This window comes from Manacus candei, unplaced genomic scaffold (assembly GCF_025592945.1).
Source record: "Manacus candei isolate 608988 ecotype Guabito, Panama unplaced genomic scaffold, ASM2559294v1 h1tg000076l, whole genome shotgun sequence".
Classification (NCBI taxonomy): Eukaryota; Metazoa; Chordata; class Aves; order Passeriformes; family Pipridae; genus Manacus; species Manacus candei.
The window spans coordinates 210450-281331 of record NW_026138124.1 but is presented as its reverse complement, the minus strand read 5'-3'; the positions used below and the strand labels follow the sequence as shown (position 1 = coordinate 281331).

Below are 70882 nucleotides of genomic sequence, written 5' to 3'. Positions count from 1 at the left end.
TGAATTTATCCATTCCTACCGGCAGCTCCCGGGTCACAACCCCGAGTTCCTCGGTGCTAAATGGTCCAGAGAGCTGCTAAATGGTCCAGAGAGCTGCGGGCGCAAACGGGGCGGCTGTGGGTGACGGGTAATGGTCTTTCCACCGTCCTCTGGCTCTCCGGGCACCGTCATGGACACGAGTTGGGTATTAGCGCTTCTAGTAAAACAGGTTTTTCAGCCATACGAAGAGAAAAGGCTTGAGTACCTGGGTGCCAAGTGACGTAAAAAATTTGTCCGAGGAGGACAGGGTAGGAGGCGGAGAGAAGACTGTCCGCCAGGAGCAGAGAGTCGAGGCTGGCGGGGGCAGCGAGGCGCCGGGAAGCGGATCGGCGGCTGCGACGCTGTCGGGGAGTGGGGCTGGTGGCGCTGGTCGCTGTTGAGATCTGTGCGCTGTTCTGGGGGCCGGAGACCGTATCCCTTCCTAACGGTAGCTTTCGGGTCACAGCCCCGAGCTTCTCGTACGCGCTGCTAGATGGTCCAGAGAGCTGCGGGCGCCCACGGGGTGGCTGTTGGTGACGGGAGACGGTCTTTCCGCCGTCCTCTGCTCTCCGAACCTCATCATGGGAAGGCGGCTCTGTATTCCTGGGCCCTGGCGGATACGGACTCATTTACACTGTCGTCTTCAGAGATTTCAGGGGATTCTCTTAGAAACAAAACTCGGCTAATTGGTTATACAGCAGAGCAAATTAACACCCCTATGAAAACATGGCTTTTCATTCCTACACAGAGCGCAGGCTTGCGACAGAATGCCTGAGTGCAAAGTGATTTATACAGTACAGGGTAGTGCAAATCTGGGCATCCTGCAGTCAGCTGCCATGTGTGTCCCTAGCTTCTCTTTAGGCATAATCTCCCGGTTACTCTGATCCACTCCAGGCAGGAGCCGCGATTCTCTGGTTCATGAAGATCTTTCTCTTTGGATAGGAGGAGGGGTTCTTGCCTTGCCTGGAGTGTGGAAAAGACAGAGAGTAAAGGTCCGCAAGATTTGGAGTGTCACTCGTCAAGGATCTGAACACTACATCTCGGACGTGTTCTGAAGAAGTTGTGAAGGCAGACAGTGCGAAGGAGGAGGTGCAACTAAGTCAGACCAAGATTTAGAGGTGGTGAGAGAGGAAAGCAATGCAGTAAGAAAGGAGAGAACTCCAGCCATGTGGCCCTGGCCTCAGGAAGGATGGTTGCAGAACCATCCTTCATTAGCCTCTCAGTAAAAATGCAGAATTCTCAGCTTCCTCTAAATGTGTTATCTCTCCTCTGATACTTAAGATGGTAGAAAATTTTCAGGAGCACACAGGCATAAGGAGGGTGAACTCGATAATGCTCTTCCACCTGGGAAGCATGTGAAAGCCTCTGTTTCCTGTGGTGTGATGGGTGCCGGGGATCACTCTGGACTTGGTTTTGGGAAGGGGCTGGGTGTAAGGGTCTCCATCTGCCAAGCCCCCAGACCTTCAACTGCCCTGGGTGGGCCAGGGCTCTCCTAGCCCCACCACTCGCAAGCAGCACTCTGGCAGTTGCCCCATGTGCTCCCTGCATGTGCGTCAGGGTCTTCATCCTGTTCCCTGCTCATCCCTCAATACATTCCCTAGGGCATATGCTCTCCTTACCATCACTGGAGCTGGGATATCCAGCAGCCCTGCTGGAGCCACGTTCCTCTCAGACTCTGCGTTTTGGCAGAAGAGAAAGGCAAATCTAGAGACACTGGGCTGCTGCCCAGCAGGGCTCATCTCCCTTTCCCGGGGAGCTGGGAGAGAGGCATTCTTCCTAGGCAGATGAAGAAGGACAGGGGAAAAGCCACAGAAGCGGAGTAGACACGTGTTCCCCGAGGAAGCTGCAAGCAGCCCAGAGAGCTGAGGACAACACGGGAAGATGTGAAAGGTGCAGCAGGGTAGAAGCCCGGATCTCCCAAAAGCACATCAGTGGGTGTGCAGCAGAGCAGGCGATTGCAACTGGGGAGGGGAGGACTGCACTGCGAGCTGACCGGGAACAATCTCTGCCCATGAGTGAGACCCCAGAGCCAAGCAATGCTCAGAATGCCATCGGCTGAGGGAGTCAGAAGGGCTACTGCTTGGGGAGGGAGAAACCCAAAGAGAGCATTTGAGGTGCTTAAAATACAGTTCATTTCTAGGCCCTCCTTCTTCCTTTGCTCCCCCAAGATATCCGTTTCTGGCAACTCTCTTCTCTCGGCACTGGGTGGAGATAACTGACACTCTCGGCAAACAGGCAGGTTCGTCTCAGCATGAATTTTGGCTACCTCGTCGTCACTTTCTGCCTGGTACACCTCCTCTCTATATCCCAACTTTTAAAAAATGCATTCTTTTTCCTCCCAGGAAATAGTCAACTGCCTTTTCAGGCCCCGTGGGGGAATACAACTGAATAGAGAAACATCGCTGCAGATCATGTACTTGCTTTCCTACATGTGTTCACTCCAGGCGATCTTAATTCTCTAAAGAAATAAAGAGGGAAAGAAGAGAAAGTTCTGGCCTCCTTCTCTCTCTCTGCTCGCCACTTCAACTTCGCTATCCCTCTCCGTCTGTCCTCTCCTCCACATGCTACCACAAAAAGATATCTCTCTGCAGTCACACATTTCTCCTTTTCTAAAGAAAATCAATAAATCATTCCAAAGCTGCTCCAGGTCTATCAAACTCTCATCTCACTAACTTTATTAATGCATCCCTTTCAACCTGCAGGCTGCCTCTGGCACGACTTCCAGTTTTCCCCGTCTGGCAACATATTCAAATCTCTCTGTTTGCAGTGGACCATGGCTTACGGGGCTGCGATACACCGGGAGACCGATAGACGTCTGTGGCGAGCGGAGCTGTCAGCAGGAGCATTTCTGCTGGAGGCAAATGGCACCTTAGTTTTAGACTTGGGCTGTGGCACCAGTTCTACGCCGAAGAAGTACATGGGTGAAGAACCTGCCCATGAGAAATCATGGCATGGCATCTCCCACCCACTTTGGACCAATGGAGATACAGTCTCCGTGATGAGATCCCAATTGTGTCACTTCTCCTGCTCAGAAGACTGGGGAACACCTGAAATATGTTTGCTTGTCCTGAAAACACAGACCTCTAATTATTTGGGCAGCCTGGAGAAAACTGGAGGTCGTACCAGAGGCAGCCTGGAAGCAGAATCTGACGCATTATTAATTTAGTGAGATGAGGATTTGATAGTCCAGGGGTAAATTCAGTGTTCTAACACTGGGGCCTCTTGCGCGGCGCTGTGCTTTTTACGTCACTTGGCACCCAGGTACTCAAGCCTGTTCTCTTTCTATGGCTGAAAACCCTGTTTTACTAGAAGCGCTAATACCCAACTCGTGTCCATGACGGTGCCCGGAGAGCCAGAGGACGGTGGAAAGACCATCACCCGTCACCCACAGCCGCCCCGTTTGCGCCCGCAGCTCTCTGGACCATTTAGCAGCTCTCTGGACCATTTAGCACCGAGGAACTCGGGGCTGTGACCCGGGAGCTGCCGGTAGGAATGGATAAATTCACCGTTTCGTATGTTGGCGTGTGAGCACTTGGTGATTTCACTGCTCTCGGTGGTCTCTACCAATGGGTCCTGCTGCACCTGGGCTCTACCTGCAGACACTGGCAGGGAGATGAAGAAAAGCCGTCGGAAGTGTTTTTGCACTGGATGTTTTTTCCCAAAACGAAGGGCACAGCAGCAGTCAAGCCAATACGGAGAAGAATTTTAAGAGGATATAAAGGTGTGTAGTAGTTGAAATGTCCATTAATATTTGCTGTAGAGAGGTGAGCGGAAAAGAGAAGTGGATTGGTGAAGTCACTGAAGAATGGAAAGCTGCGGGATTAAGCAAAGCGAAGAGAGGAAAAAAAGTAGGAAAGGGGAAGGACGGACTGCACGAATTCACTGAAGGACAGAGAGTAAAGCAAGGAAAGAATAACGGCTAAAAAAGAAAAAAGCGATGAGTGTTCCCAGGGAATACTTTATGGACCAGAGGGAAGATACTTTATGGCTGGGAAGATAGTTCGGGAGAAGAGCTTTGTGAAGAACCTACCAGACAGGAGGGCAGCCTCGAGGAATATGCACGTCCACCCGAGGGGGCTGCCTCGGCCCCTACGGTCTCCGGCCGCCAGCCCTGCGCACAGATCAAAACCGCGTCCAGCGACACCAGCCCCGCTCCCCGACAGCGCCGCAGCCGCCGATCCGCTTCCCGGCGCCCCGCTGTCCCCGTCAGCCCCGACTCTCCTGGCGGGTCGCCTCCTTTCCTCCTACTCTGCCTTCCTCTCCCTCCTCCCCTGTCCTCCTCCGACAAATCCGCCCCGGGGTTGGGACAGGCGCCGCCGCCTCTGGGGCTCTCCTCGGGTGCTGGTTGGAGGCGGAGGCCAGGCGACAGCGCCGGCAGCGCGGCGGCGGTCAGTGCTCTGCACGGTAAAATCGGCGGGGCCGGGCTGGGTGGCAGGGGTGGTTTTTTGTATCGAGGATCTTCAGATTGACAGGTCATGTGCTTCTTACACCACCATCGTCTCTTCCCTCACATTTCTCTTTTGGCTCGTGGAGACTCCTGAATTGTCCTCCAGGGCAAGTGCTTGCGAGAATGGTCGAGGGGCACGAGAGGCAGAACATCCCTCCGGGCTCAGCACCCTCCGGACTCAACCTCTCCTGGTCTTTCCCGTGGAACATCCCTGCTAGCAGTAGGAGCACTTTTGCTAGGGACAAAGACCACTTGTGGTTTTGTCGGGGGCTGTGGCACCAGTGCCACGGGGAGGCAGTGCATGGGAGAAACACCTTCCCCTGAGAAAACTCGGACGTGGCATAACCCCTCGCACTTGCTTTGGGATTCATGGAGATGCAGTCTCAGTAAGCGAGTTCTGCTGTGTCCCTCGTCCAGCTCTTCTTGCTCAGAGGACCAGGGAACAGCCCCTCACACCTGAACTGGATGTACTGGAATCTGCACATTTGCAACAGGTTGAGGGGCACTCAGAGGCACATTCAAAAATTTCATTCTCTTTCCCATCTCTGTCACCTCCGAAGGACATAAATGACTGCCCCTGCTGCCATGAACTGTCTGTGTCTGTGTTCAAGTGAAGGACTCGTGTGTCTGAAAACCCTCCTGTGACCGAGCAGTGAGCCCCCGCCAGAGCACCACTCATTCTTGGCCAACTGGCCATCCACCAGGACCCCAGAGGCCATTTTCCAGTGCTGCTATGCAGAATATCATTCCCAGTCTGTCCGGACATTCGGGGTTGCACCATCCCAGGGACAGAATCTGGCACTTCCCCTTGTTGAACGTCCTCTGGTTTAGGATTGCCCAAACCTCTGATTCGAGGTCTCTCTGCGCAGCCTCCGTCTTCCATGAGGCCCTGGAGTGTTACAATGGCCCCTTGATTGCTTGGGAATGTGCAGTGTTCTGTGTTCCATGTGTTACATGGGGCCCCATATTGTCGCAATGGCACTGAAATGAGAGAAGATCTCCATCTTTAATGGCTTCGTAAATCAGAAGTTTTTCTAAGATAAAAATCCTAATCAACAAAGGGGTTTGCTTTCTTGGCATGGTAGCAGTCTTTTCTTTTCTTTTAAGACTACAATTAGTTGTAGGAGAGAGAATGTAGATGATACATGGAAACTAATAGAGAGTGTATCATATGCCCATCTTCAAGAAATTAGCTTACAGGCCTCAGAAAACTTGTTTAATAAGAGATTGTTCTGTTAAGAAGAAAGTCTTACATTGTTTAAGCAAATGGGAAGTTCTGAGACACGTCTTCGCTGGTCCTAAAGCATTTAGTTTAGGGGTTAGGGGTCGGATAGATCAATCAGAGATGCTACTAGGCCTGCTAAGGGAGAAGGCCACTCTGTGAAAATGACTGCCCCTCCCAGAAGAAATGGACGCTAGATGGCAGTCTTGCTCCACGAATAAAATCCAAGAGGCTATTTGACCCTAAAATCAGAAGAGAATTTTGGACTGCTTGTGAACGGGAGGGTCTTTCAAGTAGCACTGTATTTATACTCCGAAATTTATACTGATTCTTTGATTCATGCATGGCAGAGTACCCCCATGAATCCCCAGCTGGTATATTAAAGAAATGTTCGATCCAATGGTTTCTGGTCATGGGGTTTAATTCTTTTGTTTTATCCCTTTGATTCCATGAAGTTCCAAAGATATCCCACGGTTTGTTTAATTCCATGAGGTCCCGCACATCCCAATGATGTCCCTTAAGTCCCTGGTTTCTGTAGTTTCCCAGGGAACATTTGCTTCTATGATGCAGGGCAGTGCCACGACGGCCACTTGATTCCGTGAGTTCCCCCAGTCTCCCAGCAGTCCTTTGGTTCCATGAGACCCTGCAATGTTGCAATGGGTTGACCTTACCTGGATGCCAGGTGCCCACCAAGCTGCTCTATTGCTGCCCTTCCCAACCAGACAGCAGAGACAGAATAAGATGGAAAATTATTTCTACCTTGAGATCAGGCACTTCACTAAAGCAAAAGCCAAAGTTTGTGCATGCATAAGTGAAGAGGAAAATAAAAAGATTTTCTCTCTACTTCCTGTCAGCAGCGATACCTGGCCACTTCATGGGAAGCAGGGCTTCACCACACAGAGAAGCCGCTCAGAAGGCATGTATTGTAAAAAAATGGATTTTCCCCCAGGGACTTCTTCCTGCTCCACCTCTCCCTCACACACCCGGGCTGCATCTGCACCACTCTCCCCAAAGCCATGGCCAATTCCCTCTGGAACACCAGGGGCATGTCCTATTCAGGATGAGATGCACAGGTGTTTTTTGCTTTTCTTCTTGATCACAGCGGAGCTTGCCCTTCTCACCATCATGTCCTAGGACCGCTACGTGGCCATCTGCAAAGCCCTTCACTACAGGACCCTCCTGGGCAGCAGAGCTTGTGCCCACGTGGCAGCAGCTGCCTGGGCCACTGGGAAGCGGGTCTGGCCCTGGGGCTGCAGGAGCTGCCGCCTGAGCTGATGATCTCCTGAGCAGTCCAGACATGCAGTCACTGTCCCTGTCCTCTATTGCCTCCCTTTCTTGCTGCAGGACCAGAAACGACTGTGTTGCTCTGCTGGGCTGGGGCGGGGCAGGGAGATGGGGGGACCAGGGAGGGGCTGGTCTGGGCAGTTCCAGTGACTAGAAAACCCCAATGTTCATCTGAAGTGTAGGAGTGGGCAGGGTGGGAGCATTACAGGGCTGAGGTGGCTCCAGGTTCTGGGAGTGGTAGCAGGAGCCCAGGGAGACACTGCCCCTGCTGCAATGAACTGCCTGTGTGTGTACCAGGGAAGGACTCGTGTCTCTGAACACCCCCGTGTGTGCATCAGTCCAGCTCAGGGTTGGACACCTCTCAGAGCCCTGACACATTTCTCTGTGTGACTCCAGGAAAACCCCCGCTGTGCCAGGGAGTTACCAGACCCTTTGCTGTCACCCTCCTGGTGTCCTGTGTAATGATGAAACTAGAAAAGGTGATCATCATACCCTGGTAATTTTCTAAGAGGAGAAATGTCACTGCTGGAAAGAAGTGTCACTGCTGGAAAGAAGTGTCACTGAAGAGGTGAGAAGAGGGAACATCATTGTTTCCTTCAGTCTGTTCCACAGCAGGTTCCCCTGGAGCCCCAGGGACACCTGTGGGGAACCCAGAGGGGCAGAGAAAGGGCTGCCTTTGGCTCTTGCTGTGCTGCTCAGCTGGGCCGGGCTCCTGGCACACAGGGAAATCCTGGCAAGCGGGCAGCACTGCAGAGAGACAGCTCTGCCCAGGAGCAGCTCCTCTGCACAGCCCAGCAGGGCCGAGGGCACTGCCTGTAGGCACGAGAGAAGAGAAGAAAGGCAAAGGGAGGCTAAAGGCAGCAGAAAGATGGGAGGTGTTCAGCTGAGACACAACTTGGGGACACAACTTCACACTCCTCTGCAGAGTGAGTCTACAGGTGCAGGGCAATGTCGCTTGTGTTCCTGGAGGAATCTCCTAAAGCTACCACATCCCACAGCCTTGCACATCTGTCAGGACTCTCCCAGTTTCTCTGCTGCGCTGGAGGAGGATGTTCTCCAGGGCAGGTCTTCCCTGCAGCACCGTCAGAGGGACAGCGCAGGTGGGCTCCTTCTCCCAGGGATGGCTGCGGGGTGGGAAGGTGGGGGTGCAGCCAGGGATGCCCGGGGCTGTCCTGCAGAGCAGGGTCCCTGTGCTCCGGGGTTCTTTGTGCCAGGGCAGGCACTTTGCTGCCTGCTGGGGTCAGGTCTCATCCTGCCTGGGTAGTTGCCCACCCCTCTGCAGGGAGAAGCTGTCGGTGGGTGGTGAGAACCCCAGCAGGAGCCAGGCAGGTTCTTCCTGCCGTTGCATGAGGTGTGTGTGGTCAGGGCTGTGGGAGGTCAGGGCTGCTCACAGATCCAGATCACACCAGCACATTTCCAAGAGCACTGTCAAATGGGAAGGACAAAGCACAGTTATTAGGAAGGAATGGAGCTTTTCTCAGTCAGTGTTTTCAGTTTCCTACTCCTGAGGAATCTGGGGGTTGAGAAATGGAAAAGGAGCTCCCATGTTGGACAAGTCACTGAGACTCCTGAGCTGTAACTTGGAATGCACAAGTGCTTCCGTAAGCAACCTCCTAAAGTGCTTTCGGCCTCTGCTCTGCTTTTGACAGAAGCAGCATCACTTCTGCTGGACCCATCTGTTTTTTCTTTATCTGCCCTTTTCCACCTGCAAAAAGAAAAGTTGCCCAGTCAGTGCGCTGCAAACAGGTAGGTTTCTCTCAGGTCACAGTGAGTGCACAGACATTCAGATGGAGTGGTGACAGGGAAGTCATGAATGGATTTCTGATGTTGAGTCTACTGTTTTGAAATCAGAAAATGTGGTGTTGAAGTCATCGTTAGCCTTTGAGAGGGAAACAGGAGAAAAATCGGATAAATTTGTTGCTAAAAATGAGCTGCTTCAAACTGAGGTTGACCACCTTCAAAGTCTTGTTAAAATTTGGATGATTATGAAACAGTCAACTCACGGATTACCCCCATCAATACTAGACAATACCCACAGTATAAAGGCATAAAGCCCTCCCAGCCCCTCCAGGAACCCTCAAATCCCATCCCGGTCCCACAGGACACTCCCAACTTCCCCTTAAACCCTCCGAGTCCCCCAGACTGCCTCCCAGACCCACAAAACCCCACAAGATGCCCCCAAACCCCTCCCAGTTACCTCCAGCCCTCCCAGGACCTTTCAAACCCTCTCCTAGTTGCCCCCTTCCCCTTGAGTATGCCCCCAAACTCTCTCCCAGTTCCTTCCCACATCCCCGACGATTCCCCAAAACCCCTCACAGCTGCCCCAATCTCCCCAACCTCCCTCCCAAACCCCCAAACTCCCCCAAACACCTTCCCACTTACCCCCACGACCTCCAACCTCTTCTCAGCCTCCCCATTCCTTCCCAAAGCCCCTCCCAGTTGCCGGCCCGTCCCCCAGGCTCGGGTGAGGAGGTGCCCCAGGCTGACGGGCCCGCCCAGACAGGGGCGGTTCCAGCAGCATGTCAGGAGCCACCCCCTGCCCCGGAAGCTCCCGCCCGCCCTGGAGCCACCTCAGCTGCCCCTGCAGGGGAGAAATCCAGGCCGGAGCAGAGCAGGGGGCAGGGCCGGGCTGGGACCTCGATGGACGGGGGCACTGGGAGAGAGGGGAGACAGTGGGATGGGCTGAGGGGGCACTGGGAGGGAGAGGGGAAAGTTTTTTGCCCTTTTCCTGGGCACTTGAACACCCTCTGCACCCCCGTTCCCGGCCGTGCCGGCTGTCCTTCCCCCCCAAGCCATGAACAGGTTTTGGGGCTCCCTCGTGGGTCGCAGCCAATGGAACGGCTCTGCTGGAATGACGTCATTGCCAAATTCTGCTGGGCCCCTGTCCTTGTGCCGGTGAGTCACCCAATAGAACGTCGAAACTTCCGCGGGGGCTGCCGGGAGCGGGGCGGTGATGGCGGGGGAGGGGAGGATCGGGATTGAACCCGATTGGTCCCAATCGATCCCGGCCCCAGGGTCTCCCCCCGCCGCGCTGTTTTTCACGTGCGGCCCCAACGAGGCCATGGTGTTGTGGGGTGAGTTCAGGGGGTCCGGGGGCTCCTGGTGACCCCTCCGAATCTCCCCCAAGACTCTCGGGAACCGCCCAGATCCCCCCCAAGACTTCTGGGGACCCTCCGCCTTTCCCCCTCCTCCCCCAAATCTCCTGTGCATCCCCTTAACCCTTGAAAATCTCCTGGGACCACCTCAGACCCCCAGACTCCCTCCTGGGGACCCCCAAACACTCTTCAGGACTCCGGGGCCCCTCCGGACCCCCAAACACTCTTCAGGACTCTGGGGCCCCTTCCGACCCCCCTCCTTGCGTCTTTTGGGTGTCACCAACCCTTTACAGCGGATTCCTCCGTCCATTTTTCCACCCCGGACTGCTGGGGGTCCACCCCCCCAGGAAACTACTGGGAACTCCCCAGTGTCCCACCACGAGATTCCTGGGTCCCTCCCCCTCCCCAACCCCCTGTGGGTACCCCCATCCTTTCTTCCCTTCGAAAATATTCTTGGGGGTCCCCCAATGTCTCCTCCAGCCCCCATCCTGCCAGGGATGGATTTGGGGGGATATCCTTCCCCTTCCCTCTGGCCCGAAGGCAAATGCCCCCCCTGTCCTTCTTCCTTCGCCCCCAGGCAGAAAAGAGAAGAGAAACAGCCAGTTGGCCCTGGCAGGTGTGGGTGTGTGCAGGCTGTGGTTGAGTGGTTGAGAAGGGAGAGGAGGGGGCTGGTGTTTGGACCAAGTCCAGCAGGTGATGTCTTTTGTGTCTGGCAGTCCTTGGTCGGCTCCACGACCATCCAACTGTCAGTGTTCATGACATATCCATCAGCCCTTCTCTTCTTGGCTCCTACACTTGCCAACCCTAAGCTGCTCCTAAGTTCTCTTGCTGTCAGTTCATAAAGAGGTCTTGTCAAGTGTTACTGATTTAGAAACTAAACCCTGACATCTTTGTCTTTGCCAAAGATGTGTGTGAAAGGGCAGTGCTGTTGCAAAGCAGTGTTGAGCTTCACATTGGGTGACTTGGCAGCTTCCTCTGCATCACCCATGCACCCTGGGTTTCTTTGAAAAGTACTTTTCACTCCAAATGTGACACCACATTAGCCTGTAGGACATCCTGTCCCCAAATGGATAACTGTAAATATTAATAATAAAAAAGTGACCCCCTCCATTATTCAAGAAAAGCTTGTATCTCTGTACTAAAAGCATCCAAGGGTCACATCCCCCAGTTTTCTATCTGACAAGGGTTTGGAGGGGCTGCTTTGTGCAGGGAACCCTTTGGGGGCCCCTTGCACATGGGTAGGACTGTACTCTGGGGGTGTAGGGCTTTGGTTCTTTGGTTGCCAGGGGCCACTGTGAGTCACTGAGCCGGGGTGGGGACAATGGGCAGGGCTGGCTGGGACAGGCTGTGGCACCTGTGACATAAAAGGGAAGTGTCCCCGTGGGGCAGCTCTGCAGGGCCCATCAGGGGATGCTGCCCAGTGCAGCCTGTGCTGTGGGGAGCACGCACACAGGGAGAGGCTGGGCCGGACGAGGGCCAGGGCAGCAAGGTCGCCCCAGGGAGTGGGTTCTGCCCCTGCCTGCCTGGCCCAGCCCCTGGCAGGAGCGCCTTGGGCAGGGCCCGGTGCTGCTGCTGGGGCAGGGGGTGAGGCCTTGCCGCCTGCCAGCTGCCTGGGTCCCTGTCCTTGCTGCGCCACATCCCCGAGGCTCCATCCCCTGCCAGCCAGCTCCCTCCTTCCCAGCCCCAACCAAGCCCTTCTCTGTGTCCTCCTGCAGGCCATGGCTTTCACAACATTCCTTTTGGTGCTTGTGCAAAGCATCATCCAGTCCCTGCAGGCGGTCGGGGAGGGGCTGCACAAGACTCAGTGAGCTTGGAGGTCTTTTCCAAGCTGAAGGACTCTTGGATTCTGTGATTGTGTGCTGGATTCAGCTGGGTCCGTGTTAGCAGCATTAGTTTGCTCCCAAAGTTTCCTCGCTGTCAGCTCTTGTGGCCTACGGTTTGAGCTCCTTTAACTCCTTGTGCTGAGCTACTGATGGGAAACGAGAGGCCTCTGCGAGCAGATTCCTGGTGTACCCTGTAGAACAGTGAGGGGGAAGGTGGTGTCAAGTGGGAAGAGGAGTACTGTTTGTGTGTGGCCTCCTATGTGGCCTTGGCGCCTTTGAGGGGCTTGAAGGAGAAAAGAGCTTTGTTAAAGTGAGAAGTGAAATAGTGTGTTGGCTGTTCTCTCTGCAGGGAGAAGCTGTCGGTGGGGGAGGGGTCACAGAGTGGGGGAGAGGCCGTAAAGTGGGGGAGGGGCCACCGAGTGGGAGAGGGGTCACAGAATGGGGGAGGGGTCACAGAGTGGGGGAGGAGCCACAGAGTTGGGGAGGGGTCATAGAGTGGGGGAAGGGTCTGAGAGTGGGGGAGGGGCCATAAAGTGGATGAGGGGCCATAGAGTGGGGGAGGGGTCAGAGAGTGGGGGAGGGACCATGAAGTGGGAGAGGGGTCACAGAGTGGGGTAGGGGCTACAGAATGGGGTAGGGGCCACAGAATGGGGAAGGGGCCATAAAGTGTGGGAGGGGCCACGGGGTGGGGGAGGGGTCACAGCCTGGACTCGGGCGGTCAGGGCAGTGACCTCGGGGAGGGGGAGGGGTCAGGGCATGGGGTAAGGGTCTCACCTGATCCCGGGGCTATCGGGGCCATGGCGGGGCCGAACCTGGTGGGGACACCCAAGTTTTTCCCAAATTTCCCCTCATTTTTCCCAGTTTTTCATCCATTTCTCCCAAATTTCCCACTCTTTCCCTAATTTTCCCCCTATTTCCCCCATTTTTCCCAAATTTCCCCATTTTTCTCAATTTTTCCCCATTTTTTTTCCAAATTCCTTCCATTGTTCCCAAATTTCCCCCATTTTTTCCCATTTTCCCCAAATTTGCCCCCATTTTTCCCAACTTTCCCCAATTTTTCATCCAATTTTACCCAAATTCCCCCATTTTTTTCTCAATTCACCCCATTTTTCCCAAATTTCCCCATTTTCCCCAAATTCCGCCATTTTTTCCCAATTTTTTCCTAAATTTCCCCTAATTTTTCCCAATTATCCCCCATTTTTCCTGATTTTTCACCCGTTTTCCCCAAATTTCTTACTTTTTTCCCAGTTTTCCCTCCATTTCCCCTCAAAATCCCCCATTTCCCCAAATTTCTGACTTTTTCCCCAAAATTTCCCCCGTTTGTCCACATTTTCCCGGATTTTCCCCCAGTTTTCCTAAATTTCCCCCCATTTTTCCCCATTTTTATCAATTTTCCCCAAATTTCCCACTTTTTTCTCAAATTTTCCCCCATTTTTCCCAATTTTTCATTCGTGTTCACCAAATTTCCCACTTTTTTCCCCAATTTTTCCCCATTTTCCCCAAAATTCCTGGTTTTTCCCCCCCATTTTTTCCCACTGGGGAAATTTGGGAAATTTGGAAAACTGGGGACCCAAAAATCCAAGAAAATGTGGGGAAATGGGGGAAAAATGTGGGGGAAATCTGGAGAAAAATCTGTGAAAATGTGGGAAAAATGGGGGAAAATCAGGAAAATGGTGAAAAATCTGGGAGAATGTGGGAAAATGGGGAAATTGCGGAAAATTCTGGGAAAAATGTGAGAAAAATCCGGGGAAATGGGGAAAAATGGGGGAAAATGTGGGAAATTCTGGGGAAAATGGGGAAAAATATGGGAAAATATGGAAAAATGAGGAAAAAAAGGGGGAAAATGGGGAAAAAATGTGTGAAAATCTGGGAAAATGTGGGAAAAATGGGGGGAAAATCTGGGAAAATGGGGGGAAATGGAGAAAAAATCTGGGAAAATGTGGAAAAAATGAGGGAAAAATCATGGAAAATGGGGGGAAATTGGGAAAAAATCTGGGGAAATGTGGGAAAAAAAGGGGGGAAATCCGGGGAAATGGGGAAAATAATTGGGAAAAAATCTGGGAAAAATGGGAAAAATGAGGAAAAATCTGGGGAAAGAGAGAGAAAATCTGGGAAAAAATTTGGGAAAATGTGGGAAAATGGGGAAAAATCCGAGAAAATGGGGGCAAAATGAGGAAAAATCTGGGGAAAATGGGGAAAATGGGGAAAAATCTGGGAAAATGTGAAAAAATTGGGAAAAACTGTGGGAAAGATGGGGAAATGAGGAGAAATCCGTGAAAATGGGGGAAAATGAGGAAAAATGTGTGAAAATGGGAAAAAATGGGAAAAAAATCCGGAAAAATGGGGAAAATCGGGAAAAATCAATGAAAATGGGGGGAAATGTGGGAAAATGTGGGAAAATCTGGAAGAAAATCTGGAGAAAAATCTGAGAAAATGTGGGAAAAATGGGAAAAAATGTGGGAAAAATCTGGGAAAATGTGGGAAATTCTGGGAAAAGTGGAGGAAAAATCTGGGAAAAATCCGGGAAAATGGGGAAAAAATAGGGAAAAATCTGGGAAAATCCGGGAGAAATCTGGGAAAATGGGGAGAAACTGGGGGGGAAATGCTGGAAATTCTGGGGAAAATGGGGGGAAATGGAGAAAAATGGGAAAAAATTCCAGAAAATGGGGAAAATGGGGAAAGATTTAAAAAAATGGGAAAAAATCTTGGGAAAATCTGGGAAAAATGGGGGAAAATGGGGAAAAATCTGGGAAAATCTGGGAAAAATGAGGAAAAATCTGGGAAAATGTGGAAAAAATGGGAGAAAATCCAGGAAATGGGGAAAAATGGGGAAAGATAAAAAAAAGTTTGGATAAATGGGGAAAATATGGGAAGTTCTGGGAAAAATCCAGGAAAATGGGGGAAGAAATCTGGGCAAATCTGGGAAAAATGTGATAAAAAATCAGGGAAAATGTGGAAAAAATGGGAAAAAAAATCCTGGGAAAATCTGGAGAAAAATGTGTGAAAATGTGTGAAAATGTGGGAAAAATGTGGAAAAAATGGGGAAAAATCTGGGAAAATGGGGGGAAAATCTGGGAAAATCTGGGAAAAATGGGGAAAAATCTGGGAAAATGGGGGAAAAATGGGAAAAAATCTGGGAAAATGTAGGAAAATTGGGAAAAATCTGGAAAATGGGGGGGAAATGGGGAAAAATTCATGAAAATGTGGAAAAATGGGGGAAAATCTGGGAAAAATGGGGAAAATGGGGGGAAATGTGGAAAAATGGGGAAAAATGTGGAAAAACTGGGTTAAACTGGGAGGAACTGGGAGAAACTGGGCCAGAGGGAAAGGGATGTTGCCATGGAAATGTGAGCCCGCCCCTCCCCCACCCGGCCCAGGGCCCACGGGGGGGGGGGGAACTGGGTTAAACTGGGACATACTGGGAGGCACTGGGGGGGACACTGGGAGTTACTGGGAGCTACTGGAAGCTACTGGGGGGGTCACTGGGGTTACTGGGATGGACACTGGAGTTACTGGGAGCTACTGGGGGGGTCACTGGGGTTACTGGGATGGACACTGGGGTTACTGGGAGCTACTGGGGGGGTCACTGGGGTTACTGGGAGTTACTGGGAGCTACTGGGGGGCTTACTGGGAGTTCCTGGGAGCTACTGGGGTGGACACTGGGGTTACTGGGAGTTACTGGGATGGACACTTGGATTACTGGGAGTTACTGGGAGCTGCTGGGATAGACACTGGGGTTACTGGGAGCTACTAGGAGCTACTAGGGGGGTCACTGGGGTTACTGGAGGGTCGCTGGAGATACCGGAGGCATTACTGGGGTTACTGGGAGCTACTGGGAGCCGCTGGGAGCGGCCCATCCCCCTCCCTCCCCAAGGTCACCCCAAGGACACGGGGGGGGGGGAGGGGGGGAAGCCCTGCCCCCTCCCAGTCCCTCCCAGTCCCTCCCAGTTCCCTCCCAGTCCCTCCCAGTACCTGAACTGGTCACACTGGGAACGGCTCCAGGTCCCCCCTCCAGTTTGGGCCCCCGGGGCTATTTTTGGGACCCGGTGACGTCACTGGGGGGGAGGGGCCTCGAGGGGGCGGCCCCTCCCCTCTCCCTTCCCAGTACAGACCAGTAAGGGACCAGTAATGGCCCCAATGGGGGGGGGAGGGGAAGGAGGGAACACTGAGGGTGGGGATGGAGCAGGATGGTCCTTGAGCATGGGGGAAGGGCAGGAGGTTCCCTGAGGGTGGGGGAAGGGCAGGACCGTCCCTGAGGGTGGGGGAGGGGTAGGCGGGTCCCTGAGGGTGGGGGAGGTGCAGGAAGGGGGGGGAGGGGCTTTGGGGGGCCCTTAAAGGTGGGGGGAGGGGCTAAAAGTGGGTCCATCATTGGGAGGGGACACGCCCACCCAAAACCCAGTAAGTCCCAGCTGAGTTCTGCCTTAACTGGTCCTTACTGGTCCCACCACCCCATTCCGCGTTCCAGTGACCCGTACTGGTCCATACTGGTTTATACTGGTCTATCCTGGTTTATACTGGTCTGTACTGGTCTGACCTTGATGGAGATGCTGAAGTGCTCCCAACCCCCTTAACTGGTCCTTACTGGTCCCACCACCCCATTCCGTGTTCCAGTGACTCGTACTGGTCCATACTGGTTTATACTGGTCTATCCTGGTTTATACTGGTCTGTACTGGTCTGACCTTGATGGAGATGCTGAAGTGCTCCCAACCCCCTTAACTGGTCCTTACTGGTCCCACCACCCCATTCCGTGTTCCAGTGACCCGTACTGGTTTATATTGGTCTATACTGGTCCATACTGGTTTATACTAATCTATACTGGTCTATGCTGCTCTGTACTGGTCTGACGTTGACGGAGATGCTGAAGTGCCCCCAACCCCCTTAACCGGTCCTTACTGGTCCCACCGCCCCATTCCCCATTCCAGTCACCCGTACTGGTCCATACTGGTTTATACCGGTTTATACTGGCCCATACTGGTCTATACGGGTTTATACTGACCTGACCTTGATGGAGATGCTGAAGTGCCCCCAACCCCCTTAACTGGTTCTTACTGGTCCCACCACCCCATTCCCCGTTCCAGGGACCCATACTGGTTTATACTGGTTTATACTGCTCTACCCTGGTTTATACTGGTCTGTACTGGTCTGACCTTGATGGAGATGCTGAAGTGCCCCCAACCCCCTTAACTGGTCCTTACTGGTCCCACCACCCCATTCCCCATTCCAATGACCCGTACCAGTCTGTACTGGTTTATACTGGTCTATACCGGTCTATACCAGTCCATACTGGTCTATACTGGTTTATACTGGTCTGTACTGGTCTGACCTTGACGGAGATGATGAAGCGCCCCCAACCCCCTTAACTGGTCCTTACTGATCCCACCACCCCATTCCCTGTTTCAGTGACCCGTACTGGTTTATATCGGTTTATACTGCTCTACCCTGGTTTATACTGGTCTATACTGGTCCATACTGGTTTGTACCGGTCTGTACTGGTCTGACCTTGATGGAGATGCTGAAGTGCCCCCAACCCCCTTAACTGGTCCTTACTGGTCCCACCACCCTGCTCGCTGTTCTAGTGACCTGTACTGGTCCATACTGGTCCATACTGGTCCATACTGGTTTTTTACTGGTCTATACTGGTCTATACTGGTCTACACTGGTCTATACTGGTCTATAATGGTCTGACCTTGATGGAGATGCTGAAGTGCCCCCAAGCCCCTTAACTGGTCCTTATCGGTCCCACTGCCCCATTCCCCATTCCAGTGACCCATATTGGTCTATACTGGTCCATACTGGTTTATACTGGTCTATACCGATCTATACTGGTCTATGCTGCTCTGTACTGGTCTGACCTTGATGGAGATGCTGAAGTGCCCCCAACCCCCTTAACTGGTCCTTACTGGTCCCACCGCCCTGCTCCCCATTCCATTGACCCATACTGGGTCGTGGTGGCAAGAACCCCAGCAGGAGCCAGGTGGGGTCTTCCTGCCATTGGATGAGTGCTCTGGGAGGTCAGGGCTGCTCACAGATCCAGATCACACCAGCACATTTCCAAGAGCACTGTCACATGGGAAGGGCAAAGCACAATTCTTAGGAAGGAATGGAGTTTTTCTCAGTCAGTGTTTCCAGTTTCCTACTCCTGAGGAATCTGGGGGTTGAGAAATGGAAAAGAAACTCTCATGCTGGACAAGTCACTGAGACTCCTGAGCTGTAACTTGGAATGCACAAGTGCTTCTGTAAGCAACTTCCTAAAGTGCTTTCAACCTCTGCTCTGCTTTTGACAGAAGCAGCATCACTTCTGCTGGACCCATCTGTTTTTTCTTTATCTGCCCTTTTCCACCTGCCTGAGGTTTCTCTCAGGTCAAAGTGAGAGCACAGACATTTGGATGGAGTGGTGACAGGGAAGTCATGAATGGATTTCTGGTGTTGAATCTACTGTTTTGAAATCAGAAAATGTAGTGCTGAAGTCATCGTTAGCCTTTGAGAGGGAAACAGGAGAAAAATCGGATAAACTTGTTGCTAAAAATGAGCTGCTTCAAACTGAGGTTGACCACCTTCAAAGTCTTGTTGCGCCAGAGTGCAGAGAGAAAACTGTTGCTAAAAAAAACAGGCTCCTGGTTTGGTCAGGCAACTTCCTAAACCAGTGTCTTACCCTGGCATTGAGACTTGGGAAACCACAGAGAACCCTGATTCTAAGTCTCAGGAGAGAAAGAAACAAGGAGAATTTGAAGTTCAACTGATGTTTCTAGAGTCTCCCAGCTTTCCTCACATTAATGAAAATACACTGAGTGATCCCTGTGATAATGAACAAAGGGAAGATTATTCTTTACCTCCCTCAATTTCCTTTGTGCCTGATACTGAATCCACTAAAAAACCTTGGACTCAAAAAGAGAACCCGACCCAGAAAACAACTCAATTCATTCTGATTCAAGTGGTTAAAGAGCAGAAGCATTATGGCGATAAACCTGGACAAATTAAAAGCCAACCAGTGAAATCCTATCAATATATCACATACCTTGGGATTCCACTTTGTTCTCATCAACAGTTAATACAATTTCCAATGGATATGGGGACAAAATGTTGGCAGCAAAATGCCAAAGCTGGGATTAAAACCCAGACGAAAAAGAATTAAAATCACTGGAGAAAAAGAAGAAACCAGTCTTCAACCAAGAGCTTCACCCTGTTACTGTTTTGTTGATATTACCTTTTTGCTTTTTATTCTAATAATCATATTGTATGTTAAAATTTGGATGATTATGAAACAGTCAGCTCAGTGATTACCCCCATCAATACTAGGCGATGCCCGCAGTATACACCCGTCCCAGCCCCTCCAGGAGCCCTCAAATCCCATCCTGGTCCCACAGGACACTCCCAACTTCCCCTCAAACACTCCGAGGCCCCCAGATTGACTCCCAGATCCAGAAAACTCTTGCTGCCTGCCCATGGAGTGCCCAGTGTGGCCCACCAACTGCACCACAAAGCCAAAGCTTCCAGGCTTTCTTTCCTGGGAATTAGGGCTGTTGTTTCCTGTTTTCAGCCATGCCACCCAACTGATAGCCCAACTCCCAAACTGCTAGCATGCCTGTCGATACAGAATTGTTAAAATAAACCTTGCCAGTATATGTTTTCAGACACCGATTATTTAGTGTCGTTTCACTTTAATCCACCCCAAGGGAATTATTAAGAAAAACCTGAGTTACCCCCTCTCCCCTTTTCCTGGGGCGGGTTGTAAAACCAATCAGCACTGACTCTGCCCAGTAGGCATAGCAAAGGAAGTTTCCTTTTGGTTTAGGGTTTAGTGTTAGGGTTAGGGTTAGGGTTTAAGGTTAGGGTTAGGGTTAGGGTTAGGGTTAGGTTTTGAGTTAGGGTTAGGGTTAGAAAGGGTTAGGGTTAGGGTTAGGAAATTTAGGGTTAGAGTTAGAGTTAGCAAAAGTTAGGGTTAGGGTTAGGGTTAGCAAAAGACAGGGTTACTGTTAGGGTTAGGGTTAGGGTTAGGGTTAGGGTTAGGGTTAGGGGTATGGGTAAGGGTTAGGGTTAGGGTTAGGAAGAATTTGTCTCAGTGCGCGATCTAACAATTGCGGTTTTAGCCCATTCTGGACACGCAGCGGTGCCCAATAAGCCCCTCTCAGGCTATAAGCCCGATTCACTGCCCACCGCTGTCAGAATCTTTTGCTTTTTCTCTTGGGTCTCTGCTTTTGCTGTTGCTGTTCTGTTGCGTGTCTGTCAGAATACCCACTGCCGTCCAGTATGTACTCTGCTTCTATAGAGCACTGTCCCCTAACCCCAACATTAAAAGAGAGACTGGAAGCTATGCGCAAACCCTGTTCCCTAACCCTAACCCTAACCAAGAGACTGCAAGCTATGCGCAAACCTTTTTCCCTAACCCTAACCTTAAAAGTGAGAATGCAAGCTATGCGCAAACCCTTTTCCCTAACCCTAACCCTAAAAACGAGACTGCAAGTTATGCGCAAACCGTCTTCCCTTATCCTAACCTTAAAAAAGAGACTGCAAACTATGCGCAAACCCTGTTACCTAACCCTAACCTTAAAAAAGAGACTGCAAGCTATACGCAAACCCTTTTCTCTGAACCTAACCTTAAAAAAGAGACTGCAAGCTATGCGCAAACCCTATTCCCTGACCCTAATCCTAAAAAAGCGAATGCAAGCTATGTGCAAACCCTGTTCCCTAACCTTAACCTTAAAAAAGAGACTGCAAGCTATGCACAAAACCAGTTCCCTAACCCTAACTTTAAAAAAGAGACTGCAAGCTACTAGGGTTAGGGTTAGGGTTAGGGTAAGGGTTAGGGTTTAGGGTTAGGGTTAGGGTTAGGGTAAGGGTTCTGTTGGTGTCTGGCAGAATACCCACCGCCGTCCGGTATGTACTCTGCTTCTATAGAGCACTGGCCCCGCCCACTGGGTGGAGTCAAGAGGTGGAGTCCGTGTTGATTGTTCTGCGTCACTGGCTCCGCCTACTGGGCGGAGTCAGTGCTGATTGGTGTTACAACCCGCCCCAGGAAAAGGGGAGAGGGGGTAACTCAGGTTTTTATTAGTAATTCCCTTGGGGTGGCTTAAAGTGAAACGACACTAAATAATCGGTGTCTGAAAACATATACTGGCAAGGTTTATTTTAACAATTCTGTATCAACAGGCATGCTAGCAGTTTGGGTGCTGTCATACCACAATGTGACACAGAGATAACCTTTGGGGAGGGGGGAAAGAAAATGCATAGGGGAGAGAAAGGCAGGATAAGAGCAAGGGAGAGTAAGAGAAAGAAAAGCTGAGAGTGGACAGATATATATAGTCACCGCCCGTGGGGTCCAGCGATGCTTCCATGTCTGTCAGTTGAAGTGGTGGCCTTGATCTACCGGGGGTGAAGGAGGGAAGTCCCCATACTCCAAGAAGTTATGAGTTATAGCCATGATTAGTGTCACGGACCATGCCTCGAGCCTCCAACATCTCGAGGGTTGCAGTCTCTCTTCTAAGGTTAGGGAACAGGCTTTGGGCATAGCTTGCAGTTACTGTGTGGACCAATTGTCAGAGACTGAAATGGTTAATGATTTATGCATTCTAGGAGACTTTTCAGGCTTTTGACTTGCATGATACCTCTGATGAGCAGTCGGGCCCCTCCCTCCCTCCAGTGTTGACGGTGTGAAGCCCTGAAAAGGCAAGAGCTGAGCTTACAGGCTTTTGACTGTTGATATATCTGATGAGGAATCAGGCCCCTCCCTCCCTCTGCTATGAGATGTTAGGGTTAGGGTTAAGGTTAGCAAAGGTTAGGGTTTAGGTTTTAGGGTTTACGGTTTGGGGTTTAAGGTAGAGTTAAACCATCATTTTCGGGGTATGGGCCCGATAGCTTAATTAGCTGACCTTACTAGAAAATTATATAGTGGGAGTATAGAGGATTTTGATTCCTTTAGTGTAGGTTCGATTCCTACTTTTCTAAAATTAGGAAATGAGAGGATTGGTATACCTCTATGTTTACTTTATCATAGTAACCCTTTTGGATTCAGGCACATTTCCTTGAGTGTCTTAGGTAGGGGGGTAGGCCTGCATAGGAGATAGGAAGGTTGTTATACCATAGGCATATGTTAGGGGTAAGAAGTTTTTTCAAAGCAAATGTATGAGTTGATCATATCAGAATCAAGGGTAAGAGGCGCGGATTCATAAGAATCCTGCGGAAAGGAGGAGGGTTTTTGTAGCTAAAGTGGGGGGAATGAGTTCTTGAGGGAGGTTAAGTGAGCTGGGGTTTAGGAATAGAATGGTTGTGAGTGCATTTATTAGTATAATATTAGCATATTCGGCAAGAAAAAACAAGGCGAATGGCCCTGCAGCATATTCTACGTTGAACCCTGAGACTAGTTCAGATTCTCCTTCTGTCAGGTCAAATGGAGCGCGGTTTGTTTCGGCAAGAGTGGAGATATATCATATTATTGCTAAGGGCCAGGAGGAGAAAATGAGGTAGAGAGGTTCTTGAGTTGTAGCTAGGGTATTGAGGGTGTGGTTACCACTAAGGATAGGAGAATAATGGCTAGGGTAACTTCGTAAGAGATAGTTTGTGCGACTGCTCGGAGGGTGCCGATTAAGGCATATTTTGAGTTAGAGGCTCACCCTGATCATAGAATTGAGTAGACTGCCAAGCTAGATAGAGCTAGAAGGAAGAGTATGCCAAGGTTTAGGTCAGTAAGGGGAAAGGGTAGGGGAAGTGGTGTTCAGATTGTAATTGCTAGGAGAAGGGCTAAGATAGGAGTAGATATAAATAAGTAAGGGGATGAAGTTGATGGACGAATTGGTTCTTTAATGAATAGCTTTACTCCATCTGCTATAGGTTGTAAGAGGTCAAATGGTCCTACAATATTAGGCCCTTTTCGGGCTTGCATATAACTTAGAATCTTACGTTCAACTAGGGTAAGAAATGCTACGGCGATGAGGATGGAGAGAGCATAGGATATTGATATAATAAAGTAAGTGAGGGTTAAGTGAATTGTCATGTGGTTTGCGTTGGAGCTAGGGAGAGGATTTGAACCTCTGGGTAAAGGGCTTAAGCCTTCTGCATTTGCCAAGCTCTGCCACGCTAGCGGTCCTTTTCTAGGAGGGGGTTATGGTGGAGCTCTTAGTAATTTAGTTGGGTTCATTACTGGGTGCGAAGGCGTGCTTGTGGCATAGGCCTTACTTCTTCGATCCTTTCGTACTAGAAGGAGTTGTAACATAGATAGAAACCGACCTGGATTACTGCGATCTGAACTCAGATCACGTAGGACTGTTAATCGTTGAACAAACGAACCCTTGGTAGCGGTTGCACCACTAGGATGTCCTGATCCAACATCGAGGTCGTAAACCTCCTTGTCGATGTGGGCTCTTGAAGGAGATTGCGCTGTTATCCCTGGGGTAGCTAGGTTCATTAATCAATTATATTGGGTCTGGTTACTATTAGCACGTTGATGGGTAGTTCTTGGTTAAGATGGATTGTCTGATATTTGGAGGTTAAGTTTGTCTCCAAGGTCACCCCAACCAAAAAATGCACACCAGCAAAATCCCGGGGGAGTAGGCCCTGTGGGTGAGTATTGTTTATGGGAGTGGTAGCAGATTTTAAAGTTCCACAGGGTCTTCTTGTCTTATGGGGTTATTCCTGCTTTTGCACGGGAAGATCAATTTCACTGATTATCTGTAGGAGACAACTAAGACCTCGTTAAGCCATTCATACAAGTCCCGATTTATGGGACAATTGATTGCGCTACCTTTGCACGGTTAGGATACCGCGGCCGTTGAACGAATTGTCACTGGGCAGGCTTCACCTTTAATACTTGGTTTGCTAAAGGCTATGTTTTTGGTAAACAGTCGGGCCTTGGATTTGCCTAGTTCCTTTTACAGATTTTAATCGTCTTTGGGGGCGCTCCATAGGTGGGTTAACAGAATTTTGGGTATAAGGTCTTGTTAAGGTTAAAAAATATCCTGTGGATTGTTAATAATGTTGTAATGTAAGCTTGCGCCATAGAGGGGATCCCTAGTTACTTATTTTAGCATAAATTCTCTTATTTAATATAAGTTGGCCTATTGGGGAAGAGGGAGTCATGAGGAAGTTTAGATTTTTTTAGGTGAGGAGCTTTGACGCATTCTTTAATGGTGGCTGCTTGAAGGCCCACAATTAAGCTGTAATTAAATTTATCCGCTAGGGGAGAGTGTATTCTTTTTTAAAGGAGTTGTACCTCCTTTAAATAGCCCTTAATTCGCTTCATGTGGGTTGAGTGTAGTCCTGGGAGGTGAATTAAAAGGGAACTAAGATTCATTTCATAGGCAACCAGCTATCACCCAGCTCGATTGGCTTTTCACCACTACTAACGAGTCTTCCCACTCTTTTGCAACAGAGACGGGTTTGCTCAGTAGATAGCTACTCGTAAGTAGCTCGCTTGGGTTTCGGGGAAGCAAGCTTAAATTGGCGTTTTGCTTGGGTAGTTCTGGCTAAATCATGATGCAAAAGGTACAAGGGTTGGTCTTTGCTATTTATTGCTTGGTTTGTCATTACTATTTCATTCTTCCCTTATGGTACATGATCTCTATTGCGTCTTGAGTTTACCTTTCTATCGCCTAGACTAGGTTGAGTGAGAGAATGTTTTGATTTAATGGGTAGTATTAACTTAGTTTCTATGTAATCTGGTAGAAGAGCTAGAGTTAGACTTCAAGGCGATCTGATATGGAACAGATATCTTTCAGGTGTAAGCTGAATGCTTTAGTTATAGCTACGTCTTGGTAGACTAAGTGCACCTTCCGGTACACTTACCTTGTTACGACTTGCCTCATCTCTAGCTTAGGGGTTTATTATAAATAAAATTAATCATAGTTTGTGAGGAGGGTGACGGGCGGTATGTACGTGCTTCAGAGCCAGCTTAAAGGAGGCATTATTATCCTGCTTTACTGCTAAATCCGCCTTTTAGGAGTGATTTCACACTCCTTGTCGTGAGGTATTCTATGCTAGAAAATGTAGCCCATTTCTACCATCTCATGAGCTATACCTTGACCTGTCTTATTAGTGGGATGTTGCTGTTGTGCCCACTGTTAAACCCTCAGTTTAGGGGTGGGCTGACGACGGCGGTATATAGGCTAATTTGGCAAGGGATGGTTGGGTGTATCGTGGGTTATCGGTTATAGAACAGGCTCCTCTAGGTGGGTTTGGAGCACCGCCAAGTCCTTAGAGTTTTAAGCGTTTGTGCTCGTAGTTCTCAGGCGGATGCTTAAGTGGTGAAAGCATCGGGATTTAGGGCCTGGCATAGTGGGGTATCTAATCCCAGTTTGTGTCCTGGCTTTCGTGGAGTTTTGTTGATCATGAAGCTAAGATCATTTCTATGGGAGTATTGGATGCATCTTGTGCTTATAACAGCTTGGTTACATTTCAGTCTTAGTTGAAGTGATAATGAAAAACCACTCTTTACGCCGTATAAAGTTAATTTGGGTTTCTTGTGTGACCGCGGTGGCTGGCACAAGATTTACCAACCCTGGTAAGTTGCTTTAACTAAGTCAAGTTTACACTTATTGCTTAATATTGATTACTGCTGAAAACCCGTGGGGGTGTGGCTAGGCAAGGCGTTTTGGGCTACAATTGGAGTGGTGTGCCTGATGCCTGCTCCTGCTGTCTTTTTAAGGTGCTGAGGGCATTTTCACTGGGATGCGGATACTTGCATGTATATATTTGGCAAGAACTAACTGTAAGGTTAGGACTAAGTCTTTTTTGTCCTTGGGTATGTGTAATAGCCGTCTTAACATCTTCAGTGTTATGCTTTATTGTAAGCTACAAGGACTAAGGTTGTTATAGGCATAGTGATTATTATTGGGGCTTGTTTTAGTTGTAGTAATAGTTGATATTGATTTAGGACTTGTTTAGTGGTTGGAGAAGTAGTTCAAGTGGATAACAAAAATGTGTTGTTGAGAAGTTAGAAGAGTAGAAAGGGGCAGGATTGTAGTGTTGTGGGCGGGTTTGTTAAGGTTTTATGTTCTTGTAGTTGAAATTACAACGATGGTTTTTCAGGCCAAAGGTCTTGGATAGAGGCCAAGCAGGAATTGTTATGACGTACTTTATACTATTTTTAAGTGTTAGTTTTATTTTGGGAGGACTAGCAGTTGCTTCCAATCCTTCTCCATACTATGCAGTAGTGGGGTTAGTGTTGGCGTCTATTGTAGGGTGTGGATGGTTAATGAGTTTGGGGGTGTCTTTTGTATCACTAGTGTTATTTCTGGTATATTTAGGTGGGATGTTAGTGGGTTTTGTGTATTCGGTTTCATTGGCAGCAGATCCATTTCCTGAGACCTGAGGGGACTGGCAGGTTGTTGGGTATGGTGCTGGGTTAGTTTTAGTGTTGGGGGGTGTTTATTATAGGGCTATCTGAGTTAGAGTGGTTAGGGATAAACACGGTGGATAGTGGGGGTGTTTTATCTATTTGGTTGGATTTTGAGGGAGCGGCTATGTTTTATTCTTGGGGGGTGGGACAATTTTTAATTGCAGGCTGGGGTCTGTTGCTGACGTTGTTTGTTGTGCTAGAACTTGTATGAGGGTTGTCTTGTGGGGCAATTTGGGCGGTTTAAGGAGGTGTGGTTCAGAGAATAGTTTAATGAAAATGCCAGCTTTGGGAGTTGGTGATAAAGGTTTGATTCCTTTTTTTCTGAAGGGTTGGAAAAAAGTTTGGGACCAACTGTTAAAGGTGTATGTGGGTGGAATATTAGTTAGAGTAGTGGGGGCGATTACTTGGGGAGGTAAGAGGGTGAAAGGAAATGATGGGGTAGATTAAAGTGTAAACAAACAAATGAACAAATGACTGATGAAAGGAAATGATGGGGTAGATTAAAGTGTAAACAAACAAATGAACAAATAAATGATGAAAGGAAATGATGGGGTAGATTAAAGTGTAAAGAAACAAATGAACAGATGATGATGAAAGGAAATGATGGGGTAGATTAAAGTGTAAACAAACAAATGAACAAATGAATGATGAAAGGAAATGATGGGGTAGATTAAAGTGTGTTAAAAAAATTTAACAAACTGATGATGCAAATGTCTTAATTGGAAATTTAGGAGAATGGAAAGTTTGTAAAATTTGAAATTTTTGTTAAAAAATTTAAAAACAAAAATTAATGATGAATAGAGGGAAAGTCCCTAGATCATTGCAAAAAATGACAAAATTTTTGTAATTTTTTGTGAAATTGACGACAAAAAATATGTCTGGCGTGCATTAATTAAATTGCAACTTGATGAGAGACGTAATGGAAAAACCAAGCCAACAGCACGTGACAGTGCGTCAGTGCAACAGTATGAGACCGAATAACACTTGAAACCATATCATTAATTTTCACGCGAAAGTGAGAAAACCGCTCGCCGACCGTAAGGGGTACATGTCAACCATATATGGGAACCCCCTGGCGGAGCACTCTGAAGGGCTTATTGAGATCTACCCCAAAAAAAAACCCCAAAAGTTTAGAAGAGAGAAAATGCCGCGATCACGAGGTCCAGGTTGGCCGAGCATCCCCAACCATTAGTAACGGAGCGCAAGTTTAGGAAAATTAAGCAAGTTATGGCCCTGACCGAGGAACCAGAGGCGACAAAGAGCAAGTTATGAGAGTGGGTTATTGGCGGAAAGGGAACGAATACACCTGAAGCTGGACATGATAAACATTACTAACACCGGGTTGCTGGTTTCTCGTGAGGAGTACGACTAATAAATAACCCAGCACTTCTTGGTTGGTACATAGAGCAAGGTTAAGTGGTGAGTGGTCCATGGACCATGGATTCTAGGTTCTGTGATGTTCCTCGTATTGAGAAGGATTTTATGTGAAAATTAGCAGTTTTAGGTTTTAGTTCGTTTGGCGGGATTATTCCTAGAACATGACATGTTCTGTCCTTGTGTGGGAATGTGCCTAGATCTGTGAATGACAAGTTTTGGATTGTATGGGAGATAGTATGGAAATTTGGATGGTTTTTGCAATAATAGTATGTCAGATTTTCCTACATGCATGTTATGTCTAATGTGGTGGAGGATGCTATGCAAAGTAATACATACCGTAGGGTATGGGGGGAGGGGGGGGCCCCTCCCCTTGATGTACGTGTTGATTGGAAAGTTGGGGGGTGCTTGGATATTTTTTGGAAAACTCTAAGAAGGGGGCGGCCTTCAGTCTTTGGTTTACAAGACCAACGTTTTTTATAAACTGTTAGAGTGGTTAGAGGTTGAGTATCTTATTTTCTAGGAGACTAGTAATGGGGAATAAGATGAGAATGATTGTGAAGTAGGTAGTTGAGGCGAGTTGTCCGATGATAATAAATGGATGTTCGACTGGTTGGCTACCGATTCATGTAAGGATTAAAAGATTTGTTACTAGGATTCAGAATAGAAGTTGGGAGAGAGGTCGGAAGGTTATAGTTCGTTGCTTTGACATGTGGAGGAATGGGGCTAAAAATAGAATTAAGACGGAGGCAGCTAGGGCTAGGACTCCTCCTAATTTGTTGGGGATTGATCGTAGGATGGCATATGCAAATAGGAAGTACCACTCAGGTTTAATGTGGGGAGGTGTTACTAATGGGTTTGCAGGTGTAAAATTTTCTGGATCTCCTAAGAGGTTGGGTGAGAATATGGCAAGTGTTATTAGAGGAATGAGGAGGAACAAAAGGCCTAGAATATCTTTTATTGAGAAATAGGGGTGAAATGGGATTTTGTCACAGTCTGAATAAATACCTAGGGGGTTGTTTGAGCCTGTTTCGTGTAAGAAAGTTAAGTGGATGAGGGTGAGACCTGCAATTAAGAATGGGAGGAGGAAGTGGAGGGCAAAGAACCGGGTAAGTGTAGGGTTGTCAACTGAGAATCCTCCTCAAGCTCATTCTACAAGTGTTTGGCCAATGTAAGGAATTGCTGAGAATAGGTTAGTAATTACTGTAGCGCCTCAGAATGATATTTGGCCTCATGGGAGGACATATCCGACGAAGGCAGTTGCTATTAGAGTTAAGAGGAGACTAACTCCTGTGTTTCAGGTTTCTTTATATAGGTAGGAACCATAGTAGAATCCTCGTCCAATGTGTAGGTAAATGCATATGAAGAAGAAGGAGGCGCCGTTTGCATGGAGGTTTCGGATTAGTCAGCCGAATTGAACATTTCGGCATGTATGGGCGACGGACGTGAATGTCAGGGTGATATCCGCTGTATAATGTATTGCTAGTAGGAGGCCAGTGGTGATTTGGATTGTTAGACAGATGCCAAGAAGAGATCCAAAGTTTCATCAGGCGGAAATGTTTGGTGGTGTTGGGAGGTCAATTAAAGAATTGTTGATTATTTTTAGAAGGGGGTGATGTTTTCGTAAGTTAGGGGCCATTAATTCTTAGTTCTGTGTAAATAAGATTATAATTACGATAGATAGAGCGAAGGATCCTAGATAGGTTTTGATTAGTCCGGAGTGTAGAGTAGTTGAGATTTTGGATACTTTGAGTTGAAGGGTCGCTAGTCCTTCTGGGCCTATTTTTTTATATCAGGATAGGTCGATTAAATGGGATGCAATGTTCTGGCCGTTGTTTAGGAGTTTAGTAGAGCTGAGGCGGTGTATAAGGGGGTTAAAATATCCTAGAGTGCTGGAGAAGTTTATAGTGATATTTTGTTTGGGGGCAGAGAAGGTATGTGTGAGTTTTGATAGTTCTAATGCCAGAATGATGCCTAATGTTGTAATAATGATAGCAGTGGTTTTTGTGACCAGTGGTATGGTTATAGGAGGGGTTTTTGTAGGGGAGATATAAGAGGTAATTAATAGACCAGCTATAATACTTCCGAGAGCGAGACGAGTAATTGGGTTTGTGACTGCTGGGTTGTTTTCATTGATGGGAGTAATGGAGGGAATCCGGGTGTAGTCAGTTTGTACTAGTAGGGCTATACGTAGGTTGTAAGTTGCAGTAAAAGCTGTAGCTACGAGGGTTAGGAGGAGTGCTCAGGTGTTTAGATAGGAGGTGTTAAGACTTTCGATAATGAGATCTTTTGAGTAAAACCCTGCTAAAAATGGTGTTCCTATGAGAGTTAAATTTCCGATTGTCAGGCATGAGGTAGTTGTAGGGAGTAGTTTCTGTAATCCTCCTATTTTTCGAATGTCTTGTTCACCGTTAAGGCTGTGAATGATAGACCCAGAGCAAAGGAAGAGTATGGCTTTAAAGAATGCATGCGTAGAGATGTGTAGGAAGGCTAGTTGAGGTAGATTTAGGCCAATAGTGACTATTATTAGTCCTAGTTGGCTGGATGTAGAGAAAGCAATAATTTTTTTGATGTTGTTTTGGGTAAGAGCGCATGTAGCAGCAAATAGGGTGGATAGGGCACCTATACAAAGGCACATAGTTAGGGCAATTTGGTTGTTACATAATATGTGGTGAGTGCGAATAAGTAGAAAGATTCCGGCAACTACTATTGTGCTGGAATGGAGTAGGGCAGATACAGGGGTTGGCCCTTCTATAGCTGCTGGGAGTCATGGATGCAGGCCAAATTGGGCGGATTTACCTGTGGCAGCTAGGATGAGCCCTAAGAGAGGGAGAAGGGATATTTGGTTTGGGGAGGATTGCTGTTGAATTTCTCAAGTGTTTATTGAGGATGCTAGTCATGCTATACAGAGGATTAGTCCAATATCCCCAGTACGGTTGTAAAGTACGGCTTGAAGTGCAGCGGTGTTGGCTTCTGCTCGACCGTGTCACCATCCAATCAGGAGGAAGGATATAATTCCGACTCCCTCTCAGCCGATAAATAAGAGGAATATGTTATTAGCGATGATTAAGATGAGTATTGCAATGAGAAAGATTAGAAGGTAAAGAGAGAATTTTGTGGTGTGGGGTTCTGAGGCTATATATCATGTTGTAAATTGAAGAATAGATCATGTTAGAAATAGTGCAATAGGAAAAAACGTTAAGGAGTATTGGTCTATTTTAAGGCTAAAAGGGATTTTGAAGTTCACAATAAATTTTCATTCTCAATAGAAAGTGGTATTTTCCATATTTAAGTAGATGGAGAGGATTATGGGAATTAAACTAACTATGAAGGAAGTTTTAACAGTGTGTATGATGGTTGTTGGAGAGTTTAGATAGTTTTTGGATAAGAGGGGGAGTAGGATGGGTATAGAGAGGGTAGCCAGGGTCAAGAATATAGAGGTGTTGAGGATTAATGGGAAGTCCATTACTTTTACTTGGACTTGCACCAAGATGAATGACTCCTAAGACCAGTGGATTGCTATTATCCTTTAAAAGTAAGGGGGCTGAGGTCTTAGGCTCAGATGCAAGAGTTAGCAGTTCTTGTTGGTTAAACCTTCCCTCGGCAGGCAAGAAGAGTTTAACTTCTATTTTTAGGATCACAGTCTAATGTTTGGTTTAAAACTATACTTGCATGTGGGAATTCCTGAGATTAGCTCTGGTTTTAGGATGAGGAGGAGGGAGGGTAGGATATGAAGTGTTATAAGGAGATGTTCTCGTGTATTTGAATTTTGGGTGGTTGTAATATAGGTTGGAGTTGGACCTCGTTGGGTTATAAGGAGTATGTAGAGGGTATAGGCTGCAGTTAGTAGAGTTGCGACTCCGGTTAGGATAATGGTGAAGGTAGATCAGTTGAAGAGTGCAATTATGATAGTTAATTCAGCTATCAGGTTAGTGGTAGGAGGAAGGGCTATGTTTGTTAGGTTGGCTAGGAGCCATCAGATTCCTGTTAGAGGTAAAAGGGGTTGTAGGCCTCGTGTTAGAAGGAGAGTACGACTATGTATGCGTTCATAGTTTGTATTAGCTAGGCAAAATAGTATGGAAGAGGTGAGTCCATGTGAAATCATTAGGATTATGGCCCCTGAAAAGGATCAGTGGGTTTGGATTATTGTTGCGGCAATGACTAGACCTATGTGGCTTACTGAGGAGTAGGTGATTAATGACTTAAGGTCGATTTGGCGTAGGCAGATGGAGCTTGTCATTAGTGCCCCTCATAAGGCTAGGGTTAAAAATGGGTAGTAGAGGTAGTCTAATAGGGAGTTTGTAATTATTGAGGTACGCATAATGCCATATCCCCCAAGTTTGAGGAGGAGCGCAGCTAGGAGTATGGATCCTGCGATTGGTGCCTCTACGTGGGCTTTTGGGAGTCATAGGTGTAGTCCGTAAAGGGGAGCTTTCACTATGAAAGCGAGCAATAGGGCTAGACTTGATATGAGGCCTATTCAGGAGTTTGTAAGAGATGAGTGTGAAAGTTTTATTATAGTGATGTGTATAGTTCCTGTTTGGGTGTGAAGATAGAGGATCACTACTAATAGGGGAAGAGAACTAATTAGTGTATAAAATAAGAGGTAGATTCCAGCACTTAAACGTTCTGGTTGGCTACCCCATCGTGTGATTAGAATTAGGGTAGGGATTAGGGTAGCTTCGAATGCGATATAAAATAATATCAGTTCTAAGGCTGAGAAGGCCAAGATAATGAATGGTTGGGTGAGGATTATGGTTATGGTAAAAATATATTTTCGTGTGGGAGGTTCTTGTTGAAGGTGATTTTGGCTTGCCAGGATTATAAGAGGTAGAAGTCAACAAGATAGAACTAATAAGGGGGATGAAATTTGATCAGTTCCAAGTCATGGTGATAGGTTTTTGCTAGGGTAATAGGTTGAAGGAAGTCATTGTAAGCTAGCGGTTGCAATTAAGAGGCTGTGTGAGGTGACATTGAGTCATAGGAAAAATTGAGAAAAATGGGGAAATTTGGGAAAAATGGGGGGAAATTTGGGGAAAATGGGAAAAAATGGAGGAAATTTGGGAACAATGGAAGGAATTTGGAAAAAAAAGGGGAAAAATTGAGAAAAATAAGGAAATTTGGGAAAAATGGGGGAAATGGGGGGAAAATTGGGGAAAGAGTGGGAAATTTGGGAGAAATGGATGAAAAACTGGGAAAAATGAGGGGAAATTTGGGAAAAACTTGGGTGTCCCCACCAGGTTCGGCCCCGCCACGGCCCCAATAGCCCCAGGATCAGGTGAGACCCCTACCCCATGCCCTGACCCCTCCCCCTCCCCGAGGTCACTGCCCTGACCGCCCGAGTCCAGGCTGTGACCCCTCCCCCACCCCGTGGCCCCTCCCACACTTTATGGCCCCTTCCCCATTCTGTGGCCCCTACCCCATTCTGTAGCCCCTACCTCACTCTGTGACCCCTCTCCCACTTCATGGCCCCTCCCCCACTCTCTGACCCCTCCCCCACTCTATGGCCCCTCATCCACTTTATGGCCCCTCCCCCACTCTGTGGCTCCTGCCCCACTCTGTGACCCCTCCCCCATTCTGTGACCCCTCTCCCACTCGGTGGCCCCTCCCCCACTTTACGGCCTCTCCCCCACTCGGTGACCCCTCCCCCACCGACAGCTTCTCCCTGCAGAGAGAACAGCCAACACACTATTTCACTTCTCACTTTAACAAAGCTCTTTTCTCCTTCAAGCCCCTCAAAGGCGCCAAGGCCACATAGGAGGCCACACACAAACAGTACTCCTCTTCCCACTTGACTACACCTTCTCCCTCACTGTTCTACAGGGAACACCAGGAATCTGCTCGCAGAGGCCTCTCCTTTCCCATCAGTAGCTCAGCACAAGGAGTTAAAGGAACTCAAGCCTTAGGCCACAAGAGCTGACAGCGAGGAAACTTTGGGAGCAAACTAATGCTGCTAACACGGACCCAGCTGAATCCAGCACACAATCACAGAATCCAAGAGTCCTTCAGCTTGGAAAAGACCTCCAAGCTCACTGAGTCTTGTGCAGCCCCTCCCCGACCACCTGCAGGGACTGGATGATGCTTTGCACAAGCACCAAAAGGAATGTTGTGAAAGCCATGGCCTGCAGGAGGACACAGAGAAGGGCTTGGTTGGGGCTGGGAAGGAGGGCGCTGGCGCTGGGGGAGCGGGGATGGAGACTCGGGGATGTGGTGCAGCAAGGACAGGGGCCCAGGCAGCTGGCAGGCGGCAAGGCCTCACCCCCTGCCCCAGCAGCAGCACCGGGCCCTGCCCTGCAGGCAGGGGCAGAACCCACTCCCTGGGGCGGCCTTGCTGCCCTGACCCTCGTCCGACCCAGCCTCTCCCTGTGTGCGTGCTCCCCACAGCACAGGCTGCACTGGGCAGCATCCCCTGATGGGCCCTGCAGAGCTGCCCCACGGGGACACTTCCCTTTTATGTCACAGGTGCCACAGCCTGTCCCAGCCAGCCCTGCCCATTGTCCCCACCCCGGCTCAGTGACTCACAGTGGCCCCTGGCAACCAAAGAACCAAAGCCCCACACCCCCAGAGTGCAGCCCTACCCATGTGCAAGGGGCCCCCAAAGGGTTCCCTGCACAAAGCAGCCCCTCCAAACCCTTGTCAGATAGAAAACTGGGGGACGTGACCCTTGGATGCTTTTAGGACAGAGATACAAGCTTTTCTTGAATAATGGAGGGGGTCACTTTTTAATTATTAATATTTACAGTTATCCATTTGGGGACAGGATGTCCTACAGGCTAATGTGGTGTCACATTTGGAGTGAAAAGTACTTTTCAAAGAAACCCAGGGTGCATAGGTGATGCAGAGGAAGCTGCCAAGTCACCCAATGTGAAGCTCAACTCTGCTTTGCAACAGCACTGCCCTTTCACACACATCTTTGGCAAAGACAAAGATGTCAGGGTTTAGTTTCTAAATCAGTAACACTTGACAAGACCTCTTTATGAACTGACAGCAAGAGAACTTAGGAGCAGCATAGGGTTGGCAAGTGTAGGAGCCAAGAAGAGAAGGGCTGATGGGTATGTCATGAACACTGACAGCCGGATGGTCGTGGAGCTGACCAAGGACTGCCAGATACAAAAGACATCACCTGCTGGACTTGGCCCAAACACCAGCCCCCTCCTCTCCCTTCTCAACCACTCAACCACAGCCTGCACACACCCACACCTGCCAGGGCCAACTGGCTGTTTCTCTTCTCTTTTCTGCCTGGGGGCGAAGGAAGAAGGACAGGGAGGGCATTTGCCTTCGGGCCAGAGGGAAGGGGAAGGAGATCCCCCCAAATCCATCCCTGGCAGGATGGGGGCTGGAGGAGACATTGGGGGACCCCCAAGAATATTTTCGAGGGGAAGAAAGGATGGGGGCACCCACAGGGGGTTGGGGGGGGGAGGGACCCAGGAATCTCGTGGTGGGACACTGGGGAGTTCCCAGTAGTTTCTTGGGGGGGTGGACCCCCAGCAGTCCGGGGTGGAAAAATGGACGGAGGAATCCGCCGTAAAGGGTTGGTGACACCCAAAAGACTCTAGGACGGGGGTCGGGAGGGGCCCCGGAGTCCTGAAGAATGTTTGGGGGTCCCCAGGAGGGAGTCTGGGGGTCTGAGGTGGTCCCAGGAGATTTTCAAGGGTTAAGGGGATGCACAGGAGATTTGGGGGAGGAGGGGGAAAGGCGGAGGGTCCCCAGGAGTCTTGGGGGGGATCTGGGCGGTTCCCGAGAGTCTTGGGGGAGATTCGGAGGGGTCACCAGGAGCCCCTGGTCCCCCTGAACTCACCCCACACAACCATGGCCTCATTGGTGCCGCACGTGAAAAACAGCGCGGCGGGGGGAGACCCTGGGGCCGGGATCGATCGGGACCAATCGGGTTCAATCCCGATCCTCCCCTCCCCCGCCATCACCGCCCCACTTCCGGCAGACCCCGTGGAAGTTTCGACGTTCTATTGGGTGACTCACCGGCACAAGGACAGGGGCCCAGCAGAATTTGGCAATGACGTCATTCCAGCAGAGCCGTTCTATTGGCTGCGACCCACGAGGGAGCCTCAAAACCTGTTCATGGCTTGGGGGGGAAGGACAGTCGGCACGACCGGGAACGGGGCTGCAGAGGGTGTTCAAGTGCCCAGGAAAGGGGCAAAAAACTTTCCCCTCTCCCTCCCAGTGCCCCCTCAGCCTATCCCAGTGTCTCCCCTCTCTCCCAGTGCCCTCTCAGCCCATCCTGGTCTCTCCCCTGCTGTCCCAGTGCCCCTGTCCATCGAGGTCCCAGCCCCGCCCTGCCCCCTGTTCTGCTCCGGCCTGGATTTCTCCCCTGCAGGGGCAGCTGAGGTGGCTCCAGGGCGGGCGGGAGCGTCCGGGGCAGGGGGTGGCTCCTGACATGCTGCTGGAACTGCCCCTGTCTGGGCGGGCCCGTCAGCCTGGGGCACCTCCTCACCCGAGCCTGGGGGACGGGCCGGCAACTGGGAGGGGCTTTGGGAAGGAATGGGGAGGCTGAGAAGAGGTTGGAGGTCGTGGGGGTAAGTGGGAAGGTGTTTGGGGGAGTTTGGGGGTTTGGGAGGGAGGTTGGGGAGATTGGGGCAGCTGTGAGGGGTTTTGGGGAATCGTCGGGGATGTGGGAAGGAACTGGGAGAGAGTTTGGGGGCATACTCAAGGGGAAGGGGGCAACTAGGAGAGGGTTTGAAAGGTCCTGGGAGGGCTGGAGGTAACTGGGAGGGTTTTGGGGGCATCTTGTGGGTTTTTGTGGGTCTGGGAGGCAGTCTGGGGGCCTCGGAGGGTTTAAGGGGAAGTTGGGAGTGTCCTGTGGGACCGGGATGGGATTTGAGGGTTCCTGGAGGGGCTGGGAGGACTTTATGCCTTTATACTGCGGGTATTGTCTAGTATTGATGGGGGTAATCCGTGAGTTGACTGTTTCATAATCATCCAAATTTTAACAAGACTTTGAAGGTGGTCAACCTCAGTTTGAAGCAGCTCATTTTTAGCAACAAATTTATCCGATTTTTCTCCTGTTTCCCTCTCAAAGGCTAACGATGACTTCAGCACCACATTTTCTGATTTCAAAACAGGAGATTCAACATCAGAAATCCATTCATGACTTCCCTGTCACCACTCCATCCAAATGTCTGTGCTCTCACTTTGACCTGAGAGAAACCTCAGGCAGGTGGAAAAGGGCAGATAAAGAAAAAACAGATGGGTCCAGCAGAAGTGATGCTGCTTCTGTCAAAAGCAGAGCAGAGACTGAAAGCACTTTAGGAAGTTGCTTACAGAAGCACTTGTGCATTCCAAGTTACAGCTCAGGAGTCTCAGTAACTTGTCCAACATGAGAGTTTCTTTTCCATTTCTCAACCCCCAGATTCCTCAGGAGTAGGAAACTGGAAACACTGACTGAGAAAAGCTCCATTCCTTCCTAATAATTGTGCTTTGTCCTTCCCATTTGACAGTGCTCTTGGAAATGTGCTGGTGTGATCTGGATCTGTGAGCAGCCCTGACCTCCCAGAGCACTCATCCAATGGCAGGAAGACCCCACCTGGCTCCTGCTGGGGTTCTTGCCACCACGACCCAGTATGGGTCAATGGAATGGGGAGCAGGGCGGTGGGACCAGTAAGGACCAGTTAAGGGGGTTGGGGGCACTTCAGCATCTCCATCAAGGTCAGACCAGTACAGAGCAGCATAGACCAGTATAGATCGGTATAGACCAGTATAAACCAGTATGGACCAGTATAGACCAATATGGGTCACTGGAATGGGGAATGGGGCAGTGGGACCGATAAGGACCAGTTAAGGTGTTTGGGGGCACTTCAGCATCTCCATCAAGGTCAGACCAGTACAGAGCAGCATAGACCAGTATAGATCGGTATAGACCAGTATAAACCAGTATGGTCCAGTATAGACCAGTAAAAAACCAGTACAGACCAGTATGGACCAATATGGACCAGTACAGGTCACTAGAACAGCGAGCAGGGTGGTGGGACCAGTAAGGACCAGTTAAGGGGGTTGGGGGCACTTTAGCATCTCCATCAAGGTCAGACCAGTACAGAGCAGCATAGACCAGTATAGATCGGTATAGACCAGTATAAACCAGTATGGACCAATATAGACCAGTAAAAAACCAGTACGGACCAGTATGAACCAGTATGGACCAGTATAGACCAGTAAAAAACCAGTACGGACCAGTATGGACCAGTATGGACCAGTACAGGTCACTAGAACAGCGAGCAGGGTGGTGGGACCAGTAAGAACCAGTTAAGGGGGTTGGGGGCACTTCAGCATCTCCATCAAGGTCAGACCAGTACAGACCGGTACAAACCAGTATGGACCAGTATAGACCAGTATAAACCAGGGTAGAGCAGTATAAACCGATATAAACCAGTACGGGTCACTGAAACAGGGAGTGGGGTGGTGGGATCAGTAAGGACCAGTTAAGGGGGTTGGGGGCGCTTCATCATCTCCGTCAAGGTCAGACCAGTACAGACCAGTATAAACCAGTATACACCAGTATGGACTGGTATAGACTGGTATAGACCAGTATAAACCAGTACAGACTGGTACGGGTCATTGGAATGGGGAATGGGGCAGTGGGACCAGTAAGGACCAGTTAAGGGGGTTGTGGGCACTTCAGCATCTCCATCAAGGTCAGACCAGTACAGACCAGTATAAACCAGGGGAGAGCAGTATAAACCAGTATAAACCAGTACGGGTCCCTGGAACGGGGAATGGGGTGGTGGGACCAGTAAGAACCAGTTAAGGGGGTTGGGGGCACTTCAGCATCTCCATCAAGGTCAGGTCAGTATAAACCCGTATAGACCAGTATGGGCCAGTATAAACCGGTATAAACCAGTATGGACCAGTACAGGTTACTGGAACGGGGAATGGGGCGGTGGGACCAGTAAGGACCAGTTAAGGGGGTTGGGGGCACTTCAGCATCTCCATCAAGGTCAGACCAGTACAGACCAGTATAAACCAGGGGAGAGCAGTATAAACCAGTATAAACCAGTACGGGTCCCTGGAACGGGGAATGGGGTGGTGGGACCAGTAAGAACCAGTTAAGGGGGTTGGGGGCACTTCAGCATCTCCATCAAGGTCAGGTCAGTATAAACCCGTATAGAGCAGTATGGGCCAGTATAAACCGGTATAAACCAGTATGGACCAGTACAGGTTACTGGAACGGGGAATGGGGCGGTGGGACCAGTAAGGACCAGTTAAGGGGGTTGGGGGCACTTCAGCATCTCCATCAAGGTCAGACCAGTACAGACCAGTATAAACCAGGATAGACCAGTATAAACCAGTATGGACCAGTACAGGTCACTGGAACGCGGAATGGGGTGGTGGGACCAGTAAGGACCAGTTAAGGCAGAACTCAGCTGGGACTTAGTGGTTTGGGGGTTGGCGTGTCCCTTCTTTAGGTGGTCGTGGTCTCTCCCTGGTAGGCGTGTCCCATCCCAAGGTGGCCATAGCCTCTGCAAGTGGGCGTGTCTTTTGCATCCTCTCCCCCTCCCTGAACTGGGAGCTCAACTGGGACTTACTGGGTTTTGGGTGGGCGTGTCCCCTCCCAATGATGGACCCACTTTCAGCCCCTCCCCCCACCTTTAAGGGCCCCCCCAAAGCCCCTCCCCCCCCTTCCTGCACCTCCCCAACCCTCAGGGTCCCTCCTGTCCCTCCCCCACCCACCCTCAGGGTCCCTTCCTTCCCCTCCCCCCAGTGAACCTGCTACCCCTCCCCCACTCTCAGGAGCCCTCCCTGTCCCTCCCCCACCTTCAGGGGCCCTCAGGACCCCTCCCCCAACCTCAGAGACTCTCCTGCCCCTCCCCCACCCTCGGGGAACTTCCTACCCTTCCCCCACCCTCAGGGACCCTCAGGGCCCCTCCTTCACTTTCCGGGTCCCTCCCTGCCCCTCCCCAACCCTCAGGACCCTCCTGCCCCTCCCCCCACCTCGGGGTCCCTCCTGCCCCTCCCCCACCCTCAGGGACCCGCCTACCCCTCCCCCACCCTCAGGGACGGTCCTGCCCTTCCCCCACCCTCAGGGAACCTCCTGCCCTTCCCCCACGCTCAAGGACCATCCTGCTCCATCCCCACCCTCAGTGTTCCCTCCTTCCCCTCCCCCCCCCATTGGGGCCGTTACTGGTCCCTTACTGGTCTGTACTGGGAAGGGAGAGGGGAGGGGCCGCCCCCTCGAGGCCCCTCCCCCCCAGTGACGTCACCGGGTCCCAAAAATAGCCCCGGGGGCCCAAACTGGAGGGGGGACCTGGAGCCGCTCCCAGTGTGACCAGTTCAGGTACTGGGAGGGACTGGGAGGGAACTGGGAGGGACTGGGAGGGACTGGGAGGGGGCAGGGCTTCCCCCCCGCCCCCCCCTCCGTGTCCTTGGGGTGACCTTGGGGAGGGAGGGGGATGGGCCGCTCCCAGTGGCTCCCAGTAGCTCCCAGTAACCCCAGTAATGCCTCCGGTATCTCCAGCGACCCCCCCAGTAACCCCAGTCACCCCCCCAGTAGCTCCTAGTAGCTCCCAGTAACCCCAGTGTCTATCCCAGTAGTTCCCAGTAACTCCCAGTAATCCTAGTGTCCATCCCAGTAACTCCCGGTAACCCCAGTGTCCAGCCAGTAGCTCCCAGGAACTCTCAGTAAGCCCCCCAGTAGCTCCCAGTAACTCCCAGTAACCCCAGTGACCCCCCCAGTAGCTCCCAGTAACCCCAGTGTCCATCCCAGTAAGCCCAGTGACCCCCCCAGTAGCTCCCAGGAAGTCCCAGTAAGCCCCCCAGTAGCTCCCAGTAACTCCCAGTAACCCCAGTGACCCCCCCAGTAGCTCCCAGTAACCCCAGTGTCCATCCCAGTAACCCCAGTGACCCCCCAGTAGCTCCCAGTAACTCCGGTGTCCATCCCAGTAACCCCAGTGACCCCCCCAGTAGCTTCCAGTAGCTCCCAGTAACTCCCAGTGTCCCCCCCAGTGTCTCCCAGTATGTCCCAGTTTAACCCAGTTCCCCCCCCCCGTGGGCCCTGGGCCGGGTGGGGGAGGGGCGGGCTCACATTTCCATGACAACATCCCTTTCCCTCTGGCCCAGTTTCTCCCAGTTCTTCCCAGTTTAACCCAGTTTTTCCACATTTTTCCCCATTTTTCCACATTTCCCCCATTTTCCCCATTTTTCCCAGATTTTCCCCCATTTTTCCACATTTTCATGAATTTTTCCCCATTTCCCCCCCATTTTCCAGATTTTTCCCAATTTTCCTACATTTTCCCATATTTTTTCCCATTTTTCCCCCATTTTCCCAGATTTTTCCCCATTTTGTCCCCATTTTCCCAGATTTTCCCCCCATTTTCCCAGATTTTTCCCCATTTTTCCCAGATTTTCCCAAGATTTTTTCCCATTTTTTTAAATCTTTCCCCATTTTTCCCCATTTTCTGGGATTTTTTTCCCATTTTTCTCCATTTCCCCCCATTTTTCCCAGAATTTCCAGCATTTCCCCCCCAGTTTCTCCCCATTTTCCCAGATTTCTCCCCCCATTTTCCCAGATTTTTCCCAATTTTTTCCACATTTTCCCGGATTTTTCCCAGATTTTTCCCCATTTTCCCAGAATTTCCCACATTTTCCCAGATTTTTCCCACTTTTTTTCCCAATTTTTTTCACATTTTCTCAGATTTTTCTCCAGATTTTCTTCCAGATTTTCTTCCAGATTTTCCCACATTTTCCCAGATTTTCCCCCATTTTTCTTGATTTTTCCCGATTTTCCCCATTTTGCCGGATTTTTTTCCCATTTTTACACATTTTTCCTCATTTTCCCCCATTTTCACGGATTTCTCCTCATTTCCCCCATTTTCACACAGTTTTTCCCAATTTTTTCACATTTTCCCAGATTTTTCCCCATTTTCCCCAGATTTTTCCCCATTTCGCCCCCATTTTCTCGGATTTTTCCCCATTTTCCCACATTTTCCCAAATTTTTCCCCACATTTTCCCAGATTTTCTCCCTCTTTCCCCAGATTTTTCCTCAGTTTTCCCATTTTTTCCCAGATTTTTTCCCGATTATTTTCCCCATTTTCCCGGATTTCCTCCCTTTTTTTCCCACATTTCCCCGGATTTTTTCCCAATTTCCCCCCATTTTCCATGATTTTTCCCACATTTTTTCCACATTTGTCCAGATTTTTCCCCATTTCCCCCCATTTTTCCCAGATTTTTCCACATTTTTCTCAGATTTTTTCCCCATATTTCCAGATTTTCCCAGAATATTCCCCATTTTCCCCCCATTTTTCCCCTATTTTCCCAGATTTTTCCCATTTTTTCCCCTTTCCCCCCCATTTTTTTCCACATTTTTCCCAGATTTTCTCCCATTTTCCCCAGAATTTCCCAGGTTTTTTCCCAATTTTTCCCCATTTCCCAGTTTTTTCCCAATTTTTTCCCCATTTTCCCGGATTTTTTCTCGATTTCCCCCCATTTTCCCAGATTTTCCCCCATTTTTCCCACATTTTCCCAGATTTTCACACATTTTTCCCCATTTCCCCCCTTTTTTCCTCATTTTCCCATATTTTCCCATATTTTTCCCCATTTTCCCCAGAATTTCCCACATTTTCCCCCATTTTTCCCCATTTCCCCGGATTTTTCTCACATTTTTCCCAGAATTTTCCGCAATTTCCCCATTTGCCCACATTCTCCCAGATTTTTCACCATTTTCCTGATTTTCCCCCCATTTTTCCCACATTTTCACAGATTTTTCTCCAGATTTCCCCCACATTTATCCCCCATTTCCCCACATTTTCTTGGATTTTTGGGTCCCCAGTTTTCCAAATTTCCCAAATTTCCCCAGTGGGAAAAAATGGGGGGAAAAAACCAGGAATTTTGGGGGAAATGGGGAAAAATTGGGGAAAAAAGTGGGAAATTTGGTGAACACGAATGAAAAATTGGGAAAAATGGGGGAAAATTTGAGAAAAAAGTGGGAAATTTGGGGAAAATTGATAAAAATGGGGAAAAATGGGGGGAAATTTAGGAAAACTGGGGGAAAATCCGGGAAAATGTGGACAAACGGGGGAAATTTTGGGGAAAAAGTCAGAAATTTGGGGAAATGGGGGATTTTGAGGGGAAATGGAGGGAAAATTGGGAAAAAAGTAAGAAATTTGGGGAAAACGGGTGAAAAATCAGGAAAAATGGGGGATAATTGGGAAAAATTAGGGGAAATTTAGGGAAAAATTGGGAAAAAATGGCGGAATTTGGGGAAAATGGGGAAATTTGGGAAAAATGGGGTGAATTGAGAAAAAAATGGGGGAATTTGGGTAAAATTGGATGAAAAATTGGGGAAAGTTGGGAAAAATGGGGGGAAATTTGGGGAAAATGGGAAAAAATGGAGGAAATTTGGGAACAATGGAAGGAATTTGGAAAAAAAATGGGGAAAAATTGAGAAAAATGGGGAAATTTGGGAAAAATGGGGGAAATGGGGGGAAAATTGGGGAAAGAGTGGGAAATTTGGGAGAAATGGATGAAAAACTGGGAAAAATGAGGGGAAATTTGGGAAAAACTTGGGTGTCCCCACCAGGTTCGGCCCCGCCATGGCCCCGATAGCCCCGGGATCAGGTGAGACCCCTACCCCATGCCCTGACCCCTCCCCCTCCCCGAGGTCACTGCCCTGACCCCCCGAGTCCAGGCTGTCACCCCTCCCCCACCCCGTGGCCCCTCCCACACTTTATGGCCCCTTCCCCATTCTGTGGCCCCTACCCCATTCTGTAGCCCCTACCCCACTCTGTGACCCCTCATCCACTTTATGGCCCCTCCCCCACTCTCTGACCCCTCCCCCACTCTATGGCCCCTAATCCACTTTATGGCCCCTCCCCCACTCTCAGACCCTTCCCCCACTTTATGGCCCCTCCCCCACTCTGTGGCTCCTGCCCCACTCTGTGACCCCTCCCCCATTCTGTGACCCCTCTCCCACTCTGTGGCCCCTCCCCCACTTTACGGCCTCTCCCCCACTCGGTGACCCCTCCCCCACTGACAGCTTCTCCCTGCAGAGAGAACAGCCAACACACTATTTCACTTCTCACTTTAACAAAGCTCTTTTCTCCTTCAAGCCCCTCAAAGGCGCCAAGGCCACATAGGAGGCCACACACAAACAGTACTCCTCTTCCCACTTGACTACACCTTCTCCCTCACTCTTCTACAGGGAACACCAGGAATCTGCTCGCAGAGGCCTCTCGTTTCCCATCAGTAGCTCAGCACAAGGAGTTAAAGGAGCTCAAGCCTTAGGCCACAAGAGCTGACAGTGAGGAAACTTTGGGAGCAAACTAATGCTGCTAACACGGACCCAGCTGAATCCAGCACACAATCACAGAATCCAAGAGTCCTTCAGCTTGGAAAAGACCTCCAAGCTCACTGAGTCTTGTGCAGCCCCTCCCCGACCGCCTGCAGGGACTGGATGATGCTTTGCACAAGCACCAAAAGGAATGTTGTGAAAGCCATGGCCTGCAGGAGGACACAGAGAAGGGCTTGGTTGGGGCAGGGAAGGAGGGAGTTGGCGCTGGGGGAGTGGGGATGGAGCCTCGGGGATGTGGTGCAGCAAGGACAGGGGCCCAGGCAGCTGGCAGGCGGCAAGGCCTCACCCCCTGCCCCAGCAGCAGCACCGGGCCCTGCCCAAGGCACTCCTGCCAGGGGCTGGGCCCTGCAGGCAGGGGCAGAACCCACACCCTGGGGCGGCCTTGCTGCCCCGGCCCTCGTCCGGCCCAGCCTCTCCCTGTGTGCGTGCTCCCCACAGCACAGGCTGCACTGGGCAGCATCCCCTGATGGGCCCTGCAGAGCTGCCCCACGGGGACACTTCCCTTTTATGTCACAGGTGCCACAGCCTGTCCCAGCCAGCCCTGCCCATTGTCCCCACCCCGGCTCAGTGACTCACAGTGGCCCCTGGCAACCAAAGAACCAAAGCCCCACACCCCCAGAGTGCAGCCCTACCCATGTGCAAGGGGCCCCCAAAGGGTTCCCTGCACAAAGCAGCCCCTCCAAACCCTTGTCAGATAGAAAACAGGGGGACGTGACCTTTGGATGCTTTTAGGACAGAGATACAAGCTTTTCTTGAATAATGGAGGGGGTCACTTTTTAATTATTAATATTTACAGTTATCCATTTGGGGACAGGATGTCCCACAGGGGGTTGGGGGGGGGAGGGACCCAGGAATCTCGTGGTGGGACACTGGGGAGTTCCCAGTAGTTTCTTGGGGGGGTGGACCCCCAGCAGTCCGGGGTGGAAAAATGGACGGAGGAATCCGCCGTAAAGGGTTGATGACACCCAAAAGACTCTAGGAGGGGGTCGGGAGGGGCCCCGGAGTCCTGAAGAGTGTTTGGGGGTCCCCAGGAGGGAGTCTGGGGGTCTGAGGTAGTCCCAGGAGATTTTCAAGGGTTAAGGGGATGCACAGGAGATTTGGGGGAGGAGGGGGAAAGGCGGAGGGTCCCCAGAAGTCTTGGGGGGCATCTGGGCGGTTCCCGAGAGTCTTGGGGGAGATTTGGAGGGGTCACCAGGAGCCCCCGGACCCCCTGAACTCACCCCACACCACCATGGCCTCGTTGGGGCCGCATATGAAAAACAGCGCGGCGGGGGGAGACCCTGGGGCCGGGATCGATCGGGACCAATCGGGTTCAATCCCGATCCTCCCCTCCCCCGCCATCACCGCCCCGCTCCCGGCAGCCCCCGCGGAAGTTTCGACGTTCTATTGGGTGACTCACCGGCACAAGGACAGGGGCCCAGCAGAATTTGGCAATGACGTCATTCCAGCAGAGCCGTTCTATTGGCTGCGACCCACGAGGGAGCCCCAAAACCTGTTCATGGCTTGGGGGGGAAGGACAGCCGGCACGGCCGGGAACGGGGGTGCAGAGGGTGTTCAAGTGCCCAGGAAAGGGGCAAAAAACTTTCCCCTCTCCCTCCCAGTGCCCCCTCAGCCTATCCCAGTGTCTCCCCTCTCTCCCAGTGCCCTCTCAGCCCATCCTGGTCTCACCCCTCTCTCCCAGTGCCCCCATCCATCGAGGTCCCAGCCCGGCCCTGCCCCCTGCTCTGCTCTGGCCTGGATTTCTCCCCTGCAGGGGCAGCTGAGGTGGCTCCAGGGCGGGCGGGAGCTTCCGGGGCAGGGGGTGGCTCCTGACATGCTGCTGGAACCGCCCCTGTCTGGGCGGGCCCGTCAGCCTGGGGCACCTCCTCACCCGAGCCTGGGGGACGGGCCGGCAACTGGGAGGGGCTTTGGGAAGGAATGGGGAGGCTGAGAAGGGGTTGGAGGTCGTGGGGGTAAGTGGGAAGGTGTTTGGGGGAGTTTGGGGGTTTGGGAGGGAGGTTGGGGAGATTGGGGCAGCTGTGAGGGGTTTTGGGGAATCGTCGGGGATGTGGGAAGGAACTGGGAGAGAGTTTGGGGGCATACTCAAGGGGAAGGGGGCAACTAGGAGAGGGTTTGAAAGGTCCTGGGAGGGCTGGAGGTAACTGGGAGGGGTTTGGGGGCATCTTGTGGGTTTTTGTGGGTCTGGGAGGCAGTCTGGGGGACTCGGAGGGTTTAAGGGAAGTTGGGAGTGTCCTGTGGGACCGGGATGGGATTTGAGGGTTCCTGGAGGGGCTGGGAGGGCTTTATGCCTTTATACTGCGGGCATTGTCTAGTATTGATGGGGGTAATCCGTGAGTTGACTGTTTCATAATCATCCAAATTTTAACAAGACTTTGAAGGTGGTCAACCTCAGTTTGAAGCAGCTCATTTTTAGCAACAAATTTATCCGATTTTTCTCCTGTTTCCCTCTCAAAGGCTAACGATGACTTCAACACCACATTTTCTGATTTCAAAACAGTAGACTCAACATCAGAAATCCATTCATGACTTCCCTGTTACCACTCCATCCGAATGTCTGTGCACTCACTGTGGCCTGAGAGAAACCTGCCTGTTTGCAGCGCGCTGACTGGGCAACTTTTCTTTTTGCAGGTGGAAAAGGGCAGATAAAGAAAAAACAGATGGGTCCAGCAGAAGTGATGCTGCTTCTGTCAAAAGCAGAGCAGAGGCCGACAGCACTTTAGGAAGTTGCTTACAGAAGCACTTGTGCATTCCAAGTTACAGCTCAGGAGTCTCAGTGACTTGTCCAACATGGGAGCTCCTTTTCCATTTCTCAACCCCCAGATTCCTCAGGAGTAGGAAACTGAAAACACTGACTGAGAAAAACTCCATTCCTTCCTAATAATTGTGCTTTGTCCTTCCCATTTGACAGTGCTCTTTGAAATGTGCTGGTGTGATCTGGATCTGTGAGCAGCCCTGACCTCCCACAGCCCTGACCACACACACCTCATGCAACGGTAGGAAGAACCTGCCTGGCTCCTGCTGGGGTTCTCACCACCCACCGACAGCTTCTCCCTGCAGAGGGGTGGGCAACTACCCAGGTAGGATGAGACCTGACCCCAGCAGGCAGCAAAGTCCCTGCCCTGGCACAAAGAACCCCGGAGCCCAGGGACCCTGCTCTGCAGGACAGCCCCGGGCATCCCTGGCTGCACCCCCACCTTCCCACCCCGCAGTCATCCCTGGGAGAAGGAGCCCACCTGCACTGTCCCTCTGACGGTGCTGCAGGGAAGGCCTGCCCTGGAGAACATCCTCCTCCGGCGCAACAGAGAAACTGGGAGAGTCCTGACAGATGTGCAAGGCTGTGGGATGTGGTAGCTTTAGGAAATTCCTCCAGGAACACAAGTGACATTGCCCTGCACCTGTAGACTCACTCTGCAGAGGAGTGTGAAGTTGTGTCCCCAAGTTGTGTCTCAGCTGAACACCTCCCATCTTTCTGCTGCCTTTAACCTCCCTTTGCCTTTCTTCTCTTCTCTCGTGCCTACAGGCAGTGCCCTCGGCCCTGCTGGGCTGTGCAGAGGAGCTGCTCCTGGGCAGAGCTGTCTCTCTGCAGTGCTGCCCGCTTGCCAGGATTTCCCTGTGTGCCAGGAGCCCGGCCCAGCTGAGCAGCACAGCAAGAGCCAAAGGCAGCCCTTTCTCTACCCCCCTGTGTTCCCCGCAGGTGTCCCTGGGGCTCCAGAGGAACCTACTGTGGAACAGACTGAAGGAAACAATGATGTTCCCTCTTCTCACCTCTTCAGTGACACTTCTTTCCAGCAGTGACACTTCTTTCCAGCAGTGACATTTCTCCTCTTAGAAAATTACCAGGGTATGATGATCACCTTTTCTAGTTTCATCATTACACAGGACACCAGGAGGGTGACAGCAAAGGATCTGGTAACTCCCTGGCACAGTGGGGGTTTTCCTGGAGTCACACAGAGAAATGTGTCAGGGCTCTGAGAGGTGTCCAACCCTGAGCTGGACTGATGCACACACGGGGGTGTTCAGAGACACGAGTCCTTCCCTGGTACACACACAGGCAGTTCATTGCAGCAGGGACAGTGTCTCCCAGGGCTCCTGCTACCACTCCCAGAACCTGGAGCCACCTCAGCCCTGTAATGCTCCCACCCTGCCCACTCCTACACTTCAGATGAACATTGGGGTTTTCTAGTCACTGGAACTGCCCAGACCAGCCCCTCCCTGGTCCCCCCATCTCCCTGCCCCGCCCCAGCCCAGCAGAGCAGCACAGTCGTTTCTGGTCCTGCAGCAAGAAAGGGAGGCAATAGAGGACAGGGACAGTGACTGCATGTCTGGACTGCTCAGGAGATCATCAGCTCAGCCGGCAGCTCCTGCAGCCCCAGGGCCAGACCCTCTTCCCAGTGGCCCAGGTAACTGCTGCCACGTGGGCACAAGCTCTGCTGCCCAGGAGGGTCCTGTAGTGAAGGGCTTTGCAGATGGCCACGTAGCGGTCATAGGACATGATGGTGAGAAGGGCAAGCTCTGCTGTGATCAAGAAGAGAAGCAAAAAACACCTGTGCAGCTCATCCTGAGTAGGACATGCCCCTGGTGTTCCAGAGGGAATTGGCCATGGCTTTGGGGAGAGTGGTGCAGATGCATCCCGGGTGTGTGAGGGAGAGGTGGAGCAGGAAGAAGTCCCTGGGGGGTGTGCAGGTGGTGGTGGCAGGCTACGGCGCTGAGGATGAGGCCGTTGCCAAGGAGGGCAGCCAGGGAGATGCCCAGGAAGAAGCAGAAGTGCAAGAGCTGCAGCCAGGAGGAGGAAGTGGGGGATGGAGCTGCTGTTGGACATGAGTTTCCTCCGGGCATCAGGAAATGTCCAAGGAGGAAAAGGCAGTGAAAACTTTGGGACAGGTTTCCTAGATCAAACCCATGAATTCCTCTGAGCATCTACCCTCATCCCAAGTATCTGCAGTCACACATATATAGATTCTGGACTGTAGAAGACAGGCTTAGCATGACTTTAAGATGATTTCTTCTCAATTTTTTGATTTATTTTTCTACTACCAGGTCTGAGAGGGGCATCGTGGAACCAAAGGAACCCTGAGACATTTCAGAATCCCACATGCGTTGGGTCTGTCTGAGCTGGAGTTCATTTTCTCACTGCAGGCGTCACAGTGCTGTGCTTTGCATTGGGAGCTACAAAGGGGTTAATCACACCAGTGCTTTGGCAACTGCTGAGCAGGGCTGGTGCAGCATCTGCATTGTCGGCTTCGTCCCCTGAATCGGGGACAAGATCATGGGAGGCGATACAGACAGGTCAGTTGAGCCAAATGGACCAAAGAGACATTGCAGAATATATGGTGTCAGCTCAGCGACAAGAGCTCAGGAAAGGAACAGGAAAGGGGGAAAATCCATTTTTTTACGATACATGCCTTCTGAGCGGCTTCTCTGTGTGGTGAAGCCCTGCTTCCCATGAAGTGGCCAGGTATCGCTGCTGACAGGAAGTAGAGAGAAAATCTTTTTATTTTCCTCTTCATTTATGCATGCGCAAACTTTGGTTTTTGCTTTAGTAAAGTGCCTGATCTCAAGGTAGAAATAATTTTCCATCTTATTCTGTCTCTTCTGTCTGGCTGGGAAGGGCAGCAATAGAGCAGTTTGGTGGGCACCTGGCATCCAGGTAAGGTCAACCCACTGCAACATTGCAGGGTCTCATGGAACCAAAGGACTGCTGGGAGACTGGGGGAACTCACGGAATCAAGTGGCCGTCGTGGCACTGCCCTGCATCATAGAAGCAAATGTTCCCTGGGAAACTACAGAAACCAGGGACTTAAGGGACATCATTGGGATGTGTGGGACCTCATGGAATTAAACAAACCGTGGGATATCTTTGGAACTTCATGGAATCAAAGGGATAAAACAAAAGAATTAAACCCCATGACCAGAAACAATTGGATCGAACATTTCTTTAATATGCCAGCTGGGGATTCGTGGCGGTACTCTACCTTGCATGAATCAAAGAATCAGTATAAATTTCGGAGTATAAATACAGTGCTACTTGAAAGACCCTCCCCTTCACAAGCAGTCCAAAATTCTCTTATGATTTTAGGGTCAAATAGCCTCTTGGATTTTATTCGTGGAGCAAGACTGCCATCTAGCGTCCATTTCTTCTGGGAGGGGCAGTCATTTTCACAGCGTGGTCTTCTCCCTTAGCAGGCCTAGTAGCATCTCTGATTGATCTATCAGACCCCTAATCCCTAAACTAAATGCTTTACGACCAGCTAAGACGTGTCTTAGAACTTCCCATTTGCTTAAACAATGTATAATTGACTTTCTTCTTAACAGAACAATCTCTTATTAAACAAGTTTTCTGAGGCCTGTAAGCTAATTTCTTGAAGATGGGCATATGATACACTCTCTATTAGTTTCCATGTGTCATCTACATTCTCTCTCCTACAACTAATTGTAGTCTTAAAAGAAAAGAAAAGACTGCTACCATGCCAAGAAAGCAAACCCCTTTGTTAATTAGGATTTTTATCTAAGAAAAACTTCTGATTTACGAAGCCATTAAGGATGGAGATCCTCTCTCATTTCAGTGCCATTGTGACAATATGGGGCCTCATGTAACACATGGAACACAGAACACTGCACATTCCCAAGCAATCAAGGGGCCATTGTAACACTCCAGGGCCTCATGGAAGACGGAGGCCCCGCAGAGAGACCTCAAATCAGAGGTTTGGGCAATCCTCAACCAGAGGACGTTCAACAAGGGGAAGTGCCAGATTCTGTCCCTGTGATGGGGCAACCCCGAATGTCCGGACAGACTGGGAATGATATTCTGCATAGCAGCGCTGGAAAATGGCCTCTGGGTCCCGGTGGATGGCCAGTTGGCCAAGAGTCAGTGGTGCCCTGGCGGGGGCTCCCTGTTAGGTCACAGTAGGGTTTTCAGACACACGAGTCCTTCGCTTGCACACAGACACAGACAGTTCATGGCAGCAGGGGCAGTATCTCCTGGGGGTCCTGCTGTCACGCCAGGAGCCTGGATGCACCTAAGCCCTTGTGGGATACCACCTGCTCTGCCACTATCTGAGATGCCCCACCGCCTGAGAGATGGAAACGCGGAGCTCTGTCCAAGAGAAGCACATCCCAGAGCTGCACGCATGGGCTTTGCCAGGATTTAGAACCGTAAATGCAATGTGACACCGAGACACTCTTTGTCCCACATAACTTCAAGGTCTCCCCAGGAGGTTGATGGCAATTGTTCTTGCTCAGGGTCATCTCCCCACACCAACAGCAGGTGTGTGCTCAAGACTTGTCTGTGCAATGCAAACAGATACACCCTGTCTAGTTCTTCCGGTCTCTCCAAGGAAGGCAAAAGAATCTCTGTGTGCCGGGTGAGAAACCAGTGCTGGAAGTTGTGGTTCTCTTGTGAGTGCCAAGAGCGGATGGTAGGTCTGTGATGAATGCCCTGAGGAGATGACCTGGGTTTTCCAGTGCACATGGCAATAGATCACACCCTGCTTTGGTGGTCATTTATGTCCTACGGAGGTGACAGAGATGGGAAAGAGAATGAAATTTTTGAATGTGCCTCTGAGTGCCCCTCAACCTGCTGCAAATGTGCAGATTCCAGTACATCCAGTTCAGGTGTGAGAGGCTGTTCCCTGGTCCTCTGAGCAAGAAGAGCTGGACGAGGGACACAGCAGAACTCGCTTACTGAGACTGCATCTCCATGAATCCCAAAGCAAGTGCGAGGGGTTATGCCACGTCCGAGTTTTCTCAGGGGAAGGTGTTTCTCCCATGCACTGCCTCCCCGTGGCAGAGGTGCCACAGCCCCCGACAAAACCACAAGTGGGCTTTGTCGCTAGCAAAAGTGCTCCTGCTGCTAGCAGGGATGTACCACGGGAAAGGTCAGGAGAGGTTGAGCCCGGAGGGTACTGAGACCGGACGGATGTTCTGCCTCTCGTGCCCCTCGATCATTCTCGCAAGCCCAGCCCGGCCCCACCGGTTCTACGGTGCAGAGCACGGACGACCGTAGCGCTGCCGCCACGGTCGCCTAGTCTCCGCCACCAGCCAGCACCCGAGGAGAGCCCGAGAGACGTCGGCACCTATCCCAGCCCCGGGGCGGATTTGTCGGAGGAGGACAGGGGAGGAGGGAGAGGAAGGCAGAGGAGGCGGAGAGGAGGTGGCCCACCATTAGCAGAGAGTCGGGGCTGGCGGGGGTAGTGAGGCGCCAGGAAGCCGATCGGCGGCTGCGGCTCTGTCGGGGATCGGGGTTGGCGGCGCTGGCCGCGGTTTTGATCTGTGCGCAGGTCTGGCGGCCGGAGACCGTAGGGGCCGGGGCAGTCCCCTTGGGGTGGACGTGCATATTCCTCGAGGCTACCCTCCTGTCTGGTAGGTTCTTCACAAAGCTCTTCTCCCGAACTATCTTCCCAGCCCTCCCTCCCTCTGGTCCATAAAGTATTCTCTGGGAACACTCATCGCTTTTTTCTTTTTCGAGCCGTTATTCTTTCCTTGCTTTACTCTTTGTCCTTCAGTGAATTCGTGCAGTCCGTCCTTCCCCTTTCCTACTTTTCTTCCTCTCTTCGCTTGGCTTAATCCCGCAGCTTTTCATTCTTCAGTGACTTCACCAATCCACTTCTTTTTCCGCTCACCTCTCTCCAGTAAATATTAATGGACATTTCAACAACTACACCCCTTTATATCCTCTTAAAATTCTTCTCCGTATTGGCTTGACTGCTGCTGTGCCCTTTTTTTTGGGAAAAAACATCCAGTGCAAAAACACTTCCGACGGCTTTTCTTCATCTCCCGGCCAGTGTCTGAAGGTAGAGCCCAGGTGCAGCAGGACCCATTAGTAGAGACCACCGAGAGCAGTGAAATCACCAAGTGCTCACACACCAACATACGAAATGCTGAATTTATCCATTGCTACCGGCAACTCCCGGGTCACAGCCCCGAGCTAAATGGTCCAGAGAGCTGCGGACACCAACGGTCTTTCCGCCGTCCTCTGGCTCTGCGGACCCCATCATGGGAACGCGGTTCTGTATTCCTGGACCCTGGCGGAAACGGACTCATTGACACTGTCGTCTTCAGAGATTTCAGGGGATTCTCTTAGAAACAAAACTCGGTTAATTGGTTCTACGGCAGAGCAAATTAGCACCCCTATGAAAACAAGGTTTTTTATTCCTATACAGAACGCAGGCTTGCGACAGAATGCCTGAGTGCAAAGTGATTCATACAGTACGGGGCAGCGAAAATCTGGGCATCCTGCAGTCAACTGCCATGTGTGTTCCTAGCTTCTCTTGAGGCATCGTCTCCTGGTTACTCTGATCCACTCCAGGCAGGAGCCGTGATTCTCTAGTTCATGAAGATCTTTCTCTTTGGATAGGAGGAGGGGTTCTTGCGTTGCCTGGAGTGTGGAAAAGACAGAGAGTAAGGGTCCGCAAGATTTGGAGTGTCACTCGTCAAGGATCTGAACACTACATCTCAGACGTGTAGCGAAGAAACTGTGAAGGCAGACAGTGCGAAGGAGCGAGGTACAACCAAGTCAGACCAAGCGTTAGAGGTGGTGAGAGAGGAAAGCAAAGAAGTAAGAAAGGAGAGACCTCCAGCCATGTGGCCCTGGCCTCAGGAAGGATGGTTGCAGAACCATCCTTCATTAGCCTCTCAGTAAAAATGCAGAATTCTCAGCTTCCTCTAAATGTGTTATCCCTCCTCTGATACTTAAGATGGTAGAAAATTTTCAGGAGCACACAGACATAAGGAGGGTGAACTAGATATTGCTCTTCCACCTGGGAAGCATGTGAAAGCCTCTGTTTCCTGTGGTGTGATGGGTGCCGGGGATCACTCTGGACTTGGTTTTGGGAAGGGGCTGGGTGTACGTGTCTCCATCTGCCAAGCCCCCAGACCTTCAACTGCCCTGGGTGGGCCAGGGCTCTCCTAGCCCCACCACTCGCAAGCAGCACTCTGGCAGTTGCCCCATGTGCTCCCTGCATGTGCGTCAGGGTCTTCATCCTGTTCCCTGCTCATCCCTCAATACATTCCCAAGGGCATATGCTCTCCTTACCATCGCTGGAGCTGGGATATCCAGCAACCCTGCTGGAGCCACGTTCCTCTCAGACCTTGCGTTTTGGCAGAAGAGAAAGGCAAATCTAGAGACACTGGGCTGCTGCCCAGCAGGGCTCATCTCCCTTTCCCCGGGGAGCTGGGAGAGAGGCATTCTTCCCAGGCAGAGGAAGAAGGACAGGGGAAAAGCCACAGAAGCGGAGGAGACACGTACTCCCCGAGGAAGCTGCAAGCAGCCCAGAGAGCTGAGGACAGCACGGGAAGACGTGAAAGATGAAGAAGGGTAGAAGCCCGGAGTTCCCAAAAGCACATCTGTGGGTGTGCAGCAGAGCAGGCGATTGCAACTGGGGAGGGGAGGAATGCACTGCGAGCTGACCGGGAACAATCTCTGCCCATGAGTGAGACCCCAGAGCCAGGCAATGCTCAGAATGCCATCGGCTGAGGGAGTCAGAAGGGCTACTGCTTGGGGAGGGAGAAACCCAAAGAGAGCATTTGAGGTACTGAAAGTACAGTTCATTTCTCGGCCCTCCTTCTTCCTTTGCTCCCCCTCTAAGAGATTCGTTTCTGGCAGCTCTCTTCTCTCGGCACAGGGTGAAGATTTCTGACACTCTCAGCAAACAGGCAGGTTTGTCTCAGCATGAATTTTGGCTGACTCGTCGTCACTTTCTGCCTGGTACACCTCCTCTCTATATCTCAGCTTTTCATAAATGCATTCTTTTTCCTCCCAGGAAATAGTCAACTACCTTTTCAGGCCCCGTGGGGGAATAAAACTGAATAGAGAAACATCGCTGCAGATCATGTACTTGCTGTCTTTCATGTGTTCACTCCAAGCGATCTTACTTCTCTAAAGAAATAAAGAGGGAAAGAAGAGAAAGCTCAGGCTTCCTTCTCTCTCTCTGCTCGCCACTTCAACTTCGCTATCCCTCTCCGTCTGTCCTCTCCTCCACATACTGCCACCAAAAGATATCTCAGCTCTCTCTGCAGTCACACATTTCTCCTTTTCAAAAAATCAGGAGATCATTCCAAAGCTGCTCCAGGTCTATCAAACTCTCATCTCACTAACTTTATTAATGCATCCCTTTCTGCCTGCAGGCTGCCTCTGGCACGACTTCCAGTTTTCCCCGGCTGGCAACATATTAAAACCTCTCTGTTTGCAGTGGACCATGGCTTACGGGGCTGCGATACACCGGGAGACCGATAGACGTCTGTGGCGAGCGGAGCTGTCAGCAGGAGCATTTCTGCTGGAGACAAAGAACACCTTAGTTTTAGACTTGGTCTGTGACACCAGTTCTATGCCGAAACAGTGCATGGGTGAAGCACCTGCCCATGAGAAATCACGGCATGGCATCTCCCACCCTCCTTGGACCAATGGAGATACAGTTTTCGTGATGAGATCCCAATTGTGTCACTTCTCCTGCTCAGAAGATTAGGGAACACCTGAAATATGTATGCTTGTCCTGAAAACAGAGAGCTCTAACTATTTGGGCAGCCTGGAGAAAACTGGAGGTCGTACCAGAGGCAGCCTGGAAGCAGAATCTGACGCATTATTAAGTTTAGTGAGATGAGGATTTGATAGACCAGGGGTAAAGTCAGTGTTCTAGCACTGGTGCCTCGTGCGCTGCTCTGTGTTTTTTACGTCACTTGGCACCCAGGTACTCAAGCCTGTTCTCTTCGTATGGCTGAAAAACCTGTTTTAATAGAAGCGCTAATACCCAACTCGTCTCCATGACGGTGCCCGGAGAGCCAGAGGACGGTGGAAAGACCATCACCCGTCACCCACAGCCGCCCCGTTTGCACCCGCAGCTTTCTGGACCATTTAGTAGCTCTCTGGACCATTTAGCACCGAGGAACTTGGGGCTGTGACCCGGGAGCTGCCGGTAGGAATGGATAAATTCAGCATTTCTTATGTTGGCACGTGAGCACTTGGTGATTTCACTGCTCTCACTGGTCTCTACCATTGGGTCCTGCTGCACCTGGGCTCTACCTGCAGACACTGGCAGGGAGCTGAAGAAAAGCCGTCGGAAGTGTTTTTCACTGGATGTTTTTTCCCAAAACAAAGGGAACAGCAGCAGTCAAGCCAATACGGAGAAGAATTTTAAGAGGATATAAAGGTGTGTAGTAGTTGAAATGTCCATTAATATTTGCTGGAGAGAGGTGAGCGGAAAAGAGAAGTGGATTGGTGAAGTCACTGAAGAATGGAAAGCTGCGGGATTAAGCCAAGCGAAGAGAGGAAGAAAAGTAGGAAAGGGGAAGGACGGACTGCACGAATTCACTGAAGGACAAAGAGTAAAGCAAGGAAAGAATAACGGCTCGAAAAAGAAAAAAGCGATGAGTGTTCCCAGAGAATACTTTATGGACCAGAGGGAGGGAGGGCTGGGAAGATAGTTCGGGAGAAGAGCTTTGTGAAGAACCTACCAGACAGGAGGGCAGCCTCGAGGAATATGCACGTCCACCCCAGGGGGCTACCCATGCCCCTAAGGTCTCCGGCTGCCAGCCTCCGCAAAGATCAAAACCGCGGCCAGAGCCGCCTGCCCCGCTCCCCGATAGCACCGCAGCCGTCGTTCGGCTTCCCGGCTCATAGCTGCCCCCGCCAGCCCCGACTCTCTGCTCCTGGTGGGCCGCCGCCTCTCCACCTCCTCTGCCTTCCTCTCCCTCCTCCCCTGTCCGCCTCCGACAAATCCGCCCCGGGGCTGGGACAGGTGCCGACGTCTCTCGGGCTCTCCTCGGGTGCTGGCTGGAGGCGGAGACCAGGCGAAAGCGGCGGCAGCGCGGCGGTCGTCCGTGCTCTGCACCGTAGAACCGGCGGGACATGGCTGGGTGGCAGGGGTGGTGTTTGGTATCGAGGATCTTCAGATTGACAGGCCATGTGCTTCTTACACCGCCATCGTCTCTTCCCTCACATCTCTCTTTTGGCACGTGGATACTCCTGAATTCTCCTCCAGGGCAAGCGTTTGCGAGAATGGTAGAGGGGCACGAGAGGCAGAACATCCGTCCGGTCTCAGTGCCCTCCGAGCTCAACCTCTCCTGGCCTTTCCCGTGGAACATCCCTGCTAGCAGCTGGAGTACTTTGCTAGCGACAAAGCCCACTTGTGGTTTTGTCGGGGGCTGTGGCACCAGTACCACGGGGAGGCAGTGCATGGGAGAAACACCTTCCCCTGAGAAAACTCGGACGTGGCATAACCCCTCGCACTTGCTTTGGGCTTCATGGAGATGTAGTCTCAGTAAGCGAGTTCTGCTGTGTCCCTCGTCCAGCTCTTCTTGCTCAGAGGACCAGGGAACAGCCTCTCACACCTGAACTGGATGTACTGGAATCTGCACATTTGCAGCAGGTTGAGGGGCACTCAGAGGCACATTCAAAAATTTCATTCTCTTTCCCATCTCTGTCACCTCCGTAGGACATAAATGACCACCAAAGCAGGGTGTGATCTATTGCCATGTGCACTGGAAAACCCAGGTCACCTCCTCAGGGCATTCATCACAGACCTGCCATCCACTCTTGGCACTCACAAGAGAACCACAACTTCCAGCACTGGTTTCTCACCCGGCACACAGAGATTCTTTTGCCTTCCTTGGAGAGACCGGAAGAACTAGACAGGGTGTATCTGTTTGCATTGCACAGACAAGTCTTGAGCACACACCTGCTGTTGGTGTGGGGAGATGACCCTGAGCAAGAACAATTGCCATCAACCTCCTGGGGAGACCTTGAAGTTACGTGGGACAAAGAGTGTCTCGGTCTCACGTTGCATTTACGGTTCTAAATCCTGGCAAAGCCCATGCGTGCAGCTCTGGGATGTGCTTCTCTTGGACAGAGCTCCGCGTTTCCATCTCTCAGGCGGTGGGTCATCTCAGATAGTGGCAGAGCAGGTGGCACCCCACAAGGGCTTAGGTGCATCCAGGCTCCTGGCGTGGCAGCAGGACCCCCAGGAGATACTGCCCTTGCTGCCATGAACTGTCTGTGTCTGTGTGCAAGCGAAGGACTCGTGTGTCTGAAAACCCTCCTGTGACCGAGCAGTGAGCCCCCACCAGGGCACCACTGACTCTTGGCAAACTGGCCATCCACGGGGACCCAAGAGGCCATTTTCCAGCGCTGCTATGCAGAATATCATTCCCAGTCTGTCCGGACATTCGGGATTGCCCCATCACAGGGACAGAATCTGGCACTTCCCCTTGTTGAACGTCCTCTGGTTGAGGATTGCCCAAACCTCTGATTTGAGGTCTCTCTGCGGGGTATCCGTCTTCCATGAGGTCCTGGAGTGTTACAATGGCCCCTTGATTGCTTGGGAATGTGCAGTGTTCTGTGTTCCATGTGTTACATGAGGCCCCATATTGTCACAATGGCACTGAAATGAGAGAGGATCTCCATCCTTAATGGCTTCGTAAATCAGAAGTTTTTCTTAGATAAAAATCCTAATCAACAAAGGGGTTTGCTTTCTTGGCATGGTAGCAGTTTTTCCTTTCTTTTAAGACTACAATTAGTTGTAGGAGAGAGAATGTAGATGACACATGGAAACTAATAGAGAGTGTATCATATGCCCATCTTCAAGAAATTAGCTTACAGGCCTCAGAAAACTTGTTTAATAAGAGATTGTTCTGTTAAGAAGAAAGTCAATTATACATTGTTTAAGCAAATGGGAAGTTCTAAGACACGTCTTAGCTGGTCGTAAAGCATTTAGTTTAGGGATTAGGGGTCTGATAGATCAATCAGAGATGCTACTAGGCCTGCTAAGGGAGAAGACCACGCTGTGAAAATGACTGCCCCTCCCAGAAGAAATGGACGCTAGATGGCAGTCTTGCTCCATGAATAAAATCCAAGAGGCTATTTGACCCTAAAATCATAAGAGAATTTTGGACTGCTTGTGAAGGGGAGGGTCTTTCAAGTAGCACTGTATTTATACCCCGAAATTTATACTGATTCTTTGATTCATGCATGGCAGAGTATCCCCACGAATCCCCAGCTGGCATATTAAAGAAATGTTCGATTCAATTGTTTCTGGTCATGGGGTTTAATTCTTTTGTTTTATCCCTTTGATTCCATGAAGTTCCAAAGATATCCCACGGTTTGTTTAATTCCATGAGGTCCCGCACATCCCAATGATGTCCCTTAAGTCCCTGATTTCTGTAGTTTCCCAGGGAACATTTGCTTCTATGATGCAGGGCAGTACCACAACGGCCACTTGATTCCGTGAGTTCCCCCAGTCTCCCAGCAGTCCTTTGGTTCCATGAGACCCTGCAATTTTGCAGTGGGTTGACCTTACCTGGATGCTAGGTGCCCACCAAGCTGCTCTATTGCTGCCCTTCCCAGCCAGACAGAAGAGACAGAATAAGATGGAAAATTATTTCTACCTTGAGATCAGGCACTTTACTAAAGCAAAAACCAAAGTTTGCGCATGCATAAGTGAAGAGGAAAATAAAAAGATTGTCTCTCTACTTCCTGTCAGCAGCGATACCTGGCCACTTCATGGGAAGCAGGGCTTCACCACACAGAGAAGCCGCTCAGAAGGCATGTATTGTAAAAAAATGGATTTTCCCCCTTTCCTGTTCCTTTCCTGAGCTCTTGTAGCTGAGCTGACGCCATATATTCTGCAATGTCCCTTTGGTCCATTTGGTTCAACTGACCTGCCTCTATCGCCTCCCATGATCTTGCCCCCGATTCAGGGGACTAAGCTGACAATGCAGATGCACCAGCCCTGCTCAGCAGTTGCCAAAGCACTGGTGTGATTAACCCCTTTGTAGCTCCCAATGCAAAGCACAGCACTGTGACGCCTGCAGTGAGAAAACGAACTCCAGCTCAGACAGATCCAACGCATGTGGGATCCTGAAATGTCTCAGGGTTCCTTTGGTTCCACGATGCCCCTCTCAGACCTGGCAGTAGAAAAATAAATCAAAAAATTGAGAAGAAATCACCTTAAAGTCATGCTAAGTCTGTCTTCTACAGTCCAGAATCTATATATGTGTGACTGCAGATACTTGGGATGAGGGTAGATGCTCAGAGGAATTCATGGGTTTGATTTAAGAAACCTGTCCCAACGTTTTCACTGCCTTTTCCTCCTTGGACATTTCCTGATGCCCGGAAAAAGCTCATGTCCAACAGCAGCTCCATCCCCCACTTCCTCCTCCTGGTTGCAGCTCTTGCACTTCTGCTTCTTCCTGGGCATCTCCCTGGCTACCCTCCTGGGTAACGGCCTCATCCTCAGTGCCGTAGCCTGCCACCACCACCTGCACATCCCCCAGGGACTTCTTCCTGCTCCACCTCTCCCTCACACACCCGGGCTGCATCTGCACCACTCTCCCCAAAGCCATGGCCAATTCCCTCTGGAACACCAGGGGCATGTCCTACTCAGGATGAGCTGCACAGGTGTTTTTTGCTTTTCTTCTTGATCACAGCGGAGCTTGCCCTTCTCGCCATCATGTCTTAGGACCGCTACGTGACCATCTGCAAAGCCCTTCACTACAGGACCCTCCTGGGCAGCAGAGCTTGTGCCCACGTGGTAGCAGCTGCCTGGGCCACTGGGAAGCGGGTCTGGCCCTGGGGCTGCAGGAGCTGCCGCCTGAGCTGATGATCTCCTGAGCAGTCCAGACATGCAGTCACTGTCCCTGTCCTCTATTGCCTCCCTTTCTTACTGCAGGACCAGAAACGACTGTGCTGCTCTGCTGGGCTGGGGCGGGGCAGGGAGATGGGGGGACCAGGGAGGGGCTGGTCTGGGCAGTTCCAGTGACTAGAAAACCCCAATGTTCATCTGAAGTGTAGGAGTGGGCAGGGTGGGAGCATTACAGGGCTGAGGTGGCTCCAGGTTCTGGGAGTGGTAGCAGGAGCCCTGGGAGACACTGTCCCTGCTGCAATGAACTGCCTGTGTGTGTACCAGGGAAGGACTCGTGTCTCTGAACACCCCCGTGTGTGCATCAGTCCAGCTCAGGGTTGGACACCTCTCAGAGCCCTGACACATTTCTCTGTGTGACTCCAGGAAAACCCCCACTGTGCCAGGGAGTTACCAGATCCTTTGCTGTCACCCTCCTGAGGTTGACCACCTTAAAAGTCTTGTTCAAATTTGGATGATTATGAAACAGTCAACTCATGGATTACCCCCATCAATACTAGACAATGCCCACAGTATAAAGGCATAAAGCCCTCCCAGCCCCTCCAGGAACCCTCAAATCCCATCCCGGTCCCACAGGACACTCCCAACTTCCCCTTAAGTTACCAGATCCTTTGCTGTCACCCTCCTGGTGTCCTGTGTAATGATGAAACTAGAAAAGGTGATCATCATACCCTGGTAATTTTCTAAGAGGAGAAATGTCACTGCTGGAAAGAAGCGTCACTGCTGGAAAGAAGTGTCACTGAAGAGGTGAGAAGAGGGAACATCATTGTTTCCTTCAGTCTGTTCCACAGCAGGGTCCCCTGGAGCCCCAGGGACACCTGCGGGGAGCACAGGGGGGTAGAGAAAGGGCTGCCTTTGGCTCTTGCTGTGCTGCTCAGCTGGGCCGGGCTCCTGGCACACAGGGAAATCCTGGCAAGCGGGCAGCACTGCAGAGAGACAGCACAGCCTCTGCACAGCCCAGCAGAGACGAGGGCACTGCCTGTAGGCACGAGAGAAGAGAAGAAAGGCAAAGGGAGGTTAAAGGCAGCAGAAAGATGGGAGGTGTTCAGCTGAGACACAACTTGGGGACACAACTTCACACTCCTCTGCAGAGTGAGTCTACAGGTGCAGGGCAATGTCACTTGTGTTCCTGGAGGGATCTCCTAAAGCTACCACATCCCACAGACTTGCACATCTGTCAGGACTCTCCCAGTTTCTCTGTTGCGCCGGAGGAGGATGTTCTCCAGGGCAGGCCTTCCCTGCAGCACCGTCAGAGGGACAGTGCAGGTGGGCTCCTTCTCCCAGGGATGGCTGCGGGGTGGGAAGGTGGGGGTGCAGCCAGGGATGCCCGGGGCTGTCCTGCAGAGCAGGGTCCCTGTGCTCCGGGGTTCTTTGTGCCAGGGCAGGGACTTTGCTGCCTGCTGGGGTCAGGTCTCATCCTGCCTGGGTAGTTGCCCACCCCTCTGCAGGGAGAAGTTTGTCGGTGGGTGGTGAGAACCCCAGCAGGAGCCAGGCAGGTTCTTCCTGCCGTTGCATGAGGTGTGTGTGGTCAGGGCTGTGGGAGGTCAGGGCTGCTCCCAGACCCAGATCACACCAGCACATTTCCAAGAGCACTGTCAAATGGGAAGGACAAAGCACAATTATTAGGAAGGAATGGAGCTTTTCTGAGTCAGTGTTTTCAGTTTCCTACTCCTGAGGAATCTGGGGGTTGAGAAATGGAAAAGGAGTTCCTATGTTGGACAAGTCACTGAGACTCCTGAGCTGTAACTTGGAATGCACAAGTGCTTCTGTAAGCAACTTCCTAAAGTGCTTTCGGCCTCTGCTCTGCTTTTGACAGAAGCCGCATCACTTCTACTGGACCCATCTGTTTTTTCTTTATCTGCCCTTTTCCACCTGCAAAAAGAAAAGTTGCTCAGTCAGTGCGCTGCAAACAGGCAGGTTTCTCTCAGGCCACAGTGAGTGCACAGACATTCGGATGGAGTGGTGACAGGGAAGTCATGAATGGATTTCTGATGTTGAGTCTACTGTTTTGAAAACAGAAAATGTGGTGTTGAAGTCATCGTTAGCCTTTGAGAAGGAAACAGGAGAAAAATCGGATAAATTTGTTGCTAAAAATGAGCTGCTTCAAACTGAGGTTGACCACCTTCAAAGTCTTGTTAAAATCTGGATGATTATGAAGCAGTCAACTCACGGATTACCCCCATCAATACTAGACAATGCCCGCAGTATAAAGGCATAAAGCCCTCCCAGCCCCTCCAGGAACCCTCAAATCCCATCCCGGTCCCACAGGACACTCCCAACTTCCCCTTAAACCCTCCGAGGCCCCCAGACTGCCTCGCAGACCCACAAAAACCCACAAGATGCCCCCAAACCCCTCCCAGTTACCTCCAGCCCTCCCAGGACCTTTCAAACCCTCTCCTAGTTGCCCCCTTCCCCTTGAGTATGCCCCCAAACTCTCTCCCAGTTCCTTCCCACATCCCCGACGATTCCCCAAAACCCCTCACAGCTGCCCCAATCTCCCCAACCTCCCTCCCAAACCCCCAAACTCCCCCAAACACCTTCCCACTTACCCCCACGACCTCCAACCCCTTCTCAGCCTCCCCATTCCTTCCCAAAGCCCCTCCCAGTTGCCGGCCCGTCCCCCAGGCTCGGGTGAGGAGGTGCCCCAGGCTGATGGGCCCGCCCAGACAGGGGCGGTTCCAGCAGCATGTCAGGAGCCACCCCCTGCCCCGGAAGCTCCCGCCCGCCCTGGAGCCACCTCAGCTGCCCCTGCAGGGGAGAAATCCAGGCCGGAGCAGAGCAGGGGGCAGGGCTGGGCTGGGACCTCGATGGACAGGGGAACTGGGACAGCAGGGGAGAGACCGGGATGGGCTGAGAGGGCACTGGGAGAGAGGGGAGACACTGGGATAGGCTGAGGGGGCACTGGGAGGGAGAGGGGAAAGTTTTTTGCCCCTTTCCTGGGCACTTGAACACCCTCTGCACCCCCGTTCCCGGCCGTGCTGGCTGTCCTTCCCCCCCAAGCCATGAACAGGTTTTGGGGCTCCCTCGTGGGTCGCAGCCAATAGAACGGCTCTGCTGGAATGACGTCATTGCCAAATTCTGCTGGGCCCCTGTCCTTGTGCCGGTGAGTCACCCAATAGAACTTCGAAACTTCCGCGGGGGCTGCCGGGAGCGGGGCGGTGATGGCGGGGGAAGGGAAGATCGGGATTGAACCCGATTGGTCCCGATCGATCCTGGCCCCAGGGTCTCCCCCCGCCGTGCTGTTTTTCACGTGCGGCCCCAACGAGGCCATGGTGGTGTGGGGGGTGAGTTCAGGGGGTCCGGGGGCTCCTGGTGACCCCTCCGAATCTCCCCCAAGACTCTCGGGAACCGCCCAGATCCCCCCCAAGACTCCTGGGGACCCTCCGCCTTTCCCCCTCCTCCCCCAAATCTCCTGTGCATCCCCTTAACCCTTGAAAATCTCCTGGGACCACCTCAGACCCCCAGACTCCCTCCTGGGGACCCCCAAACACTCTTCAGGACTCCGGGGCCCCTCCCGACCCCCTCCTAGAGTCTTTTGGGTGTCACCAACCCTTTACGGCGGATTCCTCTGTCCATTTTTCCACCCCGGACTGCTGGGGGTCCACCCCCCCAAGAAACTACTGGGAACTCCCCAGTGTCCCACCACGAGATTCCTGGGTCCCTCCCCCCCCAACCCCCTGTGGGTGCCCCCATCCTTTCTTCCCCTCGAAAATATTCTTGGGGGTCCCCCAATGTCTCCTCCAGCCCCCATCCTGCCAGGGATGGATTTGGGGGGATCTCCTTCCCCTTCCCTCTGGCCCGAAGGCAAATGCCCCCCCTGTCCTTCTTCCTTCGCCCCCAGGCAGAAAAGAGAAGAGAAACAGCCAGTTGGCCCTGGTAGGTGTGGGTGTGTGCAGGCTGTGGTTGAGTGGTTGAGAAGGGAGAGGAGGGGGTTGGTGTTTGGGCCAAGTCCAGCAGGTGATGTCTTTTGTGTCTGGCAGTCCTTGGTCGGCTCCACGACCATCCAGCTGTCAGTGTTCATGACATACCCATCAGCCCTTCTCTTCTTGGCTCCTACACTTGCCAACCCTAAGCTGCTCCTAAGTTCTCTTGCTGTTAGTTCATAAAGAGGTCTTGTCAAGTGTTACTGATTTAGAAACTAAAGCCTGACATCATTGTCTTTGCCAAAGATGTGTGTGAAAGGGCAGTGCTGTTGCAAAGCAGTGTTGAGCTTCACATTGGGATTATAGTGTTGTGGGCGGATTTGTTAAGGTTTTATGTTCTTGTAGTTGAAATTACAACGATGGTTTTTCAGGCCAAAGGTCTTGGATAGAAGCCAAGCAGGAATTGTTATGACGTACTTTATACTATTTTTAAGTGTTAGTTTTATTTTGGGAGGACTAGCAGTTGCTTCCAATCCTTCTCCATACTATGCAGTAGTGGGGTTAGTGTTGGCGTCTATTGTAGGGTGTGGATGGTTAATGAGTTTGGGGGTGTCTTTTGTATCACTAGTGTTATTTCTGGGATATTTAGGTGGGATGTTAGTGGTTTTTGTGTATTCGGTTTCATTGGCAGTAGATCCATTTCCTGAGACCTGAGGGGACTGGCAGGTTGTTGGGTATGGTGCTGGGTTAGTTTTAGTGTTGGGGGGTGGGGTGTTTATTATAGGGCTATCTGAGTTAGAGTGGTTAGGGATAAACACGGTGGATAGTGGGGGTGTTTTATCTATTCGGTTGGATTTTGAGGGAGCGACTATGTTTTATTCTTGGGGGGTTGGCAATTTTTAATTGCGGGCTGGGGTCTGTTGCTGACGTTGTTTGTTGTGCTAGAACTTGTACGAGGGTTGTCTCGTGGGGCAATTCGGGCGGTTTAAGGTGGTGTGGTTCAGAGAATAGTTTAATGAAAATTCCAGCTTTGGGAGTTGGTGATAAAGGTTTGATTCCTTTTTTTCTTAAAGGTTGGAAAAAAGTTTGGGACCAACTGTTAAAGGCGTATGTGAGTGGAATATTAGTTAGAGTAGTGGGGGCGATTACTTGGGGAGGTAAGAGGGTGAAAGGAAATGATGGGGTAGATTAAAGTGTAAACAAACAAATGAACAAATGACTGATGAAAGGAAATGATGGGGTAAATTAAAGTGTAAACAAACAAATGAACAAATGATGATGAAAGGAAATGATGGGGTAAATTAAAGTGTAAACAAACAAATGAACAAATGAATGATGAAAGGAAATGATGGGGTAAATTAAAGTGTAAACAAACAAATGAACCAATGATGATGAAAGGAAATGATGGGGTAAATTAAAGTGTATTAAAAAAATTTAACAAATTGATCATGCAAATGTTTTAATTGGAAAATTAGGGGAATGGAAAGTTTGTAAAATTTGAAATTTTTGTTAAAAAATTTAAAAACAAAAATTAATGATGAATAGAGGGAAAGTCCCTAGATCATTGCAAAAAATGACAAAATTTTTGTAATTTTTTGTCAAATTGACGACAAAAAATATGTCTGTCGTGCATTAATTAAATTGCAACTTGATGAGAGACGTAATGGAAAAACCAAACCAACAGCATGTGACAGTGCATCCGTGCAACAGTATGAGACCGAATAACACTTGAAACCATATCATTAATTTTCACGCGAAAGTGAGAAAACCGCTCGCCGACCATAAGGGGTACATGTCAACCATATATGGGAACCCCCTGGCGGAGCACTCTGAAGGGCTTATTGAGATCTACCCCAAAAAAAAAACCCCAAAAGTTTAGAAGAGAGAAAATGCCGCGATCACGAGGTCCAGGTTGGCCGAACATCCCCAACCATTAGTAACGGAGCGCAAGTTTAGGAAAATTAAGCAAGTTATGGCCCTGACCGAGGAACCAGAGGCGACAAAGAGCAAGTTATGAGAGTGGGTTATTGGTGGAGAGGGAAAGAATACACCTGAAGCTGGACATGATAAACATTACTAACGCCGGGTTGCTGGTTTCTCGTGAGGAGTACGACTAATAAATAACCCAGCACTTCTTGGTTGGTACATAGAGCAAGGTTAAGTGGTGAGTGGTCCATGGACCATGGATTCTAGGTTCTGTGACGTTCCTCGTATTGAGAAGGATTTTATGCGAAAATTGGCGGTCTTAGCTTTTAGTTCGTTTGGCGGGATTATTCCTAGAACATGACATGTTATGTCCTTGTGTGGGAATGTGCCGAGGTCTGTGAATGACAAGTTTTGGGTTGTATGGGAGATAGTATGAAAATTTGGATGGTTTTGCAATAATAGTATGTCAAATTTTCCTACATGCATGTTATGTCTAATGTGGTGGAGAATGCTATGCAAAGTAATACATACCGTAGGGTATGGGGGGAGGGGGGCACCCCTCCCCTTGATGTACGCGTTGATTGGAAAGTTGGGGGGTGTTTGGATATTTTTTGAAAAACTCTAAGAAGGGGGCGGCCTTCAGTCTTTGGTTTACAAGACCAACGTTTTTTATAAACTGTTAGAGTGGTTAGAGGTTGAGTATCTTATTTTCTAGGAGACTAGTGATGGGGAATAAGATGAGAATGATTGTGAAGTAGGTAGTTGAGGCAAGTTGTCCGATGACAATAAATGGATGTTCGACTGGTTGGCTACCGATTCATGTAAGGATTAAAAGATTTGTTACTAGGATTCAGAATAGAAGTTGGGAGAGAGGTCGGAAGGTTGTAGTTCGTTGCTTTGACATGTGGAGGAATGGGGCTAGAAATAGAATTAAGACGGAGGTGGCTAGGGCTAGGACTCCTCCTAATTTGTTGGGGATTGATCGTAGGATGGCATATGCAAATAGGAAGTACCATTCAGGTTTGATGTGGGGAGGTGTTACTAATGGGTTTGCAGGTGTAAAATTTTCTGGATCTCCTAAGAGGTTGGGTGAGAATATGGCAAGTGTTATTAGAGGAATGAGGAGGAACAAAAGGCCTAGAATATCTTTTATTGAGAAATAGGGGTGGAATGGGATTTTGTTGCAGTCTGAATAAATACCTAGGGGGTTGTTTGAGCCTGTTTCATGTAAGAAAGTTAAGTGGATGAGGGTGAGAGCTGCAATTAGGAATGGGAGGAGGAAGTGGAGGGCAAAGAACCGGGTAAGTGTAGGGTTGTCAACTGAGAATCCTCCTCAAGCTCATTCTACAAGTGTTTGGCCAATGTAAGGAATTGCTGAGAATAGGTTAGTAATTACTGTAGCGCCTCAGAATGATATTTGGCCTTATGGAAGGACATATCCTACGAAGGCAGTTGCTATTAGAGTTAAGAGGAGAATAACTCCTGTGTTTCAGGTTTCCTTATATAGGTAGGAGCCATAGTAGAATCCTCGTCCGATGTGTAGATAAATACATATGAAGAAGAGGGAGGCGCCGTTTGCATGGAGGTTTCGGATTAGTCAGCCGAATTGAACATTTCGGCATGTATGGGCGACGGACGTGAATGCCAGGGTGATATCCGCTGTATAATGTATTGCTAGTAGGAGGCCAGTGGTGATTTGGATTGTTAGACAGATGCCAAGAAGAGATCCAAAGTTTCATCAGGCGGAAATGTTTGGTGGTGTTGGGAGGTCAATTAAAGAATTGTTGATTATTTTTAGAAGGGGGTGATGTTTTCGTAAGTTAGGGGCCATTAATTCTTAGTTCTGTGTAAATACGATTATAATTAAGATAGATAAACCTAGATAGGTTTTGATTAGTCCGGAGTGTAGAGTAGTTGAGATTTTGGATACTTTGAGTTGAAGGGTCGCTAGTCCTTCTGGGCCTATTTTTTTATATCAGGATAGGTCGATTAAATGGGATGCAATGTTCTGACCGTTGTTTAGGAGTTTAGTAGAGCTGAGGCGGTGTATAAGGGGGTTAAAATATCCTAGAGTGCTGGAGAAGTTTATAGTGGTATTTTGTTTGGGGGCAGAGAAGGTATGTGTGAGTTTTGATAGTTCTAATGCCAGAATGATGCCTAATGTTGTAATAATGATAGCAGTGGTTTTTGTGACCAGTGGTATAGTTATAGGAGGGGTTTTTGTAGGGGAGATATAGGAGGTAATTAATAGGCCAGCTATAATACTTCCGAGAGCGAGACGAGTAATTGGGTTTGTGACTGCTGGGTTGTTTTCATTGATGGGAGTAATGGAGGGAATCCGGGTGTAGTCAGTTTGTACTAGTAGGGCTATAAGTAGGCTGTAAGTTGCAGTGAAAGCTGTAGCTACGAGGGTTAGGAGGAGTGCTCAGGTGTTTAGATAGGAGGTGTTAAGACTTTCGATAATGAGATCTTTTGAGTAAAATCCTGCTAAAAATGGTGTTCCTATGAGAGTTAAATTTCCGATTGTCAGGCATGAGGTAGTTGTAGGGAGTAGTTTCTGTAATCCTCCTATTTTTCGAATGTCTTGTTCACCGTTAAGGCTGTGAATGATAGACCCAGAGCAAAGGAAGAGTATGGCTTTAAAGAATGCATGCGTAGAGATGTGTAGGAAGGCTAGTTGAGGTAGATTTAGGCCAATAGTGACTATTATTAGTCCTAGTTGGCTGGATGTAGAGAAAGCAATAATTTTTTTGATGTCGTTTTGGGTAAGAGCGCATGTAGCGGCAAATAGGGTGGATAGGGCACCTATACAAAGGCACATAGTTAGGGCAATTTGGTTGTTACATAATATGTGGTGAGTGCAAATAAGTAGAAAGATTCCGGCAACTACTATTGTGCTGGAATGGAGTAGGGCAGATACAGGGGTTGGTCCTTCTATAGCTGCTGGGAGTCATGGATGCAGGCCAAATTGGGCGGATTTACCTGTGGCGGCTAGGATGAGCCCTAAGAGAGGGAGAAGGGATATTTGGTTTGGGGAGGATTGCTGTTGAATTTCTCAAGTGTTTATTGAGGATGCTAGTCATGCTATACAGAGGATTAGTCCAATATCCCCAGTACGGTTGTAAAGTACGGCTTGAAGTGCAGCGGTGTTGGCTTCTGCTCGACCGTGTCACCATCCAATCAGGAGGAAGGATATAATTCCGACTCCCTCTCAGCCGATAAATAAGAGGAATATGTTATTAGCGATGATTAAGATGAGTATTGCAATGAGAAAGATTAGAAGGTAAAGAGAGAATTTTGTGGTGTGGGGTTCTGAGGCTATATATCATGTTGTAAATTGAAGAATAGATCATGTTAGAAATAGTGCAATAGGAAAAAACGTTAAGGAGTATTGGTCTATTTTAAGGCTAAAAGGGATTTTGAAGTTCGCAATGAATTTTCATTCTCAATAGAAAGTGGTATTTTCCATCTTTAAGTAGATGGAGAGGATTATGGGAATTAAACTAACTATGAAGGAAGTTTTAACAGTGTGTATGATGGTTGTTGGAGAGTTTAGATAGTTTTTGGATAGGAGGGGGAGTAGGATGGGTATAGAGAGGGTAGCCAGGGTCAAGAATATAGAGGTGTTGAGGATTAATGGGAAGTCTATTACTTTTACTTGGACTTGCACCAAGATGAATGACTCCTAAGACCAGTGGATTGCTATTATCCTTTAAAAGTAAGGGGGCTGAGGTCTTAGGCTCAGATGCAAGAGTTAGCAGTTCTTGTTGGTTAAACCTCCCCTCGGCAGGCAAGAAGAGTTTAACTTCTATTTTTAGGATCACAGTCTAATGTTTGGTTTAAAACTATGCTTGCATGTGGGAATTCCTGAGATTAGCTCTGGTTTTAGGATGAGGAGGAGGGAGGGTAGGATATGAAGTGTTATAAGGAGATGTTCTCGTGTATTTGAATTTTGGGTGGTTGTAATATAGGTTGGAGTTGGACCTCGTTGGGTTATAAGGAGTATGTAGAGGGTATAGGCTGCAGTTAGTAGAGTTGCGGCTCCGGTTAGGATAATGGTGAAGGTAGATCAGTTGAAGAGTGCAATTATGATAGTTAATTCAGCTATCAGGTTAGTGGTAGGAGGAAGGGCTATGTTTGTTAGGTTGGCTAGGAGCCATCAGATTCCTGTTAGAGGTAAAAGGGGTTGTAGGCCTCGTGTTAGAAGGAGAGTACGACAATGTATGCGTTCCTAGTTTGTATTAGCTAGGCAAAATAGTATGGAAGAGGTGAGTCCATGTGAAATCATAAGGATTATGGCCCCTGAAAAGAATCAGTGGGTTTGGATTATTGTTGCGGCAATGACTAGACCTATGTGGCTTACTGAGGAGTAGGCGATTAATGACTTAAGGTCGATTTGGCGTAGGCAGATGGAGCTTGTCATTAGTGCCCCTCATAAGGCTAGGGTTAAAAATGGGTAGTAGAGGTAGTCTAATAGGGAGTTTGTAATTATTGAGGTACGCATAATGCCGTATCCCCCAAGTCTGAGGAGGAGCGCAGCTAGGAGTATGGATCCTGCGATTGGTGCCTCTACGTGGGCTTTT

The 70882-nt window shown here is 50.2% G+C and overlaps 2 long non-coding RNA genes across 2 annotated transcripts; one reads left to right on the top strand and one right to left on the bottom strand.

The window, feature by feature from the left end:
- Positions 1–27895: 27895 nt before the first annotated feature.
- LOC127480927 (uncharacterized) lies at positions 27896–67792 on the bottom strand. The gene is made up of 2 exons (XR_007908047.1): positions 67500–67792; positions 27896–28598 (listed from the first exon to the last, which is right to left on the bottom strand). It is a non-coding gene; the product is annotated as an uncharacterized LOC127480927 (long non-coding RNA).
- LOC127480928 (uncharacterized) lies at positions 36084–49790 on the top strand. The gene is made up of 5 exons (XR_007908048.1): positions 36084–36121; positions 46794–46878; positions 47580–47726; positions 48923–49171; positions 49561–49790. It is a non-coding gene; the product is annotated as an uncharacterized LOC127480928 (long non-coding RNA).
- Positions 67793–70882: the final 3090 nt, after the last annotated feature.